Source organism: Mus musculus, chromosome X (assembly GCF_000001635.26).
Source record: "Mus musculus strain C57BL/6J chromosome X, GRCm38.p6 C57BL/6J".
Lineage (NCBI taxonomy): Eukaryota > Metazoa > Chordata > Mammalia > Rodentia > Muridae > Mus > Mus musculus.
In genome coordinates this window covers 8,577,531-8,649,619 of record NC_000086.7, presented here as the reverse complement: position 1 = coordinate 8,649,619, position 72,089 = coordinate 8,577,531, and the positions used below count along the sequence as shown (strand labels likewise).

Sequence of the window (72,089 nt, the reverse complement as noted above, 5' to 3'; positions counted from 1 at the left end):
TTAGTGAATGTTTATGCTACCACCATCTCCTCTTGTCATTTGGCCCTACTTGCCACAATTAGGATGCTGTCTATTTGCTGATAACTAATGGACACTGCTAAACCTGCTAAGCCTCAGGGACAATGCTAAAATGCACAAATAGCTTCTCACTAAAAGGCCACACCAGCTATAACCCAGAGCTTCAGAAATACTGTCTTAGAAGTAGGTATATCCACATATGTACTCCGCTAATACGTGGATTTATACAAGCTGAACTATTTAGGATGATGTAGCAGAGCAGGGAACTTATAAATTTCACCTGTCAACATCCCCTGTAATACCTCTAATGATTCCTTTGTTGCTTGAAATATTTGTACCCCATTCATTATGTTCAGTCTCTCTCATTCCAAGAGACACTAAACTTTGGGTCACAGTGATACTACCAGCTGCTTCTTAAAGCTATTTTGCTCATTGAACTGGGTAAAAGTGGTGACGTAGAACCAGATTCTCCATGCTAAGAGACTCTCAAGGAGTTTCTGTGGAACGGGGCTGGTCCAGACACTCTAAGAGTGAGAAGTGAAAAGCGTCTGGGTGAAGCATCTGAAGATTAGAGGAACGAAGAGCCCAATTTACCACTTTAAACAACTCAGCATGCAGTAGCTGTGCTTTTCATCTTCTTGTACCTACAGTGCAGGAGCCATAAGCTGAGGTGAGAGCTCAGCACCAGGGCCTTAAAATGTGTTAAAGAGTCTGAGTGACTTTGGACCTTACAATAGCAGCCCATGCACTCCAGTTCAGAATGCACAGTACCCTTCTTTAAGGCAGGCATCTACACCCACATTCAGTGTCTTTTCTGGGTGGATGTGTACCTACTGAGTATCCTCTAGGAAGCAAAATTCAGGTGCAAACACAGCTTGAATTCTGAATAACTTGCATACAGAACTTCCAAATGTCTAAGTTGGCACTTGGACTATATCAGTTGTATTCATTGTGTATTGGTTATTTTCACAAATAGTTATTATTTTGGGAGTCCTAGTATGTTCATAACAAATCATATACATTTTAATTCCTATAGGAACATATGAAGAACAATTAAATATGCATAAATGAATTGAGCTATGGGTGGTAGCCTTCTATTCTGCGTGACTGTAAATCAAAATGGTTTAGGGCTTATTTTCAGAACCCTGCACCACAAAGTCCATCCCACATTCCTCTGAGCATGCTACTGTAGCTGGAAAGCATTAGTCTTCCAGTATTAGCATTTACCTTGGGCTTGATCTTCAGTACGTGACATATGTGATTGTTCTGATGGCCATTCAGTGAGTGTTAGTGAGATAGATGACACAGTAGGGACACTTTTAGAGAGTGACAAGAGCAGCAAGCTTCAAACTTCCATTCATGACTCCCAGTTTTAATTAAATATAAGATTTTCTTCATCCAACAAAGGACCACTGATTCTGCTTCAAAAGTAGACTATTTTCTCTTCCCATTTAATCCTCAAGAATCTATTCCTTTGATGTTTTAAGGCAGCATATAAAGTAATGGGTTTTATCGTGACATATTCCCATACCTTGTCCCACCCCCTATCCCCATCTTGCTAATCCCCTTCTTTCTCACTGATTGTTCCTGTTACTACTTTCCTGGCCCCTGTGCACAAAGTTACTCTTTGTATCTCTTTAAGGACTCCACCTCCCATTTATGATACCCTTTCCGATTTCATACCCCATCCAATACAAAATTACACAAGACACAAATTTCAACATGGTTACTCATTTGAAGTTAACCCTGAACCATCTCTTTCTGCATTTGGTTTGTTTTGTTGAACACATCCATTTATCAGTGCCTCTGAACCCTCTCTGCATCCTCATATAGTGCTGAAGCAGAGGCCTCTTGTCTCTTTCCTCTCTATAGTTCTGTTCATCAGAGCCATATGCATAGGAACACACATTACCTCCATCATCCCTAGGAGAGTTACATGGGACATTATGGCTCCTACATACGAATGCTATATGAAATTGACATATGACATAGCTCACCTCATCGCATCGACCATGGAACACTAATAATAATTCTAGACCTTACTGAAACCCTTATCATACCAACACAGGTTATGTGTCCCTTGCCTTCAGTGGACCAGAACTCTAGGTTTCATTTGTACTATCTATGTCCTTCAGATATAAGCCTTAATTCTTCTATTCCATAACCTCTTCTACCTTTGCTGCCATTTGGCTCTGACTTTGGACTTGGCTCTAGTTCCACATTTGCGAGACCTCCCTTAGGCTCTGTTAAGTATCTACTTTATCATCTATTCCTGTTCATATAAAATCCTAAATTTCTGCCAGTTTATCTTATTTTTCTAGCGAGATTCCATGTACCCTAGGCCTGTTGTATATGTTAGTCAGTCTTTACTAGTAAACCATATCCCAGGCTAAAGAGAAGTATTTCTTAAACAATTATTATTTATCTTGGTATATATGACCACACTGTCATTGTCTTCAAACACACCAGGAGAGGGCATCAGATCCCATTACAGATGGTTGTGACCCACCATGTTGTTGCTGGGATTTGAACTCAGGACCTCTGGAAGAGCAGTTAGCACTTTAACCACTAAGCCATCTCTCCAGCCCCCAAGGAGTATTCTTTATTGTGAGTTTGGTGAGTACTGCTCACAACACTCTCCTTGTGATGACCCTACTGTCTTCCGTACCTTGTTGCTCCCTAACTCCTGTTCTAGGGACCTAGGTCAATGTTAAACTCACTTGGAATGTATTCAATCACACTATGTACAGTAGTCTACTCTTGTAAGCCCAGTACTCCAGAGGGAGGGTTCGGCACAAATACCACAATATGGCTATAAAGTGAGTTCCAGTATAGCCTGGGATGCATAATGGAACCTATATCAGTGAATAGTAATAAAGCAAAAGATATTGATTATAGCCCAGGAGAATCTCTGATCCTGATGACTTGGAAGTTGACAGAGGACAACTGCAAATTTGATACCTGCCTGGGTTATTTAGTGAAACCTCATCTGGAAATGACGCAAACAACTGAGTATATGTGTTAATATTGATCGTCTGGGTGTTACAGAGAAGTCTAGGACATAGTAGGAAAATTTCCACTTTTTCCCATGTGTGAGGACATTTCTGAACGTAATTATTTTGTGGGATCTCTCATTTAATCGCCAAGCAAATCTGTTGGCGATGTCACATGATCTTGGTATCATGTGGGAGACAAGGATGACTGAGGAATTAGCTCATTCGAACCATGTACTTGAGTCTGTTTCTTGCCTTGGGCCTTTCCTATATTCCTTGTTGGCCACCCTAATCCAAGATGAAGGGAAGTGCTTGTATGCATGGATATGTGGGTATGTGTATGCACCCACAAATACGTACAGTTGTGAATAGCAAAGGACACTGTGAGGGAGCCAGTTCTCTGTGTCAACCATGTAGGTCTTTAAGATTGAACTCAAGTCTGACAGCAGGATCCTTTATCACTGAGCCATTTAATCTGCTTGAAACATTGGTATTCTGCCAGAGTGGCTGGCACACAGTAAGACAATACTATCAGAGTGCTTAGCATGTATTACCCACTGTGCTGACCAGATGCTTGCCATACACAAAGATCTTTGTTTAAAGAGTGCCTGGCACAGAAAGAGCAGTTATAGTGGGGCTCAACACAGTGACAATAATAAAAGGAAATGTTTGGCATAACAGAAAAAGATCCTAACAGTGTTTGGCACATCCTACAAAATTGCTAAGAGAACAAACATGTGACACATGCTTAACTCAGACTTCTAGTAGACTTTTATAAATAAATAAATATAGGTATAAGTATATATCATCAATAAATATATGAATAAATGTATGTATCTATACTGCTGATATTTAGTCTTTCAAAGCTTTAGCTGTGATGTTGAATCGCCACTCCATCCTTCTTCCACTGTGGACTTATTTCGACTGTCTGTGGTTGAGACAAGAAATAGAAGGAAGAGAAATGCTAGTGAGTTGCCACCACCTACTCAGCGCTCTGTTTACACCTGTCCTCCTCAGCCTGCATGCTCTCCTTCTGCCAAGCTTCAAAGCTCTACCCCACAAGCACACCCTCTTCTAGAGCATGGCCCTCCCTCACCAGAGAAAGTAATGGCTTACACTTTGAGAGATAACCTGGGATTTAGAAGCCCATATCATCCTGGCTAGGGAAGGTCTCCAAACTACCCAGCACTGGAGTAAAGGAAGCATGACATATTACATCCGGTTCATCTTGCACCCCAAAGGACTAGAAGTGGATGATTGGGTAGGGTCTAATACCATATGGGAAACGTGTGTGTTCTGGGTGTTGTGAGATGTGTCAGAGGACCACTTACAAGTTCAGTAATCATCATCTTCTTCCTCTTCAGGATCACTAATCTCTGAATATATCACTTGATACTTCCTCTCTCGCAGCCGGTGGCTCCAAACATTGACCTGAATGCCATCAGTTTCTAAAATGTGGAGAGGTTAGTGCATGAGTTCTAGGCCTTTTCTCATCAGAAAAGAACAGGGCTTGGCCCTCCCATGAGCCTCTGGGCCTTTACTTCTGGCTCATGAGACTGAGATGTCAGCCATACAGCAATATAGACCAAAGGCCAGTTTGGGTTATACTGTCCAGTGTATTGTCTTGTCCCCATCAGCATCCCAACCGCCTGATATAGATTTCCTATTTTATCCTCCATTAGGAGGAGGGCCCAGTGACCATTCACTTATATTGTATGGATTTCATAGTTAGCTTCAGAGCATGTAGAAAACATGTCCAGTGTCACAAGGCTTTAAGAAGGACATGTCAAATTATGATTATAGAGACCCATTGTAACATCTGAACTGGTGCTTGGGGGAGAGCCTTACCCAGAAAGGAGAAAAACTTCGAACATTCCAGGGAAACCAGAGTATTTTTTCCCCTGTACTTTCCTCTCATCCAATGCCACCCTATTGTCTGTCCCCAAACCATGGGCTTTCTCTTTGTTGTGCTGGTGTCACTGAGCCTACTCTTCCTGGAACACACGTTGGGTTATTTCTCCCGTGCTACATTCTTCAGCAGTTTTTAAACACTGAAGCGCTTATTCATTGAGTTAGTTGTATGTTTGTATTATATTAGAGGTTAAGTGTCTTCTCCTGTATTATTCTAAAGGTTCTATTAGCATATATTAGTTATATATGTTGTTCCATTTCATTATCATATTTTATATGCATATATAATGTATAATGTGTGCATCTAACTGCTTGCTTGAGTCACACTGATGCCCTTCCTCCCTACCCCTAGATTCCCTTTTATTGCCTCCTGTTTGGTATCGGAGAGAACCAGTGAGTATAATTCAGCTTACTTAAATGTGCATTGGGCATCAATCATTGGCCTTTTCCCCTAGCACCTGGCAATGCCACCATATCCTCTGAGAGGGTCAGAAGCTGGTGAGCCCGTCCTTCCATAGCAGAATGTTAAAGGGATTGATCTTTTGCAGGTGTTTTAAAAGGATTTTTCATTACTCATTAATTTCACTTGACAAAGTATTTCACTTTTTGTAACTAAATTAAAAAAAAACCACAGGTGTTTAAATGGGAAAGAAATGTCCTAAGTAAACCTAGTTTCCAGAGCTACCATGTTTTCCTTTATATTGTTATTACACTGTCATTTGCGCAAGCAGAAGAGATATCATTAAGAGTGAGGAACAAAGATTAGGTGAAGAAAACGCCGGAGGAAGCCACACGCTCTGGGAGAGACAGGAATATAAAATACATTGCTGCACACAGAAACTGGTGGTGCACTACGAGCACAGTAAGTAAAGCATGAACAGAAAGAAGGACACAGCACTGCATGCACCTTAGTGCCACGTGCAGATGGACATACCATGGGGCCTGTGGTGATGAACACACAATGGTAGTGAGTGCAGGTGAATGCACCATGGTGGCATGTCCAGGTGAATGCACTGTGGTGGTATGTGCATGTGAATGCCCCATGGTGGTATGTGGAGATGAACACACCATGGTGACATTTGCAAATGAATGTGCTGTTGTGGCGTGTGCAGGTGAACGCATCAGGGAGCAGAGTAGAAAGAAAGGAGACAGTGATGTAGTTATTAAAGAACATCATGCCAGAGATGGTATCACATGTAATGCTGGTGGGAGCACTGCAGGTGGAACTGAACAAGGTGGTGCCTACACCCTTTCTGTTGATATGCCAAGAAGTGCCATTAGTCACTAATCCTCAGCTACCTTTCATTCATCTTCCTGAGTCATGCATGAGGGAGTATATGTACAACTAAAAGAAGCCAAAAACTGAATGTATAGCCTTTTATTGTGTATTTATACTTGTATTTCTGTGTGTGTCTCTGTGTATGTGGAACATATATGTGGGTATGACTGTGGAGGAAACACAGGGTCAGATACTCTGTAACTAGAGTGTCAGATAATAGTAAGCACCTACCTATGCACTATCAGGATCCCTCCCTTCACACAGTCAGTCCTTTCCTGGGGCCTCACTGGTCACTAACCTCAGCTCCCAGAATTCTCTCTACAATACACTGGACCCTGCAGCTGTGGAAACCCCCATTCCATAGTCAGGTGCCTCCTGGGGGTCCTCTGTCTTGGGGCTGTGAGGCAGAAAGTTCTCAGGTATAGATATGTCCTGAACTCGATCATAGTGGAAGGGGTCTACCATGAAAGCCCTGTCATTTGTAGCCAGAAGAGAGCATGGGCCCTTCAGAGAGCATAGGCCAGCTGGAGATCCCTATGTGGAAAGTGAGTGTCAGCATAAAGAATGTGCAAGTTCTGCGAGAGAATACTGACAGGAGCATCACCTGGCCTTCAGAAACTAAGGAAGACTTGACTACACTTCAGTGGGTTGGGCTACAGGTCAGAAAGTGAGTGGAAATGCACTTTGGGTCAATAATCTAGCACAGTTGAGACAATCCTCATTATCAGTACTGTAAGTACTAAAATGCTCTAATTGAAGAAACACAGGTCCTGTACCAAGAAACTGTAGTTATTCAGGACCCCTGGGAAACCTGTTACTATAATTTTGCTAAATGAATGTATTACGAACTGTCTTCTAAACTCATACATCTCTACCCATAGGGAAAGGAGCTCTCAGACAGCATCAGAGAAGTTGTTTTGTACAGTGATTTGTGGCTAATGCAGAAACTCCCATCTGGTTAGACTGCACAAAGTAAGTGTCTATGGATTGCCCACAAAACATCAAACATGTCACACACTCTCCTCCCAAGCTCAAGTTCCATAACAGAAGAGGGGGATCGAGAGATTTGAAGAGGCAGAAGACATTCGCACCAGAGTAATATAGTGTTTGAGGGACATGACATGGTTATTAGACTCATGAACACACAGTAGGTGTCTTTGCCCCCATGAGACCTGCACAAGATCAAGCCTGCCAGCACTCTGGCATGGACTGAGTGGGAATTCCTGTGCTCTTAAGAGTAGGTGGTTTTTGTGGGAGAAAGAGTCCATTTTAAAGGTATGGCCCCTGGTAGGTCAACCATACTCTAGTGGCTGGTTCTTCATCACACAGTATGTAGATAGCACAAATTGACCTAGGGTATTTTTATATACATAAATAAAAATAAAAAAGGTATGGATGTTGGGTGAAAAACAGCTAGGAAAGATTTTTATATTCATTGAATAAAAGGGTGGGGTATGTGTGAATATGATTAAAATCAATTATATAAAATTCTCAAAGAATTAAATAAATACCACATTGACAAACAATAACTTATGTTAAGGAATAAGAATTAGATTGCAGCCAACCTGCCAAGTTGGAATCATGCTTTCCAGAGGCAAGTCTTTCTTCTACATTATGAATACTTATTGTCACTGATGTCAGCTATAAAAGAGAATCAGAGAAAAGGCATTTTGGCAAATAGTAATCTACAGGGAGTGTTTCTGCTACTGGATATAGGGTGTTCTAATTTACTGGATAATATTTAAAACAGGGCCTGACGAATAAAGAAAATCATCACACACCAAAATTAACCAGACCCAGAGATTCAATGACTATAACGATATGAACTAACCATATGTAACGCTATGAATGATACACTTAGAATGGGCGCTTGAAACAGCATGCGAAACTTCACGTTAAAATTTACACTTTAAGTATCAAATATGTATATATACACTTATCCACCACCAAGAAGAAAACTATGTCCTCAACAATGAGGACATAAAAAGAGAAAAAAAAATAGAGGTGGCTGGCAAGATTGCTCAGCAGTTAGGAGCACTGACTGCTCTTCTGAAGGTCCTGAGTTCAAATCCCAGCAACCAGATGGTGGCTCACAACCATCTGTAATGAGATCAGATACCCTCTTCTGGGGTGTCTGAAGACAGGTACAGTATACTTACATATAATAATAAATAAGTCTTAAAAAAACAGTGTGGACATAAACTAAGGGACAAACAGGGTGCACTCCTAAAGAAAGAGGTGATACTTGCCTTCATTCGTTTTCTTGGTGTCACACCAAAAGATCCTTCAAAGCATTCATCTACAGATAGTGACAAATCAGAAGGGTTTTTTTGTTAGTAAATATTCCAAAGGCTCAGATCTTGCTGATTTAGGGAAGGCTAGAGTGGAGAGTGAGCCCATTCATGGAGGAGGAGCTAGTGGAGCCTGGCTCTCTTTCATCTGACCAATGACATGTGTCCTTTCAGAAGTCTCCTTCTGATTGGATAGGAAGTGTCAGCTAAGCCTCATCACTGCCTCATCCCCTCACAAGCTGGTAGGACACAGGACATTCTGACTCTCTTTGAAGGTGTTACACATTGGCCATTTACTTATTATCCAGAATAATGTACACAATAATGTTTTAGAATTGTGCATGACAGGATCTTCTAATACACCTCAGAGTGAGCTCTGTTCCACACAACCCTGATCTGAACAAGAAAAGAGCTGCCTATCACCTTAGAATGCATCCTGACTGAGAAGGTGCACTTTCATAGCCCCTCTCTGATCACTCACCATAACTGTCATGAACTTCAATGCCTTTGAACAGGGATTGCTTGTCCTGCTCCTTGCCACGCATAAAAACTGGTTGGTTCACGGTGAGCCTAAGAGGAAGCATAGTGCTTTTTCTTTAATAGGCAGCACAACGAGGGGAAATGGTGCTAGTAACTGGGCAACAGCCCAGATCTTAAGGCCCATAAGAGGCCGGCACTCTATTGCCTATGATCTATGCTGTCAGCTCTGCAAAGGTTTGAAAAGAGCAGCTGCCGGCTCGACAAGCACCTTGACATTTCTCAGGAATGAAAGGTATTGTGGGAGAGGGCCCTGCTACAGGTTGAGAAGATAAGGCATAGCAAACAAACTGGAAACCACCAGACTGGTCTGAACACAGATTTCATCTTACCTAGGTCAGTCATTCTGATATAGTTTCTTTTCATGTACACGTAGGCACTTTTCTGCCATTGAGTCAGCTTTCCCCACTCTTCATCAGAGAAGTATGTAGAAATATCCTGGAAGGCCTAGAAAGAAGGGGATGAAAACTCTGGAACTGCTCTGCTGGATGTGTGTACCATTCATCCCAGAATGCCCTCTGTGGTGGAGGACCTTTGTGATCCACCAGAGAATCAACACAATCAGTCCTGGGAAATATGAGGGTTGAATGAGAGACAGCCTTTTCCAGAGCCACTACAAATTCTCAATGCTGCTCATGTGTTCTCCTCCCCCACTTACAAGGGACTGAGTGACACCAAATGAATGTAGTACTAGGTCACTATTCTGAAGTCCTCATGGAGGCTGTAGAAGGACTCATGGAGCATTTGTGCATGGAGAGAAATCCTTAGACTTATGCAGGTCCAGTGGAGACTGTAGTCCTTGTCCCAAGTGCCTCTGATTTCCACCTTCTGGTAAGTCATTCTACAGTGGCCCTTGCTCACTCAGCTGCTTCTGTCCACCCCACTACCTGGCCCCGTCACCTTGCAGATATTCTTTGGTTCATAAAGCACTTCCATGGGGATCTTTTCACAGGATCTCAGTGTTTCCATGTCAGTGTGATTTTGAAAAGACACAATCTTGTCTTCTTCAAGCACAAAACCAAATGTCCTGTGAAGGAAGGGATTTCAGATAGACAGTAAGAGTCGGTAGCTGACATTTCTTGTATTCCTTTTCACCCTGAGATTATCTATCCTTGATTAGGTCTATAGGAGAGTTGGTGGTTAGGAATCAATTAGATTCTATGAACGTGCATAAACATGTATGAAAGTATGCTGAGTCTTTGAGAGTGGGTCAAGTGACTGTCCTGATTAATTGCCCTGAAGGTTTCATTGAGATTAAAGGAAATAGAAAGCTATTGAATTGGGCAAGCACATGTTCTTACTCAGGGAAGGACAGTGAAAACTGATTTTGTAGAAGATAAGAATGCAGCACTTTGTCACTAGAAGATGGGTGGTGAGGAGTTCAGAAGAAGAAGGTACACCAAGCTCCAAATACAAACACAGGGGAAAATAGCTGCTAGTGTTTTGCAAGACCCTTTAGTGACTAGTTTGTAGCTACCTAGGGTGAGTTTGTAAAGGAGGAAGAGAAGCCAGAGTTCCCTTCTTATGCCTGTAACACAGGGTAGTTGGGAGGCTGAGGTAGAAGGATCGTATGTTCAATGCCTGTCTGAGTCAACTATAAAGTGAGTTCTAGGCCAGTGTGGGTAATATATAATTAAATCCTGTCTCAAAGACTCAATTGGGGTTTAAGTTTTAGCTTAGTAGTAGGATTCTTATGTAACAAGTGTGTGGCCCTTGCATTAATTCCCTAGTTTTGCAAAAAAAGAAAATAGTAGGCGAGAGAAATCATAAAGTTTCACTCATCTTGAAATGAATAGGGAAAAATCAGAGAAATATGATGAATTAGCCATTTTTGATAAGCAGACACACGTGTGTCTTGAACCATCATACTTTTCCTATATGTTGCCTAACATGCTTCTTTCCTGTAGTCTCTTCCAGCTCTGGGTGATTGCTTAACATTTCCAGAATTTATCTTTCCCTAGTAAATAAATGTTATAACTTTTTATTTTATTACAAAAGTAATAGGCACAGAGAGGCTTCATCCAGCACCTGATGGAGATAGATGCAAAGACCCACAGCCAAACATTAGGCAGAACAAAGGGAATTCTGAGAATAGGGGTAGGAAGGGCTGTAGGAGCCAGAAGGTTCAAGGACACTAGAAGAAAACATAAGAATCAAAGACCTTTGGTCCATAGGGGCTCATGGAGACTGAACTGCCATCCAGGGAGTGTGCATGGAATTGAGTTAATCCCTCTATGCATATAGCAGTTGAGCTTGGGCTTCATGTAGGACTCCTAACAGCAGGGGCTGTCTGTGATTCTGTTGCTTGCCTTTGGGACTCTTTCCTCCTGGGTTACCTCTAGCCTTAACAGAGGATGTGCCTAGTCTTACTGCAACTTGATATGCTAAGACTGGTTGATATCCATGGGAGGGCTGCCCTTTTCTGAAGAGGAACAGAGGAGGAGTGGATGGGGGAAGAAGGGAGGTTGGGGGAGGACTTGGAAGAGAGAAGGGAGGGGGACTGAAATGGGGGGATGCTTAGAGTAAGTAAATGAGTAAATAAATAGATAAAAAGTAATAGACACTATAAACTCTTTAATAAATGTCAGTTCTGGGCACCTGCTGAAACTTAATTGCATGTGTGTACTTCATTACCTACTCTTAAGTTTTTACTCTGGAGACAAAATGTGGCTAGGTTGCTAAGGATAACAGAGAAACCATGAACCCAAACACTTCTCCTGTACCTGCCTTTTAAGGAATTTAGATCACCATTTTGTTGTACAGTGCACTGCATCATGTGTAGATTTTTTGTGGTGTGTCCAATATATACTTGGTGAGAGGATTGCCACAGATTTAATAGCCCCACACAACGGATGGATTCCAGGGACCTAGGAAATGGCTATATGGTTATGCTGTGCTGAAAGGGGGTGTACATGTTAAGTAGAGTATGACCTGCTGGGCTTTTACTAGGGTAGCTTAGATAAAGTCCTAGAATCTCCACATCTACAGGACCAACTGTCACAGAATGTCAAAGACCTTGGCACATCTCAAGATACACTAACCAAGGATCCTCAAACTAAATCACCCAGAAACCTTTTAGTGAGTAGACATTGAGGTGTCTCTGGGACCTTGAAGACTGTGTCTTCATGCAAGAGGAAGTTTTAAAGTAGCCCCTCAGACAGAGATCATTTGGTGTCACTGAGGATGGAGGAAATCTCAAGGCAAATAGGAAGTTTCAAAGTTTGTGAAGGTAAGAGCTATACTACTTCCCTCACAAAGAGTGACATACAGTCTGTCAGACATAAAAGGGTTATAATTTCTAGGTTTCATAAGTGTGGGAAGCCGCACTCACATTTGCCATTATAAGATGGCGCTGACAGCTGTGTTCTAAGTAGTAAATAATCTTCACACGTGCAGGGGCAGTTTTCCCGCCACGTGTTCTGCCTTCCCCGTGACGACAACTCGGCCGATGGGCTGCAGCCAATCAGGGAGCGACACGTCCTAGGCGGAGAATAATTCTCCTTAAAAGGTACAGGGTTTCGCCATTCTCTCTCTTGCTCTTGCTCTCTTGCGCTCTGGCTCCTAAAGATGTAAGCAATAGAGATCTTGCTCTTGCTCTTGCTCTCTTGCTCTCTTGCTCTCTTGCTCTCTTGCGCTCTGGCTCCTAAAGATGTAAGCAATAGAGCTCTTGCTCTCTTGCTCTTGCTCTCTGGCTCCTGAAGATGTAAGCAATAAAGCTTTGCCGCAGAAGATTCTGGTTTGTTGCGTCTTTCCTGGCCGGTTGCGAACGCGTGTAAGACATAAGTAATTGCCCAATGACGGTTTAGCTCAAAGAACAGTTCTAAGGTCTGAGGAATGCTGGAGACACAAGAAAGGCACAGGTTGGTCCATACAGGATAACATTTCTATGTGTTAAGGTTTAGTTTTCTGGGACATGCACAAGGAAGAACCTACCTCAGACAGGAAGGGACAAAGGAGTGTTTCTCCAACAACAGACCCAAATATGCACCTTGATTCAGCTGTTGCTAGAGACTCAGCAACCAGGGCAGCCAAACCCTTTGAATTCCTCAGGTAACTGAGGGGGAAGTGAGGTAAGAACAGAATGTTGGAGCCTAGTGTTCCAGGCAGGAAGTACATCACCAAAGGGATGTACTAAATATCCCCACTAAAGTATGATGATCCCCACCTCCTGGCATTGCTTACTCCTGGATATGTTTGACTGTTGAAACGTGCATTTCTCTGGATACCTGGGCTTTCACTTATATCTAGACACACCTCTACTAGGCAGTTGTTTCTCTGAAAAAAAAATATGGCTAACCACTTCAAATTTTTCTCTTCTGTCTTCCTTAGTCATTCTAACCTGGGATCTCTTTCCAATAAACCTATAACATTTCAATTATTTATTAAAGGGAAGCATTAGAATTGAAACTATTCCTATATGTGCTCTTTCTCCAAAGACCCAAGAGCTTGTTTTCCACCAATATTCTTATGAATAATAGCAAAACAGTCTGCAAGTGATTAGAGTTTATGGTGCTTTTTAAATGGATCCCAAGTGCTTCTTTTAGGAAGGCTTCTCTACTCAAATAGTATGTGCCTCCACTGGCCCCTTAATACTTTCTGACTTTGCATTCTAAGGACTGCTCTCTGAATAATACCCTGCTCAGAATGACTGAGACATTTCTTCTGGCATGGCAATGGTCCGTGGACCTTGGGACCAGCATTAAGACTTTCACTGCATATTCTCCTTATGTTTTCTTCTTAATCATTCATAAAAATTAATTTTTAGCCATAAAAGGAATGGCTTCCCCAGAGCCCACAGTCAGCAATATCCTAAATGGAGAACACTGTGAAGCAGTCCCTCTAAAAACATAAGTCAGGGCTGTCCCCTGTGCCCACTCCTTTTCCATATAGTGCCTGAAGCAGTAACTGTAGACAAAACTACTTCATTTTAATCAAGGGATCAATCAATTAATAAAATACTATAGTACTAAGCAAATATGCACAAAACTCTGGTGCATGGAATTTCATAAAAGCATATTAATGGAATTAAAATCCAGATTAACACAAACTTCATAAAAGGAGGTAATTTCAACACTCCATTTTCTCCTATAGATGGAACATCTGGAACAAAAATAAATAAAGAAAAATATACTTCAGAATTTACTGACCACTTTTATGAAATGGACCTAAGACATATCTACAGTGTATTCAAACCAAACAGCAAGAATACACTAATATACATTCTACATCGCAGCACAATGGACCTTCTCCACAGTGGAGCACCTGCTGCAACACAAACCTTAATAAATATAGAAAAATTGAAATAAGTCCACATATCCTGCTCAGCCATTATTAAATATTCTTTTTTTTTTTTTTTTTTTTTTCTTATTTTTTTTTTTCCATTTTTTATTAGGTATTTAACTCATTTACATTTCCAATGCTATACCAAAAGTCCCCCTTATCCACCCACCCCCACTCCCCTGCCCACCCACTCCCCCTTTTTGGCCCTGGAATTCCCCTGTACTGGGGCATATAAAGTTTGCAAGTCCAATGGGCCTCTCTTTCCAGTGATGGCCGACTAGGCCATCTTTTGATATATATGCAGCTAGAGTCAAGAGCTCCGGGGTACTGGTTAGCTCATAATGTTGTTCCACCTATAGGGTTGCAGATCCCTTTAGCTCCTTGGCTACTTTCTCTAGCTCCTCCATTGGGAGCCCTATGATCCATCCATTAGCTGACTGTGAGCATCCACTTCTGTGTTTGCTGGGCCCCGGCATAGTCTCACAAGAGACAGCTACATCTGCGTCCTTTCAATAAAATCTTGCTAGTGTATGCAATGGTGTCAGCGTTTGGATGCTGATTATGGGGTGGATCCCTGGCTATGGCAGTCTCTACATGGTCCATCCTTTCATCTCAGCTCCAAACTCCGTCTCTGTAACTCCTTCCATGGGTGTTTTGTTCCCAAATCTAAGGAGGGGCATAGTGTCCACACTTCAGTCTTCATTCTCCTTGAGTTTCATGTGTTTAGCAAATTATATCTTATATCTTGGGTATCCTAGGTTTGGGGCTAATATCCACTTATCAGTGAATACATATTGTGTGAGTTTCTTTGTGAATGTGTTACCTCACTCAGGATGATGCCCTCCAGGTCCATCCATTTGGCTAGGAATTTCATAAATTCATTCTTTTTAATAGCTGAGTAGTACTCCATTGTGTAGATGTACCACATTTTCTGTATCCATTCCTCTGTTGAGGGGCATCTAGGTTCTTTCCAGCTTCTGGCTATTATAAATAAGGCTGCTATGAACATAGTGGAGCATGTGTCCTTCTTACCTGTTGGGGCATCTTCTGGATATATGCCCAGGAGAGGTATTGCTGGATCCTCCGGTAGTACTATGTCCAGTTTTCTGAGGAACCGCCAGACTGATTTCCAGAGTGGTTGTACAAGCCTGCACTCCCACCAACAATGGAGGAGTGTTCCTCTTTCTCCACATCCTCGCCAGCATCTGCTGTCACCTGAATTTTTGATCTTAGCCATTCTGACTGGTGTGAGGTGGAATCTCAGGGTTGTTTTGATTTGCATTTCCCTGATGATTAAGGATGTTGAACATTTTTTCAAGTGCTTCTCTGCCATTCGGTATTCCTCAGGTGAGAATTCTTTGTTCAGTTCTGAGCCCCATTTTTTAATGGGGTTATTTGATTTTCTGAAGTCCACCTTCTTGAGTTCTTTATATATGTTGGATATTAGTCCCCTATCTGATTTAGGATAGGTAAAGATCCTTTCCCAATCTGTTGGTGGTCTTTTTGTCTTATTGACGGTGTCTTTTGCCTTGCAGAAACTTTGGAGTTTCATTAGGTCCCATTTGTCGATTCTCGATCTTACAGCACAAGCCATTGCTGTTCTGTTCAGGAATTTTCCCCCTGTGCCCATATCTTCAAGGCTTTTCCCCACTTTCTCCTCTATAAGTTTCAGTGTCTCTGGTTTTATGTGGAGATCCTTGATCCACTTAGATTTGACCTTAGTACAAGGAGATAAGTATGGATCGATTCGCATTCTTCTACACGATAACAACCAGTTGTGCCAGCACCAATTGTTGAAAATGCTGTCTTTCTTCCACTGGATGTTTTTCGCTCCCCTGTCAAAGATCAAGTGACCATAGGTGTGTGGGTTCATTTCTGGGTCTTCAATTCTATTCCATTGGTCTACTTGTCTGTCTCTATACCAGTACCATGCAGTTTTTATCACAATTGCTCTGTAGTAAAGCTTTAGAACCCATATACAACTTTATTAAGTCAGCATAAAACCTAACTATATTTTTTCATTACTATATTTATTCACTTTACATTTAGATTCTGCCCCCTGTCCTGCCAGTCCTCTCCCTCACACAGTTCTTCCTCCAAACTCCATTCTTTTCCCCTTTGAGAGGGTGGAGCCCCCTTCAGTATCCCCAAATCTTTATACATCAAGTCTCTGCATAGCTAGGTGCATGCTGTCTCACTGAGGCCAGACAAGGCAGCCCTGTTGTGGTACAGATTTGACAGACAGGCAGTAGATTTAGGAACAACCCCTCCTCCAGTTGCTGGGGGACCACCATGAAGACCAAGCTTCACAACTGCTACATATGAGCACAGAGGCCTAGGTCCAGTCTATGTTTGTTCTTTGGTTGGTAGTTGAGTTTCCGGGAACTACCAACGATTAGTTGACTCTATTGCTCTTCCTGAGAAGTTCCTTTCCTTTTCAGGTCCTTCAATCATTCCCTACCTCTTCCTTAAGAGTCGCCGACCTCTATCCACTGTCTGGCTGTTAGTTTCTGCATTTCTTTCAGTTAACTGCTAGATAGAGTCTCTCAGAGGACAGTAGTACTATGCTCCTCTCTGCAAGCATAACAGAGTATCATTAATAGTTTTAGTGTCAAGGATTGTTGCTTGTACATTTGGATGAGTCTCAAGTTGGGCTTGTTATTGTCATTCCTTCAGTCTCTGCTCCATCTTTTGTCCCTGCATTTTTTGCAGACAGGACAAATTTGGGGTTGAAAGTTTTGTGTGCAGAACAGTGTCATTATCCCTCCAACAAGGGTCCTGTCTGGCTACAGGAGATGACCACTTTAGGAACCATATTCACACTGCTAGGAGTGTCAACTAAAATTGCCCCCATAGAGGCTCCTGGGAGACTCCCCCATCCTGGGTCTATCATAGGTCCTAGAGATGCCCCCATCAGGATGATATTTTTAATTATTTATATGCATCCCAAATGTTGCCCGCCTGCCAATCCCCTTCTCCCCCCCCCCCCCAGCCTAGGCATCCCTCTTCCCGAGGGCATCGATTCTCTACAGGATAAGGTATGGACTTTCTCACTGTGACCAGACAAGACAGTCCTTTGCTACATATATACCAGGGTCCTTGGACCAGCCTGTGTATGCTCTTTAGTTGGTAGCTTGGTCTCTGGGAGCTCTGAATAATTCAGGTTAGTTAATACTGTTAGTATTTCTATGGGGTTGCCATCCCCTTCATTACCTTCACTCCTTTCCCTAACTCTTCCATAGGGGTCCCCAAGCTCAGTCCAGTGCTTGGCTGTAAGTATCTGCATCTGTCTCAGTCAGCTGCTGGTAGAGCCTCTCACAGGACAGCCATGCCAGGCTCCTGTCTGCAAGCATAACATGGCATCAGTAATAATGTCAGGGATTGGTGTCCACCGTGGGATGGACCCCAACTTGGGCTGGTCACTGAACAACCTTTTCTTCAGTTTCTGCTCCACTTTTGTTCCTGCATTTCTTTTAGATGGGACCAATTCTGGATCAAAACTTTTGAAAGTGTGTTGGTGACCCTTCCCCTCCAAGGCAGATCATATCTATCTACTGAAGGTGGTCACTTTAGGTTCTATCTCCCTAGTGTTGGGCATTTCAGCTAAAGTCATCACAATTGAGCCCTGGGATACTCACATCCCAGGGCTCTTGGACTTGCTAGAGGTTTCCCCCTCCCATTTCCACCCCAGCAGTAGCATATTTCCATTCTCCTGGCTTTCTGGACCTGTCTCCTGCCTCCCCCAATACCTGATCCTGCCCTGCCATGCACACTCCCGTGAAGTCTGCTTGGCAGGCTGAGAGGCCTGGAAGTGCTAACGAGACAAAGAGTTTCAAGGAAGTTCACCTCCTGGAGTTTTGACATTCTCATTAACCCATATACTCATACCCTATTCCCGAGTTAGTCTGGTGTATGGATCCACGTGCTCTCTTTTAGTATTATCTTATTATAAGTGCCTTTTAAAATTGAATTCTGACATAGCTAAGCCTTCACCAATGTTCCAACGTCCTAGAAAGTCCTTGAGCTGACCATGGGCTTGGAATTCAGTAAGAATGTTGCCCATTCAGTGATATTCAGAATTGCCTCTTGTATTTCACTATCACTTAGAATAAAAGCCAAGTTGCTCCCATATACAGGAATTTACAATGGTTTAGGAAGTAGATCGGGCTGTGGTCTTAGAGTATTGCATTATTCATGAGATGGTTAGCTCGAACTGAACTCCCTAATTAGAAGCATGTGTTAGGTGGGAAAGCCCTTGCCCTAGGAGTGTAAAGACCTCACACCTGGCTTCTAAGACTATAGCTGACCTTAGATAGGGCTGACTTTGTCTCAGTTATTTTACTGCCCAGTTCCTGCAAGTCTTTGTGTTTACATTCCTCTGTTTTCTGTAAGAGTCATTAAGCATCTGGTAACCTCATTTGTACCTTGCTAATATGTCACCTAACTTCCCTATTTTCTTCTGTATAAAAAGTTTGATGCTCAATTTGACAAATTACATTCAGATTCTACACTACCTCTCCTGTGTGCATCTGTCTATCATTTCATCCAACGCTTTGCCCACCTGTGACTAGAGACCCGTTCCACATAAACAAAGGGGCCCAGAGGGCCTGCGGCACTGCTCCCCATCTTTCTTCTCCCCTGCCCCTCTCCCACCAAGGTCCCTCTCTCCCTCTGCCTCCAGTGATTATTGTCTTCCCCCTTCTAAGTGGGATTGAAGCATCATTGCTTGGGCCTTCTTTCTTGTTAAACTTCTTATAATCTATGTGATTAATCCTAGGGGTTCTCTACATTTGGGCTAATATCCGCTTATTAGGAGAGAACCAGCTAGACAAATGTATTGTTTAGCATGCGCATAGTGGCATGTACACACATATAAGCACATCAGAAATGCATGTAGTGGTAGTAGTATTTAATAAAAGTAAATGATTTTAAGACCCTCTAGAACTTCAGCCCCTTCTCCAACTGTATTTGGTACTTATCATCATCCTACCTACTTCTGATGGACTCTCTCCTTCATCTTTATATGGGTTCAAAGGAACCAACTCACATGGTCAGGCTTGCTCTGAAAGAGTCTTTTTTGCTGAGCCCTCTCTCTCTGTCCCAAAGCAACAATATTCTGCAGTACAATTTGAGTGTCTGCAGTTTATAAGCAGTTATGGTAAGCATCTAGTGACAAATGCCACTACATGAGATTCTTCTTTTTTCTTTTTCTTTTTTTAATTAATTAATTAATTGATTGATTGATTGATTGATTAATTAATTTATTTTTTATACTCTATATAATGTTCCCTCACTGCTGTCAATCCCACACCCCCTCCTCAACCCCCTGACTCTAACACTGGGACGAGGGAGAAGAGTTGTGCAGGTGTCTTCAGCAGTGAGCCACGTGGATGTCCCCTCTCAACCACCACACATGACCTCTAAACTCCCTGGGTCCTCCAGTCTCTTGAAGGTTAAGTGCATCATCTCTGATTGAACACAGTCCCGGAAGTCCTCTCTTTTATGTGTGTTGGGGGCCTCATATCAGCTGGTGTATCCTGTCTGTTTGATTATCCATTGTTTGAGAGATCCCAGGGGTCCAGATTAATTGACACTGCTGATCCTCCTACAAGATCACCCTTCTCCTCAGCTTCTCTCAGCCTTCCCTAATCCAACAACAGTGGTTAGGTGCTTCTATTCATTTGTTTTCTGCAAATATCTGTCTCTGATTTTTTTCAGCTGCTTGTTGGGTCTTTCAGAAAGCAGTCATGCTAGGTCCATTTTTTTGTGAGCACTCCATACCCTCAGTAATAGTGTCAGGCCTTGGGGCCTCCCCTTGAGCTGGATCCCATTTTAGGCCTGTCACTGGACCTTCTTTTCCTCAGGCTCCTCTCCATTTCCATCCCTGTAATTATTTCAGACAGAAACAACTATGGGACAGAGGTATCACTGTGGGATGGCAACTCCATCCCTTACTTGATGCCCTGTCTTCCTGCTGGAGGTGGGCTCTATTAGTTCCCTCTCCCTACTCTTGGGCACTGCATCTAAGGTCCCTCGCTTTGGGTCCTGAGAATCTCTCACCTCCCAGAACTCAGGTGCATTCTGGAGGGGTCCTCCAACCTCCTATCTCCCTGTTACATTTTTTCTGCTGACCCTCAGAAAGCTATTACAATTGGGAACAAAGGGACCTGGGAGGAAAGGTTGAATGGTGAGGGGCGTGGGGGGACAGAGGGGAACCTGATCTGGTATTGGGGGAGGGAAGATAAGATGCTTGTCTTCTATAGAAGGAAAGTTTTCATTTTCCACATATGGATTCGAACATTGTGATTTCTGCCTTCCTTGCCTGCTGTATCCAACAAACATCTGAACCCTCATCACTAAAAATGATATGTTTTTCACTCAAGATGCCTGAGAAGGTTACAATCTGCTCCTTTCTTCTTCTACATGCCATGGCCAGGTGGACAGGATTTCATTTGCAGGATTATCTGGAAGGCATATCACATAAAATTCTACAATAAGAATAAAGAATGCATATTATTATAGATAATGAGTGAGTGGCAAACATATACCACATTCAGTTTGAATGCACACTGTCCTGTATCCCATCCTAATGCAGTCACATGCCATCCTATGTACACACATGCAGACACTTATTTTTCCATATTTTACAGAGATAACACTGGGAAGAGGGAGAAGAGTTGTGCAGGTGTCTTCAGCAGTAAGCCTTGCTCTCATTGTGAAATGCAGTCTGTAGTCTTAGCACCCAACTGGGTTATTTAGGGATTCCCATGGCCAACAACACAATTAGATATAACCCGGTTCTGGCACCAGAAGATACATTTGGTGGCAAGTGATGCCAGTTGGGACTCTTTCCTATTATATGGCAATTTTGCTTAGATTTCCATACATACATACATATATGACTACCACTCAAATGCCCCCTAATATTAGGTGCCTTTCCCCGTATTTCCTCACACTCTCTCCTCTCCCGTCTCCATCTCCTCTTGATCCTTACATTCTAGCTCTACATATCTCTCAGTAATTATTTATTCTGTCTCCCTTTCCTAATGAGAAGCATCAGTCCCATGAGGTCCCTTATAGTACACCTAACATAATACTGTATAATACTACTATAGTCTGTGTTCCTTAAGTATCTTTAACTTCACAGATAATATACACATACAATGAATATATACCATATTTCTCTTTCTGGATCTGGAATGCCTGACTCATGTATTCCTAAGTTCTGTCCATTTGACTGCAAATTTTATGATATCATTTCTAAGCGCTGAGTAATTCCCCATTGTGAAAATGTACCATATTTCCCTTATCCATTCTTCTGTTGAAGGACATCTGATTTGTTTCCAAGTTCTAGATATTATGAATAGAGCAGCAATTAACATGGTAGAGTAAAGGTCCTTATGATAGGGTGGAGCATCCTTTAGATATATGCTCAAGAGTAGTATAGCTGGATTTTGAAGTAGGTCAACACCCACTTTCCTGAGGAACTGTCACCCTGATTTCCATAGTGACTTTACATGTTTGTACTCCCACCAGCAATGGATAAGTTTTCCTCTTCTTATTCCATTAACTGTCACTTATTTTGTTGATCTTAGCCATTCTGACAAGTGTAAGATGGAACCTCATGTTTTTGATTTGCATTTCCCTAATGGATAAGGATTTTGAACATTTCTTTAAGTGTTTCTCTGCTGATTGTGTTTTTTCTACTGAGAATTCTGTTTAGATCTGTACTCCGTTTTTAGTTGGATTATTTGGTTTTCTGATTTTGAATTTATTGATCACTTTATACGTTTTGAATATTTGCCATCTGTATATTCAGGTTTGGTGAATATCTTTTCCCATTCTGTGGGCTGCCACTTTATCTGAATGACTGTCCTTTCCCTTACAGAAGCCTCTCAGTTTATTAGGTGCCACTTACTGTTGATCTTAGAGCCTGGAGTGTTCTGTTCAGAAAATCGTCTCCTGTGACAATAAGTTCAAGGGTTCTCTCTCTGTCTCTCTCTGTCTCTCTGTCTCTCTCTGTCTCTCTCTGTCGCTCTCTGTCTCTCTCTGTCTCTCTCTGTTTCTCTCTCAATCTCTCTGTCTCTCTCTCTCTCTCTCTCTCTCTCTCTCTCTCTCTCTCTCTCTCTCTCATCAGTGTATCTGGCTTTCTGTTGAGGTCTTGGAACATTTCAGGTTGAGTTTTGTGCACAGTGATAGATGTGGTATATGTAGATTGTTCTGTATGCAGACGTCCAGTTTGCAGGTTGACAGCACCATTCATCGGAAATGCTGTCATCTTTCCAGTATTTAATTTTGGACTCTTTATCAAAGAACAGGTGTCCATGGGTGTGTGGCTATATGTCTAGGTCTTCAATTAGATTTCATTAATCAACCTGTCTGTTTTTATGCCAATACCATGCTGGTTTTTTTCAGGTTTTTTTTTTGTTTGTTTGTTTGTTTGTTTGTTTGTTTATTACATATTTTCTTCATTTACATTTCCAATGCTATCACAAATGTCCCCGATTCCTACCTCCTCCCACTCCCCTACCCACCCACTCCCACTTCTTGGCCCTGGCATTCCCCTGTACTGAGGCATATAAAGTTTGCAAGACCAGTGGGACTCTCTTTCCACTGATGGCCAACTAGGTCATCTTCTGATACATATGCAGCTAGAGACACAAGCTCCAGGGGGTACTGGCTAGTTCATATTGTTGTTCCACCTATACTGTTGCAGATCTCTTTACCCCCTTTGGTACTTTCACTAGCTCCTCCATTGGGGGGGGGGGGCTGTGACCTCTCCAATAATTGACTGTGAGCATCCACTTCTGTAGTTCCAGGCAGAGCCTCACAAGGGACAGCAATATCAGGAACCGTTCAGCAAAATCTTGCTAGTGTGTGCAATGGTGTAGTGTTTGGAGGCTGATTATGGGATGGATCCCCGGGAATGGGATTCTCTAGATGGTCCATCCTTTCATCTCAGCTCCAAACTTTGTCTGTGTAACTCCTTCCATGGGTGTTTTGTTCCCAAATTTTCAGAAGTGGCAAAGTGCCCACACTTTGGTCTTCGTTCTTCTTGAGTTTCATGTGTTTTGCAAATTCTATCTTATGTCTTGGGTATTCTAAGTTTCCTGGCTAATATCCGCTTATCAGAGAATACATATCATGTGAGTTCTTTTGTGATTAAGTTACCTCACACAGGATGAGGCCATCCAGTTCCATAAATTTGCCAAGAAATTTCTTATTTATTTATTTATTTATTTATTTATTTATTTATTTTTCCTTTTTAAAATTAGGTATTTTGTTCATTTGAATTTCCAATGCTACCCCAAAAGTCCCCCAAATCTTTCCTCCCACTCCCCTCTTCCCCACACTCCCACTTTTTGGCCCTGGCATTCCCCTGTACTGAGGCATATAAAGTTTGCAAGTCCAATGGGCCTCTCTTTCCAATGATGGCCAACTAGGTCATCTTCTGATACATATGCACCTAGAGACATGAGCTCCTGGGGGTACTGGTTAGTTCATATTGTTGTTCCACTATGGGGTTGCCAACGCATTTAGCTCCTTGGATACTTTCTCTAGCTCCTCCATTGGAGGCCCTGTGATCCACCCAATAGCTGACTGTGAGCATCCACGTATGTGTTTGCTAGACCCAAGAATAGCCTTGCAAGTGACAGCTATATCAGGGTTCTTTCACCAATATCTTGCTAGTGTGTACAATGGTGTCACTGTTTGGAGGCTGATTATGAGATGGAGCCCCGGGTATGGCAGTCTCTAGATGGTCCATTCTTTCATCTCAGCTCCAATCTTTGTCAGTGTAACTCATTCCATGGGTGTTTCGTTCCAAATTCTAAGAAGGAGCAAAGTGTTCATACTTTGGTCTTCGTTCTTCTTGAGTTTCATGTGTTTTGCAAATTGTATCTTGTATCTTGGGTATTCTAAGTTTCTGGGCTAATATCCACTTATCAGTGAGTACATATCATGTGAGTTCTTTTGTTACCTCACTCAGGATGATGTCCTCCAGGTCCATCCATTTACCTAGGAATTTCATAAATTCATTCTTTTTAATAGCTGAGAAGTACTCTATTGGTACGTAGTGTAAAAGTACAACATTTTCTGTATCCACTCCTCTGTTGAGATGCATCTGTGTTCTTTCCAGCTTCTGGCTATTATAAAAAAGGCTGCTATGAACATAGCATGGGTCCTTCTTACTGGTTGGAACATCTTCTGGAATATGCTCAGGAGAGATATTGTGGGATCCTGCAGTAGTATTATGTCCAATTTTCTGAGGAACAGCCAGACTGATTTCCAGAGTGGTTGTACAAGCTTTCACTCAAGATGCCTGAGAATGTTACAAGCAGCTCCTTTCTTCTTCTTCATGCCCTGGCCAGGTGGACAGGATTTCATTTGCAGGATTATCTGGAAGGCATATCACATAAAATTCTAAAACAAGAATAAGGAATGCATATTATTATAGATAATGAGTGAATGGCAAACATATACCACATTTATTTGAATGCACACTGTCCTGTATCCCATCCTAATGCAGTAACATGCCATCCTATGTACACACATGCAGACACTTATTTTTCCATATTTTACAGAAATAACAGTTGGAAGAGGGAGGAGAGTCATTCAGGTGTCTTCAGCAGTGAGCCTTGCTCTCATTGTGAAATTCAGTCTGTAGTCTTAGCAACCAACCAGGTTGTCATGGCCAACAACACAATTAGATATAACCCGGTTCTGGTACCAGAAGGTCCATTTGGTGGCAAGAGATGCCAGTTGGGACTCTTTCCTATTATATGGCAATATCGCTTAGATTTCCATACATACAAACATATATGACTACCACTCAAATGCCCCTAACGTTAGGTGCCTTTCCCCATATTTCCCACACTCTCCCTTATCCCCTATCCCTCCCTCTTGATCCTTCCATTCTAGTTCTACATATCTATCAATAATGATTTATTCTCTCTCGCTTTAGTAATGAGAAGCATTTGTCCCCTCTAATCACTTATACTACACCTACTGTAATACTTTTAATACTACTATAGTCTGTGTTCTTAGGTATCATTAACTTCACAGCTAATATACACATACAGTGATTGCATTTCCCTGATCATTACGGATTCTGAACATTTTTTCAGGTGCTTCTCACACATTCGGTATTCCTCAAGTGAGAATTCTTTTTAGTTCTGAGCCCCATGTTTAATAGGGTTATTTGATTTTCTGGAGTCCAACTTCTTGAGTTATATATATATATATGATATTAGTCTGCTATCTGATTTAGTATATGTAAAGATCCTTTTCCAATCTGTTGGTGGTCTTTTTGTCTTATTAACAGTGTCTTTTGCCTTGCATAAGCTTTGCAAATTTATGAGGTCCCATTTATCAATTCTCGATCTTACAGCACAAGCCATTGCTCTTCTATTCAGGAATATTTCCCCTGTAACCATATCTTCGAGGCTTTTCCCTACTTTCTCCTCTATAAGTTTCAGTGTCTCTGGTTTTATGTGGAGTTCCTTAATCCACTTAGATTTGACCTTAGTACAAGGAGATAGGAATGAATCAATTCTCATTCTTCTACATGATAACCGCCAGTTGTGCCAGCACCATTTGTTGAAAATGCTGTCTTTTTTCCACTGGATGGTTTTACCTCCCTTGTCAAGGATCATGTGAACATTGGTGTGTGGGTTCTTTTCTGGGTCTTCAATTCTATTCCTTTGGTCTACTTGTCTGTCACTATACCAGTACCATGCAGTTTTTATGACAATTGCTCTGTAGTACAGCTTTAGGTCAGGCATAGTGATTCCACCAGAAGGTCTTTTAACCTTGAGAAGAGTTTTTGCTATCCTAGGTTTTTTGTTATTCCAGATGAATCTGCCGATTGCCCTTTCTAATTCGTTGAAGAATTCTTTGGAATTTTGATGGGGATTGCATTGAATATGTAGATTGCTTTTGATAAGATAGCCATTTTTGCTATATTGATCCTGCTAATCCATGAGCATGGGAGATCTTTCCATCTTCTGAGATCTTCTTTAATTTTTTTTCTTCAGAGACTTAAAGTTCTTATCTTACAGATCTTTCACTTCCTTACTTAGAGTCAGGCCAAGGTCTTTTATATTATTTGGGACTATTGAGAAGGGTGTTGTGTCCCTAATGTCTTTTTCGGCCTGTTTATCCTTTGTGTAGAGAAAGGTCATTGATTTGTTAGAGTTAATTTTATATCCAGCTATTTCATTGAAGCTCTTTATCAGGTTTAGGAGTTCTCTGGTAGAATTTTTAGGGTCACTTATATATACTATCATATCATCTACAAAAAGTGATATTTTGACTTCTTCCTTTCAAATTTGTATCTCCTTGATCTCCTTTTATTGTCGAATTGCTCTGGCTAGGACTTCAAGTACAATGTTAAATAGGTGGGAAGAAAGTGGGCAGCCTTGTCTAGTCCCTGATTTTAGTGGGATTGCTTCCAGATTTTCACCATTTACTTTGATGTTGGCTACGGGTTTGCTGTAGATTGCTTTTATCATGTTTACGTATGGGCCTTGAATTTCTGATCTTTCAAAGACTGTTATCATGAATGGGTTTGGATTTTGTCAACTGCTTTAACACATCTCATGAGATGATCATGTGATTTTGTCTTTGAGTTTGTTTATATAATGGATTACATTGATGGATTTCTGTATATTAAACCATCCCTGCAACCCTGGAATGAAACGTACTTCATCAGGATGGATGATTGTTTTGATGTGTTCTTGTATTCGGTTAGCGGGAATTTTATTGAGTATTTTTGCATCAATATTCATAAGGGAAATTGGTCTGAAGTTCTCTATCTTTGTTGGGTCTTTCTTTGGTTTAGGTATCAGAGTAAATGTGGCTTCATAGAATTAATTGGGTAGGGTACCTTCTGCTTCTATTTGGTGGAGTAGTTCATGCAGACCTGGAATTAGATCTTCTTTGAATGTCTGATAGAACTCTGCACTGAACCCATCTGGTCCTGGGCTTTTTTTGGTTGGGAGACTATTAATGACTGCTTCTATTTCTTTAGGGGATATAGGATTGTTTAGATCATTAACCTGATCCTGATTCAACTTTGGTACCTGGTATCTGTCTAGAAACTTCTCCATTTCATTCAGGTTCTCCAGTTTTGTTTAGAATAGTTTTTTGTAGAAGTATCTGATGGTGTTTTGGATTTCTTCAGGATCTGTTGTTATGTCTCCCTTTTCATTTCTGATTTTGTTAATTAGAATGCTGTCCCTGTGTGCTCTAGTGAGTCTGGCTAAGGGTTTATCTATCTTGTTGATTTTCTCAAAGAACCAGCTCCTCATTTGGTTGATTCTCTGAATAGTTCTTCTTGTTTCCACTTGGTTGATTTCGCACATGAGTTTGATTATTTCCTGCCATCCACTCCTCTTGGGTGAATTTGCTTCCTTTTGTTCTAGAGCTTTTAGGTGTGTTGTCAAGCTGCTAATGTGTGCTCTCTCTAGTTTCTTTTTGGTGGCACTCAGAGCTATGAGTTTTCCTCTTAGAAATGCTTTCATTCTGTCCCATAAGTTTGGGTATGTTGTGGTTTCATTTTCATTGAACTCTAAAAAGTCCTAAATTTCTTTCTTTATTCCTTCCTTGACCAAGGTATCATTGAGAAGAGCGTTGTTCAATTTCCACGTGAATGATGGCTTTCAATGATTTATTTTGTTATTGAAGATCAGTCTTAGACCATGGTGATCTGATAGGATGCATTGGACAATTTAAATATTTTTGTATCTGTTGAGGTTTGTTTTGTGACCAATTATGTGGTCAATTTTGGAGAAGGTACCATGAGGTGCTGAGAAGAAGGTGTATTCTTTTGTTTTAGGATAAAATGTTCCGTAGATGTCTGTCAGATCCATTTGTTTCACAACTTCTGTTCATTTCATTGTGTCCCTGTTTAGTTTCTGTTTCCATGATCTGTCCATTGGTGAAAATAGTGTGTTGAAGTCTCCCACTATTATTGTGTGAGGTGCAATATGTGCTTTGAGCTTTACTAAAGTTTCTTTAATGAAGGTGGCTGCCCTTGTATTTGGAGCATAGATATTCAGAATTCATATTTCCTCTTGGAGGATTTTTACCTTTCATGAGTATGACGTGCCCCTCCTTGACTTTTTTGATGACTTTGGGTTGGAAGTCAATTTTATTAGATATTAGAATGGCTACTCCAGCTTGTTTCTTCATAAAATTTACTTGGAAAATTGTTTTCCAGTCTTTCATTCTGAGGTAGTGTCTATCTTTTTCTCTGAGATGAGTTTCCTGTAAGCAGCAAAATGTTGGGTCTTGTTTGTGTAGCCAGTTTGTTAGTCTGTGTCTTTTTATTGGGGAGTTGAATCCATTGATATTAAGAGATATTAAGGAAAAGTAGTTGTTGCTTCCTGTTATTTTTGTTGTTAAAGTTGGCATTCTGTTCTTGTGGCTGTCTTCTTTTAGGTTTGTTGAGGGATTACCTTCTTGCCTTTTCTAGGGCATAGTTCCCATCCTTGTTCTGTTTTTTTGTTTGTCTGTTTGTTTTTTTTTCTGTTATTATCCTTTGAAGGGCTGGATTCATGGAAAGATATTGTGTGAATTTGGTTTTGGTGTAGAATACTTTGGTTTCTCCATCTATGGTAATTGAGAGTTTGGCTGGATATAGTAGCCTGGGCTGGAATTTGTGTTCTCTTAGTGTCTGTATAACATCTTTCCAGGCTCTTCTGACTTTCATAGTCTCTGGTGAAAAATCTGGTGTAATTCTGATAGGCTTGTCTTTATATGTTACTTGACCTTTTCCCCTTACTGCTTTTAGTATTCTATCTTTATTTAGCGCATTTGTTGTTCTGATTATTATGTGTCGGGAGGAATTTCTTTACGGGTCCAGTCTATTTGGAGTTCTGTAGGCTTCTTGAATGTTCATGGGCATGTCAATCTTTAGATTTGAGAAGTTTTCTTCTATAATTTTGTTGAAGATATTAGATGTTCCTCTGAGTTGAAAATCTTCATTCACATCCACTCCTATTATCCGTAGGTCTGGTCTTCTCATTGTGTCCTGGATTTCCTGGATGTTTTCAGTTAGGATCTTTTTGCATTTTCCATTTTCTTTGATTGTTGTACCAACGTTCTCTATGGAATCTTCTGCAACTGAGATTCTCTCTTCCATCTCTTTTATTCTTTTGCTGATGTGTTCATCTATGGTTGCAGATTTCTCTCCTAGGTTTTCTATCTCCAATGTTGCCTCAGTTTGGGTTTTATTTTTTTGTGTGTCTATTTACCTTGTTAGGTGTAGTATGGTTTTGTTCATTTCCATCACCTGTTTGGAGATATTTTTCCGTTTTTCTTTAAGGAATTCTACCTATTTGGTTGTATTTTCTTGTTTTTTCTTTAAGGAATTGTAACTCTCTAGCAGTGTTCTCCTATATTTCTTTAAGTAAGTTATTAAAGTCCGTCTTTATGTCCTCTACCATCATCATGAGATATGCTTTTAAATCCAGTTCTAACTATTCGGGTGTGTTGGGGAGCCCAGGACTGGCTGAGGTGGGAATGATGGGTTAGTGGTCTTGGTTTCTGTTAGTAAGATTCTTACGTTTGCATTTCACCATCTGGTAATCTCTGGAGTTAGTTGTTATAGTTGTCTCTGGTTAGAGTGTGTTCCTCTCGTGATTCTGTTAGCCTTTATCACCCTACCTGGGAGACTAGCTTCTCCTGAGTTTCAGTGGTTAGAGCACTCTCTGCAGGCAAGCTCTCCTCTTTTAGGAAAGGTGCACAGATATCTGGCGTTTGGACCTGCCTCCCAGCAGAAGATGAAGGCCTGAAACAGGGCTTGTCCCAGAAGCTGTTAGTTTCTGTAGACCACACTCCACCTGTGCAGACTAGTCTCAGATGGATCCAGGAACCAAGATGGCTCCCCCGGGTGCTCCTGCAAGCCCTCCCGGTCAGGGCTGACACCTCTCCTCTGGAAGGGAAGGTGCCTGGATTTCTGGAGCTGGAAACTAAGTCTGCCTCAGAAGCTCTGTGGCTTCTGCCTGTCCCAGATTCTGTTAGCTTCTGTAGTCCTCACTCTCGCCTGGACAGACTAGTCTCAGCAGGATCCAGCAACCAATACCATGCTGTTTTAATTACTCTACCTCTATAGTACACATTGAAGTTGGGAATAATGAGACCTCTGGCAGTTCTTTTATTCTTCAGGACTGTTTTAACTATCCTGTGGGTTTTGTATTCCCATATGAACCTGAAAATTGTCCATTTAATGTCTCTATAGAATTGTGTTACAGTTTTGATGGGTATTGCATTGAATCTGTACATTGTTTCAACAGGAAGGTCATTTTTACCAGTTAATGACCACGGGATCACTTTCCATGTTCTGATAAAGAAGACTTATTTTCTTTCCTCAATGACTTGATGTTTTTATTGTGCAAGTCTTTCCCTTGCTTGGTTAGAGTTACACAACAATATTATTTGATGTTATTGCATATGGCATTGTTTCTTTGATTTCTTGCTCAGTTCATTTGTCATTTGTATATAGGAGGGCTACTGATTTTTTGGAGGGGTTGGTTTTGGATTCAGGTAATTTGCTGAAAAGGTTTACTTGCTATAGAAGGTTCCTGGTAGAATTTTTAGGATCACTTATATGTACTATTGTATCATCTGCAAATGCAGATACTTTGACATCTTCCTTTCCAATTTGTTTCCCCTTGATCTCCTTTACTTGTTTTTTATTGATGTAGCTAAGGTTTCAAGCTATTGAACAAGTATGGAGAGAGTGAACAACCTTGTCTTATTCCTTATTTTAGTGGAATTGCTCTGAGTTTAAACAGCTTTTTTATGTTGAGTTATGCCCCTTGTATCCCTAATCTCTCCAGGACTTTTTTAAAGTGGTGTTGGATTTTGTCAGATGTCTTTTCTGCATCTAATGTAGCCTTTACTCTTTCAGGGCGCTCATATGGTGTATTAAATTTATCTATTGATGTATGTTTAACCATGCTTACATCTCTTGGATGAAGCCTGCCTGATCATGGTGCTTGATTTTTCTGATGTGTTCTTAGATTTGGTTTGCAAGTATGAATATTTTTGCCTGTATGTTTTTATAACAGGAAATTAGTATGTAATCCTCTTTTGTTGTTAGTTTTTATGTGGTTTGGGCATCAGAGTAATTGTGGCCTGAAAAAATGAATTGGGCAGTGTTCCTTTTGTTTCCGTTTTGTGGAATACTCTGAGGAGTATTGGCATTAACTCTTCTTTAAAAGTCGGGAGAAGGCCTGGAGAGATGGCTCAGCAGTTAAGACCACTGACTATTCTTCCAAAGGTCCTGAGTTCAATTCCCAGCAACCACATGGTGGCTCACAACAATCTGCAATGAGATCTGATGCCCTCTTCTGGTGTGTCTGAAGAAAGCTACAGTGTACTTACACATAATAAAGAAATAAATCTAAAAAAAAAAAAGTCTGGAGAAATGGCTCAGTAGCTGCTGCTTTTTCAGAGGACAAGGCTCAATTCCCAACACCTACATGATGGCCCACAACCATCTCTAACTCCAATTCCGGTGGATTTACTGCTGACTTGTGAAAGCACCAGGCACACTGGCATTGCACAGATAGTCATACAGGCAGAAGACTTGCACAAATAACATAATAAAGTTATTTTTAAAAACTAGACTGGTGGCACTCTGCGGTAAAACCATTTGGCCCTGGAATTTTGGGGAGTGGTGGGATATTTTAATGACTGCTTCTATTTCATTCACAGTTACAGATCTATCTAGTTTGCTTATGTTGATTTAAATTTGGTAAGTGGGATGTACAGAGGAAATTATCAATTTCTTTTGGATTTTGCAATTTGGTGAAGTACAGATTTTAAACTATATCTTTATGATTCTGTGGATTTCCATGGTTCTGTTGTCACATCTCTCTTTCACTTCTAATTTTTTCATTTGAACATTCTTCCTGACGTTTTAATTAATTTTGTATAAGGGCTTATCCGTCTATAACTTTCCAAAGAACTTTGTTTCATGGATTCTTGTGTTGCTTTGTTTTGTTCTATATTATCTATTTCTGCCCTTAATTAAAATATTTCTTGGCATATACTTCTTTGCAGTGTGATCTTCTCTTTTTGTTCTAGAGTTTTCAGTTGTGTGTTTTTTATATAAGCACTTAATGCTATGAATATCCCCTTCAGAACTGACTTCATTGTATTACATAAGTTAGCAAATGTTGTGTAATAGTTTTCAATAGTTCTGCAAAGTAGTTAATTTCTTGATTTTTCTTTTGAATCAAGTAGTGGTTTGAATGACAATACCCCTGATCCACAGACCCATAGATTTAAATACAGATCACCAGGGAGTGGCACTATATGAGACAGGTTAGGAAGTGTGGCCTTACTGAAGAAAGTGTACCACTGGAAGTAGGATTTGAGGGTTCAAATGTCTACACCAGACCCAGTGTCTTGCTCTCTCTCTCTCTTGCTCTCTCTCTCTCTCTCTCTCCCTCCCTCCCTCCCTCCCTCTCCCTCTCCCTCTCCCTCTTTCTAACCCTCTCCCTCTCTCTCTCTTTCTCTTTCTCTCTCTCTCTCTTTCTCTCTCTCTGTCTCTCTCTGTCTCTTTCTCTGTCTCTTTCTCTCTCTCTCTCTGCTGCCAGTGGGTCAGTATGTAACAGTCTCAGCTAATTCTCTACCAATGTGCCTGTAGGCTTCACACCATGTTGGGAATGGACTGACCCTCTGAATTAGCCCCTAATTAAATGTTGACTTTTATAAGTGCTGTCTTGGTCATGGTGTTTGTCATAGTAATAGAACAATAACTAAGACAAAGACACGGAAATTTTTGTGTCTGAGTAAAGTTGAATTAATTGTGAAAAAAATCTTTAAAAATAAGAAAAAGCTTGAATTTTGTGCTGGATACTCCAATTTGGATAGCCTCGAGTCTAGCTCTCCTTGCCAGCCAAGATTGTTCCTGGAGAACATCCACATAAACTGTGCCCCATGCAGGACACATTCTTATCTACATTCACATCACAAGCAACACAGAAAGGCTAGGACAATGCAGAGAACAAGGTCGGGGACTCATGTCTGCCCTCTAGAGGCTGAAAGAAACAGGCTACCCTCCAGAGAAGCCCCTGAGACAAACTGCACCCAGCTATTTGGAACCAATTGACACCTGTGCTTTAGCCTCCAGAAACACCACCACATGTGCATCTCAGTCGCCAGAATCATCACCATCTTCTGAAACAGTGAAACTGTTCCTGGAGGATAGAGATTCCAAGGATCACCCACAACAGCCCTGCTGAGAGCCCTGCTGAAAACCCTGAGTCTTCTGTGCTCTCTGCCTGCTGTGGCTCCCATAGCTGCCTCTGCTGCCAAGATAAATTAGCAATCTGTTTACAAAGGTGATCAGATTGGAGAATCTGGGAGGGGAGGCTGGACGGAAGAAATGAGAAGAGGAGGAGAGAGAAGAGTGGAGTGATCCAACTTGATTTACTCAAAAACCAAAGGGAAAATCAGAAGAATATCTGAGGTAGAAGCAGGAAAGGTGAGCCAAGCCAGACACCATATTGTTAGGAGACAGTAGAAAGATAATAGTGCTAATAGAGAGAGAAGATAGTTTGTGACAAGTGAGCCAGCAGAAGCTTAGCTTAGCAGATAGACTATAACCCTGGTTGTCATTTGGAGCTGCTAGTGTTGGGGAAAGTGGGAGAAGAGGCTGTATGAGCTCACTGTTGGGGAAATGAGGGAGGAGCTGTGAAGACACACTTTGGAAGAAACTGTCCTGGAAACTGAGAGGAGGGCTGATGTTTGCAAGAAAAAAGGGACAGAAAAACCTGCAAAGTAGCAAGAGAGAAAAGCTACAAACAAGGATGGGGAATAATTGTTTCTTCTTCTGCAAAAGCTCCAGTCTACTTCTCTTCCTACTTCACATCTTAGAGGCTTATGGCACTACATGGGTTCTCTATCCAATGGCCTTAAGTAAGGTTGCCTTGCAGTTTGGCTAGAATCATGCAACTGCTCCCATGTGACCAAGTTGCCTTCCTTAGCTTGCTCTGGGCTGTTTGCTTCGCCACCATGCTGGTTTGGATGGCAATGGTCCCTGTAGTCACATAGATTTGGATGCTCAGTGACTACTTGAGAGGGATTGAGTGGTATGACCTTGTTAGAGTTGATGAGTCACTGGGGGCTTAGGGTTTCAAAAGTTCAAGGCAGTTCAGTGTACAGCAGTCTCTGTCTCTCTCCTCTATCTCGACCCTCTCTTTCCCTCTTCCTCCCAACTTCCCTCTTGTGAGGAGCCGCCCTCATGGTCGCCATTACAAGATGGCGTAGACATCTGTTGCTCGTAGTAAAATGTGCGCAGGCATCAGGGTATCTTTCCATTACCTGAGCCCTGCCTCTCCCATGGCGTCATCTGGCTGATGGTGAGCAGCCAATCCTGGTGGTGCACGTCTCCAACAGTACTTCTAACCGTACTTCGCAGCCTATATAAGGGAGGGGTTTTCTGCTCTCTGGGTCTCCTCTCCTGAAGCTGATCATCTATCTCTCGAGATGTATTAAAGCTTTACTGCAGAAGGATCCGAGTGGCCTGCGTGCATTTTGCTGGCGAGACAGTAGCATGGGCCATCTGGTGCCAGAAGCCTGGGATTAACATTGCCTGCATCGAGGAGAACCCCTGGAGATTTTGTGGGTTCAGAGCTGCAGAGAAAAGGTAAGTTCGGAGACTTATGTCTGATCGTGAACCTCTTATCCCTTTTGATTTCAGTCTTAATCTAGATGCACCCTAGGAAGGGGCGGTAGAAGCTCTAGTCTTGGTAGCCCTGGCCCTCATTCTGTTTCTTATTCTGTCCATCGAGGCTGGTGCTGAAATTTGAGGTCCATCGAGGCTGGTGCTGAAATTTGAGGTCCATCGAGGCTTGTGCTGAAATTTGAGGTGTGGTCAGTCCAACGTAGATAAGTGGCAGCACTGAGGTATCTTGTAAGCCTCCCGTAGATAAGGGAGTGGAGCGCCCTGTTTACTTTCGTTTTGCTTAAGGAGTACCATAAGTCGGGCGTAGATCAGCTGCAGGCACTCACTCTATCATGGGCTCCTCACAGTCAGTGATCACCGCATTACAGGCAGTGCTAAAGCAACGCGACCTGCAGGTCGCCTCCCATATGCTGCAGAATTTTGATAAGGAGGTGGATCGCATTGCTCCCTGGTATGCCTATTCGGTGTCTCTAACTGTAGCCTTATGGAATAAGCTAGGAAGGGACCTTGACCATAAGTATGAAGAGGGAGACTTACGCCTAAGCACCAAGGCAATTTGGAAGCTGATAAAAAACTGTCTAGAGGATGAAACCTGCCGACCCGCCATTGTGGAGGGACATGGAACACTAGAAGAGGTTCAGGACAGTATGTCAGAAACCGAACGGAGCGAGAGAATAGGAGCTCAAAAAAAGAAAGACATGTCTAAGAAAAAGGGCCCTACCCGAGATTCAGAAGGAAGGTGAGAGAGAGAAAGAAGGGCAGTGAAACTGAGCCCTCTACTAAGAAAAAGCCTTATACTAATATTTATCCTATCCATGACTTGGAGGCCTTAGAGATTGATAGTTCAGGGTCCGAAGACCTAGACCCCAGTGAGGAGGCTGAATTAGAGAAGGAGGCAGCAAAATATAAAGAACAAAGATATAACCCTGACCGATGTTCGCAATCAGGAAGTAATAAAAAGGGTAGCATACCAGCTACTGTGCCCACAGCGCCACTGCTTTATGAATTCCAGTATAGCGCTAACTCTTTTTTTCCTCAGGAAGAGTTAAAAAAGATACAGGTAGCATTTCCAGTCTTTGATACTGGGGAGGAGGTGGGGTGTATGCACGCCCCAGTGGACTATAAACAACTTAAAGAACTTGCTGAATCTGTCCATAATTATGGGGTCAGTGCCAATTTTAATCTGGTTCAGGTAGAGAGATTCGCCAATATGGCCATGACCCCGTCAGATTGGCAAATGATAGCAAAGGCTACACTCCCTAATATGGAACAATTTATGGAATGGAAAAGGGGGAGTCGATGAGACTCTGCCCTTGACACCGAGAGTGGCCGTCTCCTTGGCACTCTTTACTCTTAATTTTTTGAATCTTGATGAACAAGGCCGCACTGTGGGTGATCGCCACTGTTCAGAACCAACAGACCTAGAGAAATGATCAATTGGAAAGATGTCTTAACCGGAAAATGGAGAGGCCCGGATCCTATTTTAATAAGATCCAGGGGAGTTATTTGTGTCTTTCCACAGGAAGAAGACAATCCTCATTGGGTTCCAGAACGCCTCACCTGAAGGATCTCCTCTTCAGAAGATGTGGACAAAAGAGGGAACACTGAAACAACGATGGATACTGACCCTTCTACTGGAGATCCTGGTTCCTAGTATATCGGGGGAATTGCGTTGGGGTATTATGTCCACCTTTCCCCTGCCCATGCCTGTCATGCACAGTGCAAAAGTGTTTCCATTTCTCTTTACTACTGATAGGGAGCTGGGACTTGCCTTTTTACCATTAGATGGGCAAATTCAGGCTCTGATGGAAAATAGAACTTTTCCCTCAAAGGAAGCCTGTGCTTTGTGATGATCTCTGACTTGAAAGACCAAAGCCAGTGTATATCCTTATAGAGTGTTTGGCCCCCTTTCTGTGGGTGGTAAGTAATAAAAGTTTAAATAGTGATCAATTAGAGTTAGATTACTTGCTTAATGAATGTTTCTATGCCCTGTGTTGGGATGCTATTAAGTATCCCTTTGCTTTCGTTACTCGCATGCCTAAGTTTGTTCCAGTTCCTGTGGAAGCCCCTAGCAGTTTAAGCTTATTTAAAGAAAAGAGAGATTTTGGAATCTCTGCTATTATAGTTGGCTTGGTAGCAACAGCAGCAATAGCTGCCTCTGTCACTGCTTCGGCCCTTGCCTTGTCTGCTAAGGTTCAGACAACGCAAACCATCAATGACCTTTCGGTAAGAGTGACATCGGCCCTGGACAGGCAGGCCACGGCCAACCCCCAGATACAGGGAGGCCTCATGTTGGTAAACCAACAGATCGATCTGGTCCAAGAACAGGTGGATATCCTGTGGCAAATGGCGATCTGGTCCAAGAACAGGTGGATATCCTGTGGCAAATGGCTCAACTGGGTTGTGAACATAAGCTGCCTAGCCTCTGTATCACCTTAGTACAATTTGAGAATTTTACAAGAGCAGTTGACCTGTCAAAGGCTTTGTCTTGTTATTTTTTACAGAATTGGACCATAGAATTTGAACAGACACTCCGGGAGCTGAGGATCACCATCTTAGAAGTCATTTCGACATGTCTTGACCTGTCATTGACGGAAGGATTTTTCTACCTGGATTTCTTCAGCATTCTCCTACTTCAAGGAATGGGTGGGGGTGGGTTTGTTTGGAGTGGCTGTGTGCGGTGTAGTACTGCTCCTACTATGGATGATCTGCAAATTTAAAGCCCAAACAAGGAGGGACAGGATGGTAGTAACCCAGGCACTTGTTGCTTTGGAGCATGGTGCCTCCCCCAATATATGATTATCGATGCTTAAGCAAAAGGTTGCTGGCCGCTCAGCTCTTGCACCCCACTAGGCTAGTCTCATTGCACGGGACAGAATGAGTGTGCTTCAGCAGCCCGGGAGAGTTGTACAGCTAAACACTGCAGTAGAAAGGCTCTGCGGCATAAGATGAGCCTATTCTAGGGAGACATGTCATCTTGTATGAAGGTTGAGTGTCCAAGTGTCCTTCCCCCAGGAAAACGACACCAAGACCCCCTCCGGATGACGTGCCTGGGAGGAGGTTTTGTGTAAGGCCCCTATGCTTGCACACTGAGGATTTGACCTCTATCTCCACTCTCAGTACTGGGTGGCCTGTTGCTTCTAAAATAAAAGAAAAGGGGGAGATGTGAGGAGCCACCCTCACAGTCTCCATTACAAGATGGCATTGACATCCGTTGCTCATAGTAAAATGTGTGCAGGCGTCAGGGTATCTTTCCATTACCTGAGCCCTGCCTCTCCCGTGGCGTCCTCTGGCTGATGGTGAGCAGCCAATCCCGGTGGTGCACGTCTCCAACAGTACTTCTAACCGTACTTCGAAGCCTATATAATGGAGTGGTTTTCTGCTCTCTGGGTCTCCTCTCCTGAAGCTGATCATCTATCTCCTGAGATGTATTAAAGCTTTACTGCAGAAGGATCCGAGTGGCCTGCATGCATTTTGCTGGTGAGACTGTAGCATGGGCCATTCTCTCCCTCTCCTTCTACCACTCTGCCTATGGATCAAGATGTAGAATTCCCAGATCCTTCTCTAGCTGCTATATCTGCCCGTGTCCTACCATGTTTCCTGCCATTATGACAATGAACTAAACTTCTGAATTGGAAGCCAGCCCCGATTCAGTGTTTGCCTTTACAAGATTTGCCTTGGTCATGGTGTCTCTTCACAATGACAGAAACTAACATAGCCACCAAAAGATACTTTGTTTTTTGAACTTTGTACACGTAAATGCATCTGACCCAAAAAGAGTTTTGTTTTATCTCAGACATATATTCAATTTTACGAAGAAATGACATTATGCCTTTGTGTAGTGGGTTGGTCTGGTGCTGCTTGTATGCAAATGCTAAATTCTGTACCCCAAGATCTGGCTTCTCAAAATCAGGAGATCCTCACGCACACCAGCTTTTGTTATATAAACATTGCCACACCAAGTTATCCCTGTTTGCTTAATAAAGATGTCTGAGGCCTGAGCTGGACAGTTTGGAGGAGGAGGAGCAGAGTTCCTGAACTTGAAGTCTCAGTCGAAGACCGTGATTAGAGAAGAAAGAAGAACACAAGGGAGGAGGTAGATCCTGAGTGCATGGAAATGAGGTTGGCCATTAGGAATAGGAGGGGCCCATGTGGAACATGGCAAGTGCCTTAGTTAGGGTTTTCCTGCTGTGAACAGACACCATGACCAATTCAACTCTTATAAAGGGCAACATTTAATTGGGGCTGGCTTACAATTTCAGAGGTTCAGTCCATTATCATCAAGGTGGGAACAGGGCAGCATCCACGCAGACATAGTGCAGAAACAGCTGAGGATTCTACATCTTCAACTGGAAGCTGCTAGTGGAAGACTCACCTCCAGGCAGCTAGGATGAGGGTCTTATCTTTCTTGTCACCTGCTGCTCTGCCTAAACTTGGCTGTTCTATAGATTGACCTGAGTTCAGAGATCTGAATTCCTGTCTCCATGGATTAAAGGTGTATCCCACCAAGCCTGGATCTAAGAGTAGCTGGGTAGGATCTTGCCCCAACAACATAAAATAATCACTACCCCTGGAGCTCGTGTCTCTACCTGCATATTTAGCAGAAGATAGCCTAGTCAGCCATCATTGGGAAGAGATGATGAATCAAAGAGACCCCTTGATCTTGTAAACTTTATATGCCTCAGTACAGGAGAATGCCAGGGCCAAGAAGTGAATGTAGGTGGGTAGGGGAGAGGGGGAGAGGGTGTGGGAGACTTTTGGGATAGAATTTGAAATGTAAATGAAAAAAATACCTAATTAAAAAAATTGGAATTGAAAAAAAAGGCTATGAATTCCACAATCATATATTCTCATCACTTTGGCCAGTTAAGAATCTATGCAGTAACTGCTATCAGACACTTCTCTAGCCAAATCCAATAGCAGCACTAACTTATGGCCATAAAATTTAATAACTAGAAAATATTTGGCTTTATATGCAAATTTGTCATTATACTTTGCTAAAATACACAAAAGTGGTACCTTTTCCTGATTGTTGTCATCATTATTGAATGTTTACTGCTAACACCATCTCCTCTTGACATTTGGCCCTTCTTGCCACAATTAGGATGCAGTCTATTTGCTGATAACTAATGGACACTGCTAAACCTGCTAAGCCTCGGGGACAATGCTAAAATGCACAAAAAGCTTCTCACTAAAAGACTTATCCAGGCCACACCAGCTATAACCTGGAGCTTCAGAAATTCTGTCTTAAAAGTAGGTACGTCCACATATGTACTCCACTAATACATGGAATTATTCAAGCTGAACTATTTAGGATGATGTAGCAGAGCAGGGAAGTTATAAATTTCACTGTTAACATCCCCTGTAATACCTCTATTGTTTCCTTTGTTGATTGAATTATTTGCACTCTATTCATTATGTTTGGTCTCTCTCATTCCAAGAGACACTAAACTTGATATCATAGGCTGACTACTGGCTGCTTCCCAAAGATATTTTGCTCATTGAGCTGGGTAAAAGTGGTAACTTCGAACCAGATTCTCCACAGGAGTTACTGTGAAATGGGGATGGTCCAGAAACTAAGTGAAAAGTGTCTGGGTGAAGCATCTGAAGATGAGAGGAACGAAGAGCCCAATTTACCACTTTAAACAACTCAGCATGCAGTAGCTGTGCTTTTCATCTTCTTGTACCTACAGTGCAGGAGCCATAAGCTGAGGTAAGAGCTCAGCACCAGGGCCTGACAATGTGTTAAAGAGTCTGAGTGACTTTGGACCTTACAAGATCAGCCCATGCCCTCCAGTTCAGCAAGCACAGTACTCTTTTTTAAGGCAGGCATCCACACCCACATTCAGTGTCTTTTCTGGGTGGATGTGTACCTGCTAAGTATCCTACAGGAAGCAAAATTCAGGTGCAAGTACAACTTGAATTCTGAATAACTTGCATACAGAAGTTCCAAATGTCTCAGTTGGCACTTGGACCATATCAGTTGTATTCATTGTGATTTGGTATTTTCACAAATAGTTAATATTTGGGGATTCCTAATATGTTAAGAACAAATCATATCCATTTTTAATTCCTATAGGAACATGTGAAATACACTTAAATAGGCATAAATGAATTGAGCTATGGGTGGTACCCTTCCATTCTGCATGACTGTAAATCAAAATGGTTTAGGGCATATTTTCAGAACCCTGCACCACAAGGTCCATCCCACATTCCTCTGAGCATGCTACTGCAGCTGGAAAGCATTAGTCTGCCAGTATTAGCATTTGCCTTGGGCTTGATCTTCAGTACATGACATGTGTGATTGTTCTGATGGCCATTCAGTGAGTGTTAGTGAGATAGATAACACGGTAAGGACAGTTCTAGAGAGTGACAATCACAGCCAACTTCCAACTTCCATTCCTGACTCCCAGTTTTCCTTAAATATAAGATTTTCTTCCTCCTACGGAGGACCACTGATTCTGCTTCAAAAGTAGACTGTTTTCTCTTCCCATTTCATCCTCAAGAATCTATTTATTTGATGTTTAAAGGCAGCATATAAAGTTATGGGTTTCAAGATGACACATTCCCATATCTTTTCCCACTCCCTATCCCTATCTTGCTAGTCACCTTCTTTCTTCCTGATTGTCCCTGTTACTACTTTCCTGGCCCCTGTACACAAAGTTAATCTTTGTACCTCTTTAAGGACTCCACCTCCCATCCCTTTCTAGTTTCATGCCCCACCCAATACAAAATTACACAAGACACAAATTTAAATGTGGTTACTGATTTAAAGTTAACACTGGACCATCTCTTTCTGCATTTGGTTTGTTTTGTTGAACACATCCATTTATCAGCGCCTCTGAACCCTCTCTGCATCCTCACATAGTGCTGAAGCTGAGGCCTACTGTCTCTTACCTCTCTATAGTTCTGTTCATCAGAGCCATATGCATAGGAACACACATTACCTCCATCATTTCTAGGAGAGTTACATGGGGCATTATGGCTCCTACATATGAGTACTATGTGAAATGGGCACATGACATAGCTCACCTCAGGACAAGGACCATGGAACACTAATAATAATTCTAGACCTGACTGAAACCTTTATCATACCAACAGAGGTTATGTGTCCCTTGCCTGCAGTGGTCCAGAACCTTAGGTCTCATTTGTACTATCTATGTCCTTCAGATATAAGCCTTAATTTTTCTATTCCATAAGCTCTTCTACCTTTGCTGCCATTTGGCTCTGACTTTGGACTTGGCTCTAGTTCCACATTTGTGAGACCTCCCTTAGGTTCTGCTAAGTATCTACTTTATCATCTCTTCCCATTCATATAAAATCCTAAATTTCTGCCAGTTTATCTCATTTTTCTAGAGTGATACCTTGTCCCCTAGGCCTGTTGTATATGTTAGTCAGTCTTTACTAGTAAACCATATCCCAGGCTAAAGAGAAGTTTTTTTTAAAGAATTATTATTTATGTTAATGTATATGAGCACACTGTCATTGTCTTCATACACACCAGGAGAGGGCATCAGATCCTATTACAGATGGTTGTGAGCCACCCTGTGGTTGCTGGGATTTGAACTCAGGACCTCTGGAAGAGCAGTCATCACTTTAACCACTAAGCCATCTCTCCAGCCCCCAAGGAGTATTCGTTATTGTGAGTTTGGTGAGTACTGCTCACAACACTTTCCTTGTGATGACCCTACTGTCTTCCTTACCTTGTTGCTCCTTAAATCCTGTTCTAGGGAACTAGGTCAATGTTAAACTCACTTGGAATGTATTCATACTATGTACAGTAGTCTACTCTTGTAAGCCCAGTACTCCAGAGGGTGGGTGGGGCACAAATACCACAATTGGGCTATATAGTGAGTTCCAGTATAGCCTGGGATACATAATGGAACATACATCACTGAACAAATATAAAGCGGAAGATATTAATTATAGCCGAGGAAAAGCTCTGATCCTGGCAATTTGAAAGGTGACAGAGGACAACTGCAAATTTGATGCCTTCCTGGGTGATTTAGGGAAACTTCGTTGAGAAATGACACAAACAACTGAGTATGTGTGTTAATTTTGATAGCCTGAGTGTTTCAGAAAAGTCTAGGACATAGTAGGAAATGTTCCACTTTTTCCCATGTGTGAGGACATTTTTGAAAGTAATTATTCTGTGGGATCTCTCATCTAATTCCCAAGCAAACCTGTTAGTGATGTTACATGATCTTGGTAATTATGTGGGAGACAAGGATGCTCGAGGAATTAGCTCATTAGAACCATGTACTTGAGTCTGTTTCCTACCTTGGGCCTTTCCTATATTCCTTTTTGGCCACCCTAATCCAAGATGAAGGGAAGAACAGCCTCCCTTCATATGCTGCATGTATGGAAAAAGCATCTATCAACTGAGCCCACTTAAAGTGTAAGCCCAGAGTAATCGTTCTGCTTTGACTTTCTTTCAGGATTCTGTCAACAATGAAGCAATAAAAACTAGTCCAGTGCAGCTCAGTGGTGAGCCCTCGCCTCACATGCAGGAGGGCCTGGGTTCAATCCCTAGAATCAGACACTACACTTACTCCCAAAAAGTTAAAATTAGAGGGTAAAAACATTAACTTTTGACCTTCATAGGCATGCACATCTGTGAACATTAAGCCTCAGGCTCTTTGGTAGATGAAGGTCCTATCAAGCAAAGCCAGATTCTACCACATCACAGAATTTGGATTTGTCACCTTTGTGCAAACAGGGAAGGAAGTGTATCCTAACCAAACAATGAAACGATATAGTTGTAAGTAGACACATTTATAGTGTAGCATGGCAGATAACAGGTGTCCCTAGAGATGACTTGTATGTGTGTTTGTGAGAGACAGACCACATGTTAACATAGACAAATAGAAGGCTGCTTGGCAGTCCTAGGGAAGGATAAGGCAGTGTGCTTCAGTGCAATGATAGCTGACACATAATTCCTCATATGACTACAGGGCACAAAACCAGCAATATGCATTAGGTATATGCCTTGCTAAATGGAATGTTGATAGGCTTATTATGTTTCCAATTGTTTTTTGAGTTATTTTGTGCTTGTATGCATGGATATGCGTGTATGTGTGTGCACGCACAGATGTGTTCAGTTGTGAATAGCAAAGGACACTGTGAGGGAGCCAGTTCTCTGTGTCAACCATGTAGGTCTTTAATTTGAACTCAAGTCTGACAGCAGGATCCTTTATCACTGAGCCATTTAGCCTGCTTGAAACATTGGTATTCTGCCAGAGTGTCTGTGACACAGTAAGTCAATACTAACAGAGTACTTAACATGTACTACCCACAGTGCTGACCAGATGCTTGCCATACACAAAGATCTTTGTTTAAAGAGTGCCTGGCACAGAAAGACCAGTTCTAGTGGGGCTCAACACTGTGACAATAATAATAGGAAATATTTGGCACGACGGAAAAAGACTTATAACAGTGTTTGGCACATCCCACAAAATTGCTAAGAGAACAAACACGTGACACATGCTTAATTCAGAATTCCAGTAGACTTTTATAAATAAATAAATATAGATATAAGTGTATATCATCAATAAATATATAAATAAATGTATGTATCTATACTGCTGATATTTACTCTTTCAAAGCTGTAGCTGTGATGTTGAGTCGCCACTCTATCCTTCTTCCACTGTGGGCTTATTTTGACTGTCTGTGGTTGAGACAAGAAAGAGAAGGAAGAGAAAAGCTACTGAGTTTCCACCACCTACTCAGCGCTCTGTTTCCACCTGTACTTTACAGCCTGCATGCTCTCCTTCCGCCCAGCTTCAGAGTTCAGCCCCAGAAGCACACCCTCTTCTAGAGCATGGGCCTGCCTTACCAGAGGAAGTAATGGCCTACACTTTGAGTGATAACCTGGGATTTAGAAGCCCATAGCATCCTGGCTAGTGAAGATCTCCAAACTACCCAGCACTGGAGTAAAGAAAGCATGACTTATTACATCTGGTTCAGTCTTGCACCCCAAAGGACTAGAAGTGGATGATTGCTTAGGGTCTAATACCATATGGGAAACGTGTGTGTTCTGGGTTTGTGAGATGCGTCAGAGGACCACTTACAAGTTCAGTAATCATCATCTTCTTCCTCTTCAGGATCACTAATCTCTGAATATATCACTCAATACTTCCTCTCTCACAGCCGGTGGCTCCAAACATTAACCTGAATGCCACCAGTTTCTAAAATGTGGAGAGGTTAGTGCATGAGTTCTAGGCCTTTTATCATCAGAAAAGAACAGGGCTTGGCCCTCCCATGAGCCTCTGGGCCTTTACTGCTGACTCATGAGACTGAGATGTCAGCCATACAGCAATACAGACCAAAGGCTAGTTTGGGTTATACCGTCCAGTGTACTGTCTTGTCCCCATCAGCATCCCAACCCTCTGATATAGATTTCCTATTTTATCCTCCATTAGGAGGAGGTCCCAGTGACCATTCACATATATTGTATGGATTTCAGGGTTAGCTTCAGAACATGTAGAAGACTTGTCCAGTGTCACATGACTTTCAGAAAGACAAGTCAAATTATGATTATAGAGACCCATTGTAACATCTGAACTGGTGCTGGGGAAAGTGCCTCACCCAGAATGGATAAACACCTTGAACATTCCAGGGAATGCAGAATATTGTTTCCCCTGTCCTTTTTCTCATCCAATGCCACCCTATTGTCTGTCCCCGAAAGCATGGGCTTTCTCTTGGGTGTGCTGGTGTCTCTGAGCCTACTGTTCCTGGAACACATGTTGGATTATTTCTCCCATGCTGCCTTCCTCAGCAGTATTTAAATTCTGAAGCACTTATTCAGGTAGTCAGTAGTATGTTTGTATTGTCTTAGAGGTTAAGTGTCTTCTCATGTATTTTTCTAAATTTTCTATTAGCATATATTAGTTATATATGTTGTTCCATTTCATTATTATATTTTATATGCATATATAATGTATTTTTTTCCATTTTTATTAGGTATTTAGCTCATTTACATTTCCAATGCTATACCAAAAGTCCCCCATACCCACCCACCCCCACTCCCCTGCCCACCCACTCCACCTTTTTGGCCCTGGTGTTCCCCTGTACTGGGGCATATAAAGTTTGCAAGTCCAATGGGCCTCTCTTTCCAGTGATGGCCGACTAGGCCATCTTTTGATATATATGCAGCTAGAGTCAAGAGCTCCGGGGTACTGGTTAGTTCATAATGTTGTTCCACCTATAGGGTTGCAGATCCCTTTAGCTCCTTGGCTACTTTCTCTAGCTCCTCCATTGGGAGCCCTGTGATCCATCCATTAGCTGACTGTGAGCATCCACTTCTGTGTTTGCTAGGCCCCGGCATAGTCTCACAAGAGACAGCTACATCTGGGTCCTTTCAATAAAATCTTGCTAGTGTATGCAATGGTGTCAGCGTTTGGATGCTGATTATGGGGTGGATCCCTGGATATGGCAGTCTCTACATGGTCCATCCTTTCATCTCCGCTCCAAACTTTGTCTCTGTAACTCCTTCCATGGGTGTTTTGTTCCCAAATCTAAGGAGGGCCATAGTGTCCACACTTCAGTCTTCATTCTTCTTGAGTTTCATGTGTTTAGCAAATTATATCTTATATCTTGAGTATCCTAGGTTTGGGGCTAATATCCACTTATCAGTGAGTACATATTGTGTGAGTTTCTTTGTGAATGTGTTACCTCACTCAGGATGATGCCCTCCAGGTCCATCCATTTGGCTAGGAATTTCATAAATTCATTCTTTTTAATAGCTGAGTAGTACTCCATTGTGTAGATGTACCACATTTTCTGTATCCATTCCTCTGTTGAGGGACATCTAGGTTCTTTCCAGCTTCTGGCTATTATAAATAAGGCTGCTATGAACATAGTGGAGCATGTGTCCTTCTTACCAGTTGGGGCATCATCTGGATATATGCCCAGGAGAGGTATTGCTGGATCCTCCGGTAGTACTATGTCCAATTTTCTGAGGAACCGCCAGACTGATTTCCAGAGTGGTTGTACAAGCCTGCACTCCCACCAACAATGGAGTAGTGTTCCTCTTTCTCCACATCCTCGCCAGCATCTGCTGTCACCTGAATTTTTGATCTTAGCCATTCTGACTGGTGTGAGGTGGAATCTCAGGGTTGTTTTGATTTGCATTTCCCTGATGATTAAGGATGTTGAACATTTTTTCAGGTGCTTCTCTGCCATTCGGTATTCCTCAGGTGAGAATTCTTTGTTCAGTTCTGAGCCCCATTTTTTAATTATTTGATTTTCTGAAGTCCACCTTCTTGAGTTCCTTATATATGTTGGATATTAGTCCCCTATCTGATTTAGGATAGGTAAAGATCCTTTCCCAATCTGTTGGTGGTCTTTTTGTCTTATTGACGGTGTCTTTTGCCTTGCAGAAACTTTGGAGTTTCATTAGGTCCCATTTGTCAATTCTCGATCTTACTGCACAAGCCATTGCTGATCTGTTCAGGAATTTTTCCCCTGTGCCCATATCTTCAAGGCTTTTCCACTTTCTCCTCTATAAGTTTCAGTGTCTCTGGTTTTATGTGAAGTTCCTTGATCCACTTAGATTTGACCTTAGTACAAGGAGATAAGTATGGATCGATTCACATTCTTCTACACGATAACAACCAGTTGTGCCAGCACCAATTGTTGAAAATGCTGTCTTTCTTCCACTGGATGGTTTTAGCTCCCTTGTCGAAGATCAAGTGACCATAGGTGTGTGGGTTCATTTCTGGGTCTTCAATTCTATTCCATTGGTCTACTTGTCTGTCTCTATACCAGTACCATGCAGTTTTTACCACAATTGCTCTGTAGAAAAGCTTTAGGTCAGGCATGGTGATTCCACCAGAAGTTCTTTTATCCTTGAGAAGACTTTTTGCTTTCCTAGGTTTTTTGTTATTCCAGACAAATTTACAAATTGCTCCTTCCAATTCGGTGAAGAATTGAGTTGGAATTTTGATGGGGATTGCATTGAATCTGTAGATTGCTTTTGGCAAGATAGCCATTTTTACAATGTTGATCCTGTCAATCCATGAGCATGGGAGATCTTTCCATCTTCTGAGATCTTCCTTAATTTCTTTCTTCAGAGATTTGAAGTTTTTATCATACAGATCTTTCACTTCCTTAGTTAGAGTCACGCCAAGATATTTTATATTATTTGTGACTATTGAGAAGGGTGTTGTTTCCCTAATTTCTTTCTCAGCCTGTTTATTCTTTGTATAGAGAAAGGCCATTGACTTGTTTGAGTTTATTTTATATCCAGCTACTTCACCGAAGCTGTTTATCAGGTTTAGGAGTTCTCTGGTAGAATTTTTAGGGTCACATATATACTATCATATCATCTGCAAAAAGTGATATTTTGACTTCCTCTTTTCCAATTTGTATCCCCTTGATCTCCTTTTGTTGTCGAATTGCTCTGGCTAATAATTCAAGTACTATGTTGAAAAGGTAGGGAGAAAGTGGGAAGCCTTGTCTTGTCCCTGATTTTAGTGGGATTGCTTCCAGCTTCTCTCCATTTACTTTGATGTTGGCTACTGGTTTGCTGTAGATTGCTTTTATCATGTTTAGGTATGGGCCTTGAATTCCTGATCTTTCCAAAACTTTTATCATGAATGGGTGTTGAATCTTGTCAAATGCTTTTTCTGCATCTAACGAGATGATCATGTGGTTTTTGTCTTTGAGTTTGTTTATATAATGGATTACATTGATGGATTTTCGTATATTAAACCATCCCTGCATTCCTGGGATAAAACCTACTTGGTCAGGATGGATGATTGCTTTAATATGTTCTTGGATTCGGTTAGCAAGAATTTTATTGAGGATTTTTGCATCGATATTCATAAGAGAAATTGGTCTGAAGTTCTCTATCTTTGTTGCGTCTTTCTGTGGTTTAGGTATCAGAGTAATAGTGGCTTCATAAAATGAGTTGGGTAGAGTACCTTCTACTTCTATTTTGTGAAATAGTTTGTGCAGAACTGGGATTAAATCTTCTTTGAAGGTCTTATAGATCTCTGCACTAAACCCGTCTGGTCCTGGCCTTTTTTTGGCTGGGAGACTATTAATAACTGCTTCTATTTCTTTAGGTGATATGGGACTGTTTAGATAGTCAACCTGATCCTGACTCAACTTTGGTACCTGGTATCTGTCCAGAAACTTGTCCATTTCGTCCAGGTTTTCCAGTTTTGTTGAGTATAAACTTTTGTAGAAGGATCTGATGGTGTTTTGGATTTCTTCAGGATCTGTTGTTATGTCTCCCTTTTCATTTCTGATTTTGTTAATTAGGATTTTGTCCCTGTGCCCTTTAGTGAGTCTAGCTAAGGGTTTATCTATCTTGTTGATTTTCTCAAAGAACCAACCTGATGGGAGGAGTTACACTGATAAAAACTGGAGCTGAGATGAAAGGATGGACCATCTAGAGACTGTCATACCCGGGGATCCATCCCATAATCAGCCTCCAAACGCTAACACCATTGCACACACTAGCAAGATTTTGCTGAAATGACCCTGATATAACTGTCCCTTGCAAGGCTATTTTTGCGTGTAGCAAACACAGAAGTGGATGCTCACAGTCAGCTATTGGATGGAACACAGGTCCCCCAATGGAGGAGCTAGGGAATGTATCCAAGGAGCTAAAGGGGTCTGCAACCCTATAGGTGGAACAACAATATGAACTAACCAGTACCCCCCTGAGCTTGTGTCTCTAGCTGCATATGTATCTGAAGATGACCTAGTTGGCCATCAGTGGACAGAGAGGCCCATTGGCCTTGCAAACTTTATATGCCTCTGTACAGGGGAATGCCAAGGCCAAAAATTCGGAGTGGGTGGGTAGAGGAGTGGGAGGAGGTGGGAATCAGGGACATTTGTGATAGCATTGGAAATGTACATGAAGAAAATACGTAATATACAAACAAACAAACAAACAAACAAATAAAAACCCCATTAAAAAAACCCCAGCATGGTAATGGTATAAAAACAGACAGGTTGATTAATGAAATCTAATTGAAGACCTAGAAATAAAGCCACACACTCATGGACACCTGTTCTTTGATAAAGAGTCCAAAATTAAACACTGGAAAGATGACAGCATCTTTGATGAATGGTGCTGTCAACCTGCAAACTGGACGTCTGCATACAGAACAATCTACATATACCACATCTATCCCTCTGCACAAAACTAATCCCCAAATGTTCCAAGACCTCAACGTAAAGCCAGATACACTGATAGAAAAGAGAGAGAGAGAGTGGGGACCCTTGAACTTATTGTCACAGGAGACGATTTTCTGAACAGAACATTCCAGGCGCTAAGATCAACAGTCAGTGGGACCTAATAAACTGTGAGGCTTCTGTAAGGCAAAGCACAGTCATTCAGAAAACGTGGCAGCCCACAGAATGGGAAAAGATATTCACCAACGCTGAATATACAGAGGGTCAATATCCAAAATATATAAAGTGCTCAAGAAATTCAAAATCAGAAAACCAAATAATCCAATTAAAAAGGGGTACAGATCTAAACAGAATTCTCAGAAGAAAAAACGCAAACAGCAGAGAGACACTTAAAGAAATGTTCAAAATTCTTATCCATTAGGGAATTGCAAATCAAAACAATGAGGTTCCATCTTACACTTGTCAGAATGGCTAAGATCAACAAAATAAGTGACAGTTCATGGAATAAGAAGAGGAAAACTTATCCATTGCTGGTGGGAGTGCGAACATGTACAGTCACTATAAAATCAGGGTGACAGTTCCTCAGGAAGGTGGGTGTTGACCTACTTCAAAATCCAGCTATACTACTCTTGAGTATAAACCTAAAGGATGCTCCATCCTATCATAAGGACCTTTACTCAACCATGTTAATTGCTGCTGTATTCATAATAGCAAGAACTTGGAAACAAACCAGTTTTCCTCAACCGAAGAATGGATATAGGAAATTGGTACATTTACACAATGGGGAATTACTCAGCTCTTAAAAATGATATCATAAAATTTGCAGTCAAATGGACATAACTTAGGAATACATGAGTGAGGCATTGCAGATCCAGAAAGACAAATGTAGTATATATTCACTTGTATGTGTATATTAGCTGTGAAGTTAATGATACCTAAGAACACAGACTATAGTAGTATTAACAGTATTATAGTAGGTGTAGTATAAGTGACTAGAGGGGACAAATGCTTCTCATTATTAAAGCGAGACAGAATAAATGATTACTGATAGATATGTAGAGCTAGAATAGAAGGATCAAGAGGGAGGGAGAGGGGATAGGAGAGAGTGTGAGGAAATATGGGGAAAGGCACTTAACTTTAGGGGCATTTGAGTGGTAGTCATATATGTTTGTATGTATGGTAATCTAAGCGATATTGCCATATAATAGGACAGAGTCCCAACTGGCATCTCTTGCCACCAAATGGACCTTCTGGTACCAGAACCGGATTATATCTAATTGTGTTGTTGGCCATGGGAATCCCCAAACAACCTGGTTGGTTGTTAAGACTACAGACTGTATTTCCCAATGAGAGCAAGGCTCACTGCTGAAGACACCTGAACGACTCTCCTCCCTCTTCCAAATGTTATTTCTGTAAAACATGGAAAAATAAGTGTCTGCATGTTTGTACATAGGATGGCATGTGACTGCATTAGGATGGGATACAGGACAGTGTGCATTCAAATGAATGTGGTATATGTTTGCCATTCACTCATTATCTATAATAATATGCATTCTTTATTCTTGTTGTAGAATTTTATGTGATATGCCTTCCAGATATTCCTGCAAATGAAATCCTCTCCACCTGGCCATGGCATGAAGAAGAAGAAAGGAGATGCTTGTAACCTTCTCAGGCATCTTGAGTGAAAAACATATCCTTTTTAGTGATGATGGTTCAGATATTTGTTGGATACAGCAGATAAAGGAAGGCAAAAATCACAATGTTCAAATACATATGTGGAAAGTGAAACCTTTCCTTCTATAGAAGACAAGCATCTTATCTTCCCTCCCCCAATACCAGATCAGGTTCCCCTCTGCCCCCCACTTCCCTCTTCCATCAACTTTTCCTCCCAGGTCCCTCCCTCCCCAATTGTAATAGCTTTCTGAGGGCCAGCAGAAAGAATGGAAATATGGAGATAGGAGATTTGGGGGCCCCTCCAGAATGCACCTAGATCTGGGAGGTGAGAGACTCTCAGGACCCAAAGCAAGGGACCTTAGATGCTGTGCCCAACAGTAGGGAGAGGGAACTAATAGAGCCCACCTCCAGCAGGAAGACAGGGCATCAAGTGAGGGATGGGGTTGACATCTCACAGTGATACCTCTGTCCCATAGTTGTTTCTGTCTGAAATAATTACAGGGATGAAAATGGAGAGGAGCCTGAGGAAAAGAAGGTCCAGTGACAGTCCTAAAGTGGGATGCAGCTCAAGGGGAGGCCCCAAGGCCTGACACTATTACTGAGGCCATGGAGTTCTCACAAAAATGAACCTAGCATGACTGCTTTCTGAAAGACCCAACAAGCAGCTGAAAAAAATCAGAGACAGATATTTGCAGAAAACAAATGTATAGAAGCAGTTAACCACTGTTGTTGGTTTAGGGAGGGCTGAGAGAAGCTGAGGAGAAGGGCGATCCTGTAGGAGAATCAGCAGTGTCAATTAATGTGGACCCCTGGGATCTCTCAAACAATGGATAATCAAACAGACAGCATACACCAGCTGATATGAGGCCCCCAACACACGTACAGTAGAGGACTTCCAGGACTGTGTTCAATCAGAGATGATGCACTTAACCCTCAAGAGACTGGAGGACCCAGGGAGTTTAGAGGTCAAGTGTGGTGGTGGAGTCGGGACATCCATGTGGAGAACGGGGGTTGAGGAGGGTGTGTGGCATTGGGAGCAGTGAGGGAATATTATATGGTGTGTAAAAAAAGTAATTAATTAATTAAAAAAGAAAAAGAATAAAAAAGAATCATATGTAGTGGCATTACCCACAAGACGCTTACCATAACTGCTTATAATTTGCTGCCTCTCAAAGTGTACTGCAGAATATTGTTGCCTTGGGACAGAGAGAGTGGGCTCAGCCAAAAAGACTCTTACAGAGCCAGCCTGACCATCTGAATTGGGTCCTTTGAACCCATATAAAGATGGAAGGAGAGAGTCCATCAGAAGTAGTCAGGATGATGATAAGTACCAAATAGAGTTGGAGAAGGGGCTGAAGTTCTAGTGGGTCTTAAAATCATTTACTGTTATTAAATACCACTACCACTACATGCATTTCTGATGTGCATATGTGTGTGTACATGCCACTATGCGAATCCTAAACAATACATTTATCTAGCTGGTTCTCTCCTAATAAGCGGATATTAGCCCAAAAGTGCAGAAACCCTAGGATAAAACACATAGACTATAAGAAGTTTAACAAGAAAGAAGGCCCAAGCAATGATATTTCAATCCCACTTAGAAGGGGGAAGAAAATAATCACAGGAGGCAAAGGGAGAGAGGGACCTGGGTGGAAGAGGGACAGGGGAGAAGAAAAATGGGGGGCAGGATCAGGTATTGGGGGAGACAGGAGACATGTCCAGAAAGCCAGGAGAATGGAAATATGCTACTGCTGGGGTGGAAATGTGGGGGGGACCTCTAGAATGTCCAAGAGCCCCGGGATGTGAGTCTCCCAGGACTCAATACTGATGACTTTAGCTGAAATGCCCAACACTAGGGAGATAGAACCTAAAGCGACCACCTCCAGTAGATAGACATGGTCTGCCTTGGAGGTGGAGGGTCACCAACCCAATTTCAAAAGTTTTGATCCAGAATTGGTCCCATCTAAAAGAAATGCAGGAACAAAAGTGGAGCAGAAACTGAAGATAAGGTTGTTCAGTGACGAGCCCAAGTTGAGGTCCATCCCATGGTTGGCACCAATCCCTGACATTATTACTGATGCCATTTTATGCTTGCAGACAGGAGCCTGGCATGGCTGTCCTGTGAGAGGCTCTACCAGCAGCTGACTGAGACAGATGCAGATACTTACAGCCAAGCATTGGACTGAGTTGGTGGACCCCTATAGAAGAGTTAGGAAATGAGTGAAGGTAATGAAAGGGATGGGAACCCCATAGAAATACTAACAGTGTCAACTAACCTGAATCCCTCAGAGGATCCTGAGACCAAGCTACCAACCAAAAAGCATACACAGGTTGGTCCATGGCCCCTGGTATATATGTAGCAAAGGACTGCCTTGTCTGGTCTCAGTGAGAAATGCCATATCTAATCCTATAGAGACTTGATGCCCCAGGGATGGTGCATGCCTAGGGTGAGGGGGGAGGGAAGGGTATTTTGAGGCAGGCAACACTTGGGATGCAATATATAATTAAAAATATCAGCCTAATGGGGGCATCTCTAGGACCTACCATAGACGCAGGATGGGGGAGACTCCCAGGAGTCTCTATGCGGGCAATTTTAGTTGAGACTCCTAGGAGTGGGACTTTGGAACCTGAAGTGGTCACCTCCTGTAGCCAGACAGGACCCTTGTTGGAGCGATAAGGACAGTGGTCCACCCACAAAACATTCAACCCCAAATTTGTCCTGTCTACAAGAAATGCAGGGACAAAAGACAGAGCAGAGACTGAAGGAATGGCCAAGCAATAAAAAGGCCAACTTGAGACTCATCCAATGGACAAGCACCAATCCTTGAAACTATTGATACTCTGTATTGCTTGCAGACAGGAGCATAGCATTACTGTCCTCTGAGAGACTCTATCCAGCAGCTGACTGAAACAGATGCAGAAATCTAAGGCCAAACACTGGATTGAGGTTGGAAACTCTTACAGATGAGGTGGGGAAGGATTGAAGGCCCTGAAGGGGATAGGAACTTCGCAGGAAGAGCAATAGAGTCAACTAATCTTTGGCAGTTCCCGGAAAATCAACTACCAACCAAAGAACACACATGACTGGACCTAGGCCTCTGTGATCATATGTAGCAGATATGCAGCTTCATGCTGGTCCACCAACAACTGGAGGAGGGCCTTTCCATAATCTATTGCCTGTCTGTGAAATCTGTTCCACAACAGGCCTGCCTTGTCTGGCCTCAGAGAGACAGCATGCACCTAGCTATGCAGAGACCTGATGTGTAAGGACTTGGGGCTACTGAGGGGGGCTCCACCCTCTCAAATGAGCACGGGAGGGGATTGGGATGAAGAACTGTGTGAGGGAGAGGCCTGGGAGGACACAGGGCAGAATCTGGATGTAAACTGAATATATAAACTACCAAAAATATAATTAGGTTTTATGCTGACTTAATAAAGTTTTCGTATAGGTTCTTCTCAGATCCATGACCTCACTAGGCCTGGATAGTTGGCTTCCTTTGTCACCTGATTTGTTAAAATAAATTATATATTTTATGTTCATTAGTGCTCTGTTTTCAGACACACCAGAAGAGTGCATCAGATCCCATTATAGATGGTTGTGAGTCACCATGTGAGTGGTGGGACTTGAACACAGGACCTCTGGATGATCAGACAGTGCTCTTCACCACTGAACCATCTGTCCAACACTTTTACCTGATTTTTACTAGTAGACTATTTCTTACTATCTACTGAGTTTGACTTTGGTTTGTTTTTACAAATTCCTGTGTTGCATAATAAGTCATTTGTTTGCACTCTTTTCTTTGTTAAATATTGACTATATGTAACTGTAGGCTATAAAGTTTCCCCTTAAAAGTGCTTTTACTGTTTCTTAAAGGGTTTGCCGTGTTGTGATTCTGGTTTTCTCAGTTCCAAGAATACTTAAATTTCTTGTTTGACCCACTTATCATTCAGTAATGAACTGTTAATCTCCATGAGTGTATATACTTAGTAGAGTTTTGTTTACTGTTGATCTTAAGGATATTGCACAATGACTGGGCAGGATATGTGGAATGGCAAGATATGTGGAATTATTTCAAGTTTTCTGCATTTATTAAGGTTTGTGTTGCAGTAGGTGCTCCACTGTGGAGAAGGTCCATTGTGCTGCGTTGTAGCATGCATATTTGTGTATTCTTGGTGTTTGAGTTGAATACTATGTAGGTATCTCATAGGTCCATTTGATAAAGAGGGCATTGAAGTCTGTTTTTTTTTGTTGTTGTTGTTGTTGTTTTTTTTTTTTGTTTTGTTTTGTTTTTTGGTTTTTCGAGACAGGGTTTCTCTGTATAGCCCTGGCTGTCCTGGAACTAACTTGGTAGACCAGGCTGGCCTCGAACTCAGAAATCTGCCTGCCTCTGCCGCCCGAGTGCTGGGATTAAAGGCATGTGCCACCACGCCAGCTTGGGCATTGAATTCTGAAGTATCTGTTTGTATATTTTTGGTCCAGATGTCCCGTCTATAGGAGAAACTGGAGTGCTGAAATTGCCTCCTATTATACAGTTTGTGTTTATCTGGAGTTTTTATTCCATTAATATGCTTTTATGAAATTGGGTGCACCAGAGTTTTGTGCATATTTGCTTAGTACTATAGTATTTTATTAATTGACTGATCCCTTGATTAAAATGAAGTAACTTTGTTTACAGTTACTGCTTCAGGCACTATATGGAAAAGGAGTGGAGAGAAAGTACCCAAGAAGCTAAAGGGAGCTGCAACCCTATAGGTGGAACAACATTATGAACTAACCAGTACCCCGGAGCTCTTGACTCTAGCTGCATATGTATCAAAAGATGGCCTGGGCGGCCATCACTGGAAAGAGAGGCCCATTGGACACGCAAACTTTATATGCCCCAGTACAGGGGAATGCCAGGGCCAAAAAAGGGGAGAGGGTGGGTAGGGGAGTGGGGGTGGGTGGCTATGGGGGATTTTGGTATAGCATTGGAAATGTAAATGAGCTAAATACCTAATAAAAAATGGAAAAAAAAAGAAATATATATATAAATTTATATATATAAAAAGAAAGAAAGAAAGAAAGAAAGAAAGAAAGAAAGAAAGAAAGAAAGAAAGAAAGAAAGAAAGAAAGAAAGAAAGAAAGAAAGAAAAGGAGTGGGCACAGTGGACAGCGCTGACTTGTTTAGGTTTTTAGAGGGACTGCTTCACAGTGTTCTCCATTTAGGATAATGCTGACTGTGGGCTGTGGGGAAAGCCGTTCCTTTGTAATATGACTTAAAATTAATTTTTATAAATGATTAAGAAGAAAACATAAGGAGAATATGCAGTGAAAATCTTAATTCTGGTCCCAAGGTCCATTGAACATTGCCTTGCCCCAAGAAATGTGTCAGTCATTGTGAGCAGGGCATTATTGACAGAGCAGTCCTCAGAATGCAAAGTCTACATAGCATTAAGGGGCCAGTGGAGGCATAAAATATTTGAGTAGAGAAGCCTTCCTAAAAGAAGCACTTTGGGATCCATTTAAAGAGCACCATGAACTCTAATCACATGCAGACTGTTTTGCTATTATTCATAAGAATATTGGTGGAAAACAAGCTCTTGGGTCTTTGGAGAAAGAGCACATATAGGAAGAGTTTCAACTCTAATGCTTTCCTTTAATAAATAATTGAAATGTTATGGGTTTATTGTAAAGAGATCCCAGGTTAGAAAGACTAAGGAAGACAGAGGAGAAAATTTTGAAGTGGTTTGCCATATTTTTTTTTTAGAGAAACAACTGCCTAGTAGAGGTGTGTCTAGATATAATTGAAAGCCCAGGTATCCAGAGAAATGCACGTTTCAACAGTCAAATATATCCAGGAGTAAGCAATGCCAGGGGGTGGGGATCATCATACTTTAGTGGGGATATTTAGTACATCCCTTTAGTGATGTACTTCCTGCCTGGAACACTGGGCTCCAACATTCTGTTCTTACCTCACTTCCCCCTCAGTTTCCTGAGGAATTCAAAGGGTTTGGCTGCCCTGGTTGCTGAGTCTCTAGCAACAGCTGAATCAAGGTGCATATTTGGGTCTCTTCTTGGATAAACACTCCTTTGTCCCTTCTTGTCTGAGGTAGGTTCTTCCTTAGGGATATCCCAGAAAACTAAACCTTAAAAGATAGAAAAGTTAGCCTGTATAGACCAACCTGTGCCTTTCTTGTGTCTCCAGCATTCCTCAGAATTCCTCCTTGGAAGTGTTCTTTGAGCTAAACCGTCACTGGGCAATTACTTATGAAACCAAGAAATTATAACACTTTTATGTCTGACAGACTGTATGTCACTCTTTGTGAGGGAAGTAGTATAGCTCTTACCTTCACAAACTTTGAAACTTCCTATTTGCCTTGAGATTTCCTCCATCCTCAGTGACACCAAATGATCTCTGTCCGAGGGGCTAATTTCAAACTTCCTCTTGGATGAAGACACAGTCTTCAAGGTCCCAGAGACACCTCAATGTCTACTCACTAAAAGGTTTCTGAAGGATTTAGCTTGAGGATCCTGGTTAGTGTATCTTGAGATGTGCCAAGGTCTTTAACCTTCTGTGACAGTAGGTCCTGTAGATGTGGAGATTCTAGGTCTTTTATCTAAACTACCCTAGAAATAGCCCAGCAAGTCACACTCTACTTAACATGTACACCCCCTTTCAGCACAGCATAGCCATATAGCCATTTCCTAGGTCCCTGGAAACCATCAGTTGGGGAGGGGACTATTAAATCTGTGGCAGTCCTCTCACCAAGTATATATTGGACACACCACATCAAAATCTACACATGATGCAGTGCACTGTAGTACAAAATGGTGATCTAAATTCCTTAAAAGGCAGGTACAGGAGAAGTGTTTGGGTTCATGGTTTCTCTGTTAACCTTAGCAACCTAGCTATATTCTGTCTCCAGGGGAAAAACTTAAGAGTAGGTAATGAAGTAGACACATATATTTAAGTTTCAGCAGTTGCCCAGAACTGTCTTTTATTAAATAGTTTATAGTGTCTATTACGTTTTACATCTATTTATTTACTCGTTTACTTACTCTAAGAATCCCTCCAATTGCAGTCCCCCTCTGTTCTCTTCCAAGTCCTCCCCCCACCTCCCTTCTTCCCCCATCCACTCCTCCTCTGTTCCTCTTCAGAAAAGGGCAGCCCTCCCATGGATATCAACCAGTCTTAGCATATCAAGTTGTAGTAATACTAGGTCATCCTCTGTTAAGGCTAGAGGTAACCCAGGAAGAAAGAGTCCTAAAGGCAGGTAACAGAATCACAGACATCCCCTGCTCCTGCTGTTAGGAGTCCTATATGAAGTTCAAGCTCAACTGTTATATTTGCACAGGGCTTGACTCAATTCCAAGCACATTCCCTGGATGGTGGTTCAGTCTCCATGAACCCCTATGGACCAAAGTTATTTGATTCTTAAGGTTTCTTCTAGTGTCCTTGAACCTTCTGGCTCCTACAGCCCTTCCTCCCCCTCTTTGGAGGATTCCCTAAGCTATGCCTAATGTTTGGCTGTGGGTCTGTGCATCTGTTTCCATTAGTGCTGGGTGAAGCCTCTCTGTGCCTATTACTTTTGTAATAAAATAAAAAGTCAAAGCATTTATTTACTCATGAAGGGAAAATTCTGGAAATGTTAAGCAATCACCCAGAGCTGGAAGAAATTTCAGGAAAGGATCATGGGAGGCAACATATAGTAAAAGTATGATGGTTTAAGTCACACGTGTGTCTGCTTATCAAATATGGTTAATTCATCCTATTTCTCTGTTTCCTATTCATTTCCACATGAGTGAAGCTTTATGACATCTCTCTTCTACTATTTTCTTTTTTGGCAAAACTAGGGAATTAATGTAAGGGCCACTCACATGTTACATAAGAATCCTACTACTAAGCTACAATTTAAACCCTGATTGAGTCTTTGAGACAGGATTTAATTATATATTACCCAGACTGGCCTAGATCATTCTTTATAGTTACTCAGACAGGCATTGAACATATGACCCTTCTACCTCAGCCTCCCAACTACCCTGTGTTACAGGCATAAGAAGGGAACTCTGGCTTTTCTTCCAAAAAAAATTCACTCTAGGTAACAACAAACTAGTCACTAATGGATCTTGTAAAACTCTAGGAGCTATTCTTAATCTCTGCTTGTATTTGGTGCTTGGTGTACCTTCTTCTTCTGAACTCCTCACCACCCAACTTCTAGTGACAACTGCTCCTTTCATATCTTCTATGAAATCAGTTTTCACTTTCCTTGCCTGAGTGAGAATATGTGCTTGCCCCATTCAATAAGTTTCTATTTCCTTTAATCTCAATGAACACTTCAGGGCAACTAATCAGGACAGACTCTCACTCTCAAAGACTCAGGAAACCTTCATACATGTTTATGCATGTTCATAGAATCTAATTGATTCCTAACCACCAACTCTCCCATAGACCTAGTCCAGGATAGATGATCTCAGGGTGAAACAGTGTACAAGAAATATCAGCTACCAACTCTTACTGTGTATGTGCAACCCCTTCCTTCACAGGACATTTGGTTTTGTGCTTGAAGAAGACAAGATTGTGTCTTTTCAAAATCACACTGACATGGAAACAGTGAGTTCCTGTGAAAAGATCCCCATGGAAGTGCTTTATGAACCAAAGAATATCTGCAAGGTGAGGGGGCCATAGTGGGGTGGACAGAAGCAGCTGAGTGAGCAAGGGCCACTGTAGAATGACTTACCAGAAGGTGGAAATCAGAGGCACTTGGGACAAGGACTACAGTCTCCACTGGACCTCCATAAGTCTCAGGATGTCTCTCCATGCACAAATGGTCCATGAGTCCTTCTACAGCCTCCATGAGGACTTCAGATTAGTGACCTAGTACGACATTCATTTGGTGACACTCAGTCCCTTGTAAGTGGGGGAGGAGAACACATGAGCAGCATTGAGAATTTCTAGTGGCTGTGGAAAAGGCTGTCTCTCCCTTAACCCTCTTATTTCCCAGGATTGATTGTCTTGATTCTCTGGTGGACCACTAAGGTCCTCACCACGAAGGGCATTCTGGGATGAATGGCACACACATCCAGCAGAACAGTTTCCAGAGTTTTCATTCCCTTCTTTTCTAGGCCTTCCAGGATATTTCTACATACTTCTCTGATGAAGAGTGGGGAAAGCTGACTCAATGGCAGAAAAGTGCCTACATGTACATGAAAAGAAACTACATCAGAATGACTGACCTAGGTAAGATGAAATCTGGGTTCAGACCAGTCTGGTGGTTCCCAGTTTGTTTGCTATGCCTCATCTTCTCAACCTGTAGGAGGGCCCTCTCCCTCAATACCTTTCTTTCCTGAGAAATGTCAAGGTGCTTGTCGAGCCTGCAGCTGCTCTTTTCCACACTTTGCAGAGCTGACAGCATAGATCATAGGCAATAGAGTGCCGGCCTATTATAGGCCTTAAGATCTGGGCTGTAGCCCAGTTTCTAGCACCATTTCCCCTCGTTGTGCTGCCTGTTAAAGAACAAGCACTCTGCTTCCTCTTAGGGGTCACCGTGAACCAACCAGTTTTCATGCGTGGCAAGGAGCAGGAAAAGCAATCCCTGGTTGAAGGCATTGAAGTTCATGACAGTGATGGTGAGTGATCAGGGAGGGGCTGTGAAAGTTCACCTTCTCAGTCAGGATGCATTCTAAGGTGATAGGCAGCTCTTTTCTTGTTCAGATCAGGGTTGTGTGGAACAGAGCTCACTCTGAGGTGTATGTAGAGGTTCCTGTCATGCACAATTCTATAACATTATTGTGTAGATTATACTGGATAATAAGTAAATGGCCAATGTGTAACACCTTCAAAGAGAGTCAGAATGTCCTGTGTCCTACCAGCTTGTGAGGGGATGAGGCAGTGATGAGGCTTAGCTGACACTTCCTAACCAATCAGATGGAGACTTCTGAAAGGGCACCTGTCATTGGTCAGATGAAAGAGAGCCAGGCTCCACTAGTTCCTCCTTCATGAATGGGCCCACTCTCCACTCTAGCCTTCCCTAAATCAGCAAGATTCTGAGCCTTTGGAATATTTACTAACAAAAAAAAACCTTCTGACTTGTTACTATCTGTAGATGAATGCTTTGAAGGATCTTTTGATGTGACACCGAGAAAACGAATGAAGGCAAGTATCACCTCTTTCCTTAGGAATGCACCCTGTTTGTCCCTCAGTTCATGTCCACATTGGTTTTTTTTTTAAAGACCTATTTATTATTATATGTAAGTACACTGTAACTGTCTTCTGACACCCCAGAAGAGGGCCTCAGATCTCATTACAGATGGTTGGGAGCCACCATTTGGTTGCTGGGATTTGAACTCAGGACCTCCAGAAAGAGCAGCCAGTGCCCTTTACCACTGAGATATCTCGCCAGCCAACTCTTTTTTTTCCTTTTTTTCCTTTCCACATTATTGAGGACACAATTTTCTTCTTGGTGGTGGATAAGTGTATAAATATATGTTTGATACTTAAAGTGTAAATTTTAATGTGTTGCTTCACATGCTGTTTCATATGCCAATTTTTACTGTATCTTTCATAGAGTTATATATAGTTAATCTATATATTTAGAGTCATTGAATCTTCGGGTCTGGTTAATTTTGGCATGTGATGATTTTATTTATTTGCCAGGCTCTGTTCTAAATATTGTCCAGGAAATTAGAATACCCTTTATCAAGTAGCAGAAACACTCCCTGCAGATTACTATTTGACAAAATGTCTTTACTCTGATTCTCTTTTATAGCTGACGTCAGTGACAATAAGTATTCATAATGTAGAAGGAAGCCTTGCCTCTGGAAAGAATGATTCCAACTTGGCAGGTTGGCTGCAATCTATTTCCTATTCTTAACATATTTTATTGTTTGTCAATTTGGTATTTATTTAATTCTTTAAGGATTTTATATCATTTATTTTAATCATATTCACACATACCCCACCCTTTCATCCAATGAATATAAACATCTTTCCCAGCTGTTTTTCACCCAACATCCATACCTTTTTTATTTTAATTTTTTTATAAATAAAAAACTCAAGGCCAATTTGTGCTATCTACATACTGTGGGATGGAGAACCATCTAGTGGAGTATGGTTGCCCTACCAGGGGCCATTCATTTATCATAATCACAGTAACGGGTTTCCCAGGGGTCCTGTATAACTACAGGTTCTTGGTCAGAGTTACAATACAGGACCCGTGTTTCTTCAATTAGAGTATTTTAGTACTTAGAGAACTGATAATGAGGATTGCCTCAACTGTGCTAGATTATTGACCCAAAGAGCAGGTCCACTAGCTTGCTAATCTGTAGCCCAACTCACTGAAGAGTAGTCGAGTCTTCCTTAGTTTCTGAAGCCTAGGTGATGCTCCTGTCAGTATTCTCTCACAGAGCTTGCACATTCTTTCATCCTGACACTCATTTTCCACATAGGGATCTCCAGCTGGCCTAGGCTCTGTGAAGGGCCCATACACTCTTCTGGCTACAAATGACAGGGCTTTCATGGTAGGCCCCTTCCACTGTGATCAAGTTCAGGACATGTATATACCTGAAAACTTTCTGCCCCACAGCCCCAAGTTAGAGGACCCCAGGAGGCACCTGACTATGGAATGGGGGTTTCGACAGCTGCAGGGTCCAGTGTAGTGTAGAGAGAATTCTGGGAGCTGAGGTTAGTGACCAGTGAGGCCCCAGGAAAGGACTGACTGTGTGAAGGGAGGAATCCTGATAGTGCATATGTAGGTGCTTACTATTATCTGAAACTCTACTTCCAGATTATCTGACACAGTGTTTCCTCCACAGGTATACCCACATACATGTTCCATATACACAGAGCCATACACAGAAATACAAATGTAAACATACAATAAAAGGCTTTACATTCAGTTTCTGACTTCTTTTAGTTGTACATATACATACTCCCTCATGCATGACTCAGGAAGGTGAATGAAAGGTAGCTGAGGATTAGTGACTAATGGCACATCTTGGCATATCAACAGAAAGGGTGTAGGCACCAGCTTGCCCAGTTCCACCTGAAGTGCTCTCACCAGCATCACATGAGATACTACCTCTGGCATGAGGTTCTTTAATACCTACATCACTGTCTCCTTTCTTTCTATCCTGTCCACTGCTGCATTCACATGCACACAACACCACGGGGCATTTACATGCACAAACCACCACAGTGCATTCACCTGGACATGCCAGCATGGTGCGTTCACCTGCACAAGCCACCACGGTGCATTCATTTGCACTCACTACCATTGTGTGTTCATTACCTCATGCCACCATGGTGCGTTCATCTGCACGTGGCACCAAGGTGCATGCAGTGCTATCTCCTTCATTCTGTTCACGCTTTACATACTGTGCACGCAGTATACCACGAGCTTCTGTGTGCAGCCATGTATTTCATATTCCTGCCTCTCCCAGAGCCTGTGGCTTCTTCCAGCGCTGTTCTTCGCCTAATATTTTTTCCTTACTCTTAATTATATCTCTTCTGGTTGTGCAAATGACAGTGTTTTAACAATATAAAGACAAACATTGTAGCTCTGGAACTAGGTTTACTTAGGACATTTCTTTGCCATTTGAACACATGTGTTCTTTTTTATTTAGTTACAAAAAGTGAAATACTTTGTCAAGTGTGATTAATGCATTAAGAAAAATTCTTTAAAATCACCTGCAAAAGATCAAGCCATTAACATTCTGCCATGGAAGGAGGGGCTCACCAGCTTCTGCCCCTCTCAGAGGATATGATGGCAGTTGCCAGGTGCTAGGAAAAAGGCCAATGAGGCCCAATGCACATATAAGTAAGCCGAACTCAACTCACTGGGTCTCACTGATACCAACCAAGAGGCAATAAAAGGGAATCTAGGGGTAGGGAGGAAGGGCGTCAGTGTGACTCAAGCGAGGAATTAGGCACACACATGATTAAAATACATTATATATGCATATAAAATATAATGATGAATTGGAACAACACATATAACTAATATATGCTAATAGAACCTTTAGTAAAATACATGAGAAGACACTTAACCTCTAATACAATACAAACATACTACTGACTACCTGAATAAGTTCTTCAGTGTTTAAAAACCGCTGAAGAAGGCAGCACGGGAGAAATAAGCCAACATGTGTTCCAGGAACAGTAGGCTCAGAGACACCAGCACACCCAAGAGAAAGCAAATGCTTTGGGGACAGACAATAGGGTGGCATTGGATGAGAGGAAAGTACAGGGGAAACAATACTCTGGTTTCCCTAGATTGTTCGAGGTGTTTGGCCTTTCTGGGTGAGGCACTCCCCCCAGCACCAGTTCAGATGTTACAATGGGTCTCTAAAATCATAATTTGACTTGTCTTTCTGAAAGCCGTGTGACACTGGACAAGTCTTCTACATGTTCTGAAGCTAACCCTGAAATCCATACAATATAAGTGAATGGTCACTGGGCCCTCCTCCTAATGGAGGATAAAATAGGAAATGTATATCAGGGGATTGATATGCTGATGGGGACAAGACAGTACACTGGACGGTATAACCCAAACTGGCCTTTGGTCTGTATTGCTGTATGGCTGATATCTCAGTCTAGTGAGCCAGCAGTAAAGGCCCAGAGGCTCATGGGAGGGCCAAGCCCTGTTCTTTTCTGATGAGAAAAGGCCTAGCACTCATGCACTAACCTCTCCACATTTTAGAAACTGATGGCATTCAGGTCAATGTTTGGAGCCACCGGCTGCGAGAGAGGAAGTATCGAGTGATATATTCAGAGATTAGTGATCCTGAAGAGGAAGAAGATGATGATTACTAAACTGGTTAGTGGTCCTCTGACGCATCTCACAACACCCAGAACACACACGTTTCCCATATGGTATTAGACCCTACCCAATCATCCACTTCTAGTCCTTTCACGTGCAAGACTGAACCAGATGTAATAAGTCATGCTTCCTTTACTGCAGTGCTGGGTAGTTTGGAGACCTTCCCTAGCCAGGATGCTATGGGCTTTTAAATCCCAGGTTATCACTCAAAGTGTAGGCCATTTCTTTCTCTGGTGAGGGAGGCCCATGCTCTAGAAGAGGGTGTGCTTGTGGGGCAGAGCTCTGAAGCTGGGCGGAAGGAGAGCATGCAAGCTCTGAAGGACAGGCTGAAAGAGAGCGCTGAGTAGGTGGTGGCAACTCACTCGCATTTCTCTTCCTTCTCTTTCTTGTCTCATCCACAGACAGTTGAAATAAGGCCACGGTGGAAGAAGGATGGAGTGGCGATTCAACATCACAGCTCCACCTTTGAAAGACTAAATATCAGCAGTATAGATGCATACATTTATTTATATATTTATTGATTATATACATTTATACCTATATTTATTTATTTATAAAAGTCTACTAGAATTCTGAGTTAAACATGTGTCAAGTGTTTGTTCTCTTAGCAATTTTGTAGGATGTGCCAAACACTGTTAGGAGTCTTTTTCCGTCATGCTAAATATTTTCTATTGTTATTGTCACTGTGTTAAGCCCCACTAGAACAATTTTTTCTGTGCCAGGTACTCTTGAAGCATAGATTTTTGTGTACGGCAAGCATCTGGTCAGCTCTGTGGATAGTACATGCTAAGCACTCTGTTAGTGCTTACTGTGTTGTCTTACTGTGTGCCATCCACACTGGCAGAATACCAATGTTTCAAGCAGGCTAAATGGCTCAGTGATAAAGGATCCTGCTGTCAGACTTGAGTTCAATCTTAAAGACCTATATGGTGGACACAGAGAACTGGCTCCCTCACAGTGTCCTTTGCTATTCACAACTGAACGCATTTGTGCCTGTACACACATACACAATATCCAAACATACAAGCACAAAATAACTCAATAAACAATGGGAAATATAATAAGCCTATCAACATTCCACTTAGCAAGGCATATACCTAATGCATATTGCTGGCTGCCTGCCCTTTACTCCTATGAGGAATCGTGTGTCAGCTATCATTGCACTGAAGCGCACTGCCCTCCCCTTGCCTAGGACTGCCAAGCAGCCGTCTATTTGTCTATGATAACATGTTTCTCTGTCTTGCAAACACACACATATACAAGTCATTACTAAGGACACCTGTTACCTGCCAAGCTACACTAGAAATATATCTAATTACAACTATCTCATTTCATTGTTTGGCTAGGATACATTTTCTTCCCTGTTTGCACAAAGGTGACAAATCCAAATTCTGTGATGTGGTAGAATCTGGCTTTGCTTGACCACACTTAGGACCTTCATCTACCAAAGAGCCTTAGGCTCAATGTAGACAGATGCTCATGTCTATGGAGATCAAAAGTTATTTTTTTTACCCTCTAATTTCAACTTTTTGGGAGTAAGTGTAGTGTCTGATTCTAGGGATTGAACCCAGACCCTCCTGCATGTATTGCGAGGGCTCACCACTGAGTTGCACTGGACTAGTTTTTATTGCTTCATTGTTGACAGAATCCTGAAAGAAAGTCAAGGCAGAACGATTTCTCTGGGCTTACACTTTCTGTGGGCTCAGTTGATAGACAATTTTTCCATACATGCAGTGTATGAAGGGAGGCTGTTCTTCCCTTCATCTTGGATTAGGGTGGCCAAAAACGAATATAGGAAAGGCTCAAGGTAGGAAACAGACTCAAGTACATGGTTCTAATGAGATAATTCCTCAATCATCCTTGTCTCCCATGTAACTACCAAGATCATGTAACATCACCAACAGATTTGTTGGGAATTAGATGAGAGATCCCACAACATAATTACTTTCAAAAATGTCTTCACACAGAGGAAAAGTGGAACATTTCCTACTATGTCCTAGACTTCTCTGAAACACCAAGACTATCAAAATTAACACACATACTCAGTTGTTTGTGTCATTTTCTGATGAGGTTTCACTAAATCACCCAGGCTGGCATCAAATTTGCTGTTGTCCTCTGTCAACTTCCAAGACATCAGGAACAGAGCTCCTCCTGGGCTATAATCAATATCTTTCGCTTTATTTTTGTTCACTGATATATGTTCCATTATGCATCCCAGGCTATACTGGAACTCACTTTATAGCCCAATTGTGGTATTTGTGCCCCACCCACCCTCTGGAGTACTAGGCTTACAAGAATAGACTTCTGCACATAGTGTGATTGAATACATTCCAAGTGAGATTAACATTGACCTAGGTCCCTAGAACAGAATTTAGGGAGCAACAAGCTGAGGAAGACAGTTGGGTCATCATAAGGAAAGTGTTGTAAGCAGTAATCACCAATCTCACAATAACTAATACTCCTTGGGGGCTGGAGAGATGCCTTAGTGGTTAAAGTGATGACTGCTGTTCCAGAGGTCCTGAGTTCAAATCCCAGCCACCACATGTTGGCTCACAACCATCTGTAATAGGACCTGATGCCCTCTCCTGGTGTGTATGAAGACAACAACAGGGTCTTCATATACATTGAGATAAATAATAATTGTTTAAAAGATACTTCTCTTTGGCCTGGGATATGGTTTCTAGTAAAGACTGACTAACATATACAACAGGCCTAGGGGACAACGTATCACTCTAGAAAAATAAGTTACACCGGCAGAAATTTAGGATTTTATATGAACAGGAATAGATGATAATGTAGATACTTAACAGAGCCTAAGGGAGTTCTCACAAATGTGGAACTAGAGCCAAGTCCAAAGTCAGAGCCGAATGGCAGCAAAGGTAGAAGAACTTATGGAATAGAAGAATTAAGGCTTATATCTGAAGGACATAAATAGTACAAATGAGACCTAGGGTTCTGGACCACTGCAGGCAAGGGACACATAAACTGTGTTGGTATGATAAAGGTTTCAGTCAGGTCTAGAATTATTATTAGTGTTCCATTGTCGATGCTATGATGTAATCTATGTCATATGCCCATTTCACATAGCACTCATATGTAGGAGCCATAATGTCCCATGTAACTCTCCTAGGGATGATGGAGGTAATGTGTGTTCCTATGCATATGACTCTGATGAACAGAACTATAGAGAGGGAAGAGACAAGAGGCCTCTGCTTCACCACTATATGAGGATGCAGAGAGGTTTTAGAGGCGCTGATAAATGGATGTGTTCAACAAAACAAAGCAAATGCAGAAAGAGACGGTTCAAGGTTAACTTCAAATGAGTAACCAGGGTTAAATTTGTGTCTTGTGTAATTTTGTATTGGGTGGGCATGAAATTGGAAAGGGTATCATAAATGGGAGGTGGAATCCTTAAAGAGGTAGAAAGAGTCACTTTGTGTACAGGGGCCAGGAAAGTAGTAACAGGGACAATCAGGGAGAAAGAAGGGGACTAGCAAGATGGGGATAGGGGTGAGAATGGGTATGGAAATATGTCATCATGAAACTCATTACTTTATATGCTTCCTTAAAAACATCAAAGAAATAGATTCTTTTTTTTTCGAGGCAGGGTTTCTCTGTATAGCTATGGCTGTCCTGGAACTTACTTTGTAGAGCAGGCTGGCCTCGAACTCAGAAATCCACCTGCCTCTGCCTCCCAAGTGCTGGGATTAAAGGCGAGCGCCACCACTCCCGGCTAAGAAATAGATTCTTTTTTTTTCCATTTTTATTAGGTATTTAGCTCATTTACATTTCCAATGCTATACCAAGAGTCCCCCATACCCACCCATCCCCACTCCCCTACCCATTCACTCCCCCTTTTTGGCCCTGGCATTCCCCAGTACTGGGGCATATAAAGTTTGAGTGTCCAATGGGCCTCTCTTTCCAGTGGTGGCCGACTAGGCCATATTTTGATAAATATGCAGCTAGAGTCAAGAACTCCGGGGTACTTGCAGAAACTTTGGAGTTTCATTAGGTCCCATTTGTCAATTCTCGATCTTACAGCACAAGCCATTGCTGATCTGTTCAGGAATTTTTCCCCTGTGCCCATATCTTCAAGGCTTTTCCCCACTTTCTTCTCTATAAGTTTCAGTGTCTCTGGTTTCATGTGAAGTTCCTTGATCCACTTAAATATGACCTTAGTACAAGGAGATAAGTATGGATCGATTCGCATTCTTCTACATGATAACAACCAGTTGTGCCAGCACCAATTGTTGAAAATGCTGTCTTTCTTCCACTGGATGTTTTTCGCTCCCTTGTCGAAGATCAAGTGACCATAGGTGTGTGGGTTCATTTCTGGGTCTTCAATTCTATTCTATTGGTCTACTTTTCTGTCTCTAAACCAGTACCATGCAGTTTTTACCAAAATTGCTCTGTAGTAAAGCTTTAGGTCTGGCATGGTGATTCTACCAGAGGTTCTTTTATCCTTGAGAAGAGTTTTTGCTATCCTAGGTTTTTTGTTATTCCAGATGAATTTGCAAATTGCTCCTTCTAATTTGTTGAAGAATTGAGCTGGAATTTTGATGGGGATTGCATTGAATCTGTAGATTGCTTTTGGCAAGATAGTCATTTTTACTATATTGATTTTGCCAATCCATGAGCATGGGAGATCTTTCCATCTTCTGAGATCTTCTTTAATTTCTTTCTTCAGAGACTTGAAGTTTTTATCATACAGATCTTTCACTTCCTTAGTTAGAGTCACGCCAAGATATTTTATATTATTTGTGACTATTGAGAAGGGTGTTGTTTCCCTAATTTCTTTCTCAGCCTGTTAATTCTTTGTGTAGAGAAAGGCAATTGACTTGTTTTAGTTTATTTTATATCCAGCTACTTCACCGAAGCTGTTTATCAGGTTTAGGAGTTCTCTGGTGGCATTTTCAGGGTCACTTTTATATACTATCATATCATCTGCAAAAAGTGATATTTTGACTTCCTCTTTTCCAATTTGTATCCCCTTGATCTCCTTTTGTTGTGGAATTGCTCTGGCTAATACTTCAAGTACTATGTTGAAAAGGTAGGGAGAATGTGGGCAGCCTTGTTTAGTCCCTGATTTTAGTGGGATTACTTCCAGCTTCTCTCCATTTACTTTGATGTTGCCTACTGGTTTGCTGTAGATTGCTTTTATCATGTTAAGTATGGGCCTTAAATTCCTGATCTTTCCAAGACTTTTATCATGAATGGGTGTTGGATCTTGTCAAATGCTTTTTCTACATCTAACGAGATGATCATGTGGTTTTTGTCTTTGAGTTTGTTTATATAATGGATTACATTGATGGATTTTTGTATATTAAACCATCCCTGCATCCCTGGAATAAAACCTACTTGGTCAGGATGAATGATTGCTTTAATATGTTCTTGGATTCGGTAAACAAGAATTTTATTGAGGATTTTTGCATCGATATTCATAAGAGAAATTGGTCTGAAGTTCTCTATCTTTGTTGGATCTTTCTGTGAGTTAGGTGTCAGAGTAATAGTGGCTTCATAAAATGAGTTGGGTAGAGTACCTTCTACTTCTCTTTTGTGAAATTGTTTGTGCAGAACTGGAATTAGATCTTCTTTGAAGGTCTGATAGAACTCTGCACTAAACCCGTCTGGTCCTGGGCTTTTTTTGGCTGGGAGACTATTTATAACTGCTTCTATTTCTTTAGGGAATATGGGACTGTTTAGATGGTCAACTTGATCCTGATTCAAATTTGGTACCTGGTATCTGTCCAGAAATTTGTCCATTTCATCCAGAATTTCCAGGTTTGTTGAGTATACCTTTTGTAGAAGGATCTGATGGTGGTTTGGATTTCTTCAAGATCTGTTGTTATGTCCCCCATTTCATTTCTGATTTTGTTAATTAGGATTTTGTCCCTGTGCCCTCTAGTGAGTCTAGCTAAGGGTTTATCTATCTTGTTGATTTTCTCAAAGAACCAACTCCTCGTTTGGTTAATTCTTTGAATAGTTCTTCTTGTTTCCACTTGGTCGATTTCACCCCTGAGTTTGATTATTTCCTGCCGTCTACTCCTCTTGGGTGAATTTGCTTCCTTTTTTTTCTAGAGCTTTTAGATGTGTTGTCAAGCTGCTAGTATGTGCTCTCTCCCGTTTCTTCTTGGAGGCACTCAGAGCTATGAGTTTCCCTCTTAGAAATGCTTTCATTGTGTCCCATAGGTTTGGGTACGTTGTGGCTTCATTTTCATTAAAGTCTAAAAAGTCTTTAATTTCTTTCTTTATTCCTTCCTTGACCAAGGTATCATTGAGAAGAGTGTTGTTCAGTTTCCACGTGAATGTTGGCTTTCCACTATTTATGTTGTTATTGAAGATCAGTCTTAGTCCATGGTGGTCTGATAGGATACATGGGACAATTTCAATATTTTTGTATCTGTTGAGGCCTGTTTTGTGACCAATTATATGGTCAATTTTGGAAAAGGTCCCGT

The 72,089-nt window shown here is 41.8% G+C and overlaps 2 protein-coding genes across 2 annotated transcripts; one reads left to right on the top strand and one right to left on the bottom strand.

Annotated features, from left to right (window-relative positions):
* Window positions 1-3,897: 3,897 nt before the first annotated feature.
* On the bottom strand, window positions 3,898-10,013 carry Ssxb7 (synovial sarcoma, X member B7). The gene is made up of 7 exons (XM_017318681.1): window positions 9,930-10,013; window positions 9,346-9,476; window positions 8,974-9,062; window positions 8,451-8,500; window positions 7,767-7,842; window positions 4,343-4,459; window positions 3,898-3,939 (listed from the first exon to the last, which is right to left on the bottom strand). Exons 1-6 carry the CDS (start codon window positions 9,996-9,998, stop codon window positions 4,347-4,349), a joined length of 528 nt encoding a protein of 175 aa, XP_017174170.1. The 5' UTR covers window positions 9,999-10,013; the 3' UTR covers window positions 3,898-3,939; window positions 4,343-4,346.
* Window positions 10,014-57,803: 47,790 nt separating this feature from the next.
* Ssxb3 (synovial sarcoma, X member B3) lies at window positions 57,804-66,216 on the top strand. Its single transcript, NM_198898.3, has 8 exons — window positions 57,804-57,871; window positions 60,362-60,488; window positions 60,941-61,055; window positions 61,355-61,444; window positions 61,921-61,970; window positions 62,584-62,659; window positions 65,515-65,631; window positions 66,036-66,216. Exons 2-7 carry the CDS (start codon window positions 60,420-60,422, stop codon window positions 65,625-65,627), a joined length of 513 nt encoding a protein of 170 aa, NP_942601.1. The 5' UTR covers window positions 57,804-57,871; window positions 60,362-60,419; the 3' UTR covers window positions 65,628-65,631; window positions 66,036-66,216.
* The last annotated feature ends 5,873 nt before the right edge of the window (window positions 66,217-72,089 follow it).

What these genes read in the sequence shown, in the direction of transcription:
- Ssxb3 (NM_198898.3), top strand. Translation starts at nt 60,420, where the DNA reads ATGGAAACAGTGAGTTCCTGTGAAAAGATCCCCATGGAAGTGCTTTAT. An exon ending in AACCAAAGAATATCTGCAAG is followed by an intron (nt 60,489 to 60,940) that starts GTGAGGGGGCCA and finishes CTTCTTTTCTAG; the next exon opens with GCCTTCCAGGATATTTCTAC. An exon ending in TGAAGTTCATGACAGTGATG is followed by an intron (nt 61,445 to 61,920) that starts GTGAGTGATCAG and finishes TACTATCTGTAG; the next exon opens with ATGAATGCTTTGAAGGATCT.
- Ssxb7 (XM_017318681.1), bottom strand. Translation starts at nt 9,998, where the DNA reads ATGGAAACACTGAGATCCTGTGAAAAGATCCCCATGGAAGTGCTTTAT. An exon ending in AACCAAAGAATATCTGCAAG is followed by an intron (nt 9,477 to 9,929) that starts GTGACGGGGCCA and finishes CCTTCTTTCTAG; the next exon opens with GCCTTCCAGGATATTTCTAC. An exon ending in TGAAGTTCATGACAGTTATG is followed by an intron (nt 8,501 to 8,973) that starts GTGAGTGATCAG and finishes CACTATCTGTAG; the next exon opens with ATGAATGCTTTGAAGGATCT.